At 35.2% G+C, this 72,089-nt stretch overlaps 2 pseudogenes; one reads left to right on the top strand and one right to left on the bottom strand.

The window, feature by feature from the left end:
• Positions 1–24,114: 24,114 nt before the first annotated feature.
• On the bottom strand, positions 24,115–56,949 carry LOC117023224 (cysteine and glycine-rich protein 2-like; annotated as a pseudogene).
• Position 56,950: 1 nt separating this feature from the next.
• On the top strand, positions 56,951–59,208 carry LOC117023223 (nucleolin-like; annotated as a pseudogene).
• The last annotated feature ends 12,881 nt before the right edge of the window (positions 59,209–72,089 follow it).

The raw sequence follows: 72,089 nt of genomic DNA, 5'->3' as shown, positions 1-72,089 counted from the left end.
CAGGATGTTTTTGCTTCAAATAAAACCTTAGGGTATAGATTGTACTGTCCAAGTCACTAGCCGTATGTGACTATTGAAATTCAAAATGTGATTAGTCCAAACTGAGATGGGTTATATATTTAAAATGCATAGCAATTTTGAAAACTTAGTACATAAAAATTGGAAATTATTTCTAATTTTATATTAATGTCATATTAAAATAACATTTTGATACTATAAGGTTAAATAAAATATGATATTAAACTAATTTCATCCTCTTCTTTTATTTCTTTTTAATGTGGATACTAGAAAATATACACTTAAATATATGTGGCTCATATGATTTTCCTATTGGACAGTGATGGTCAATTTTAAGTAATTATTAAAGCTTCTATAAGACTACAAACTAACAGGAAAGAATGTATAAGAAAGGGAGGATAACTCTAATTGAACTTGTATTAAGTACAGGGCTTTATCCTATTTCTTCTACATATGATCAATCCTCACAATAATCTGATAATTTTACTGTTAAGACTTCTGAAGCTTGGAGTGATTGGTTAGTTAACCTACCTTTTATACAGGGTAAGTTAAAAATAAAGTCAGAGCCAGAGTATTTATTATCTGCTACTTGCAATGTTCTTAGATTTAACAAATTTAATTTTTAGTTGAAGATGTCAGAGATTGCTTGTTGTTGCCAATGTCTACTTATATTTTCCCCTTTACCATTGTAATAGAATTTCTAATTTTAGTCAGGCCCTGCCTCTCTCAACCCACCTGCAGTTATGTTTACCATATAACTAAGGTGTAGCCAAGGCAATATAAGCAGATGGAAATCTTCCCCAGAAAGGTGAAGTGTATTCTTTGCCCTTTCTTCATCATCCTTTCTCCTTGCATGTGTGTGATGTGTGGAGTCAAAATAACCATTTTGGACTACAAGACAGTGTTAGGGATAAAAACCACTCCTAGGAGAACAAGATAAAATAACCTGTTTCTGGAGATTTCACACAGGAGAATTGACATAAAAACAGTTGGATAGCTTACCTCAAGACTTCCACATGTGAAAAAAATAAAAGCGAATATTATTTAAGGCACTGATATGTTTAGTCTTTGTTATTTTAAAATAAATTTAGCCCTACTCGGTACCAATAATAACTAAGTAGCCTTTAAAATTGAATGAAAAATATTTCTGTAATGTTTTAAATTTTTTGATCAACAGTAATTGAAAAGCCTAAAAAATAATAACTTGGCAGTAAAAAACAGGAATTTTTTAACCAAGGGATTTGTAGAGCTTTCTGGCCATAGTAAGAAGAAGAAGGGGTAAAAAGAGGGTTAAAAGGACTCAAAATATAAATGACAAGCAAGAAGATACAACCTGACATAGTTTCTCTATAATTGTGCCCCAAACATGCTCTGCTTGTATCTCAGGGATACCTTTCACTCTTAACTAGTGCCTTTTAGTGTTCAGGTCTTTTTCCCAGCAATATCTTGAGATCAGAGATGACACAAATATGTCTTTAAGTGGTAGATCTATGGTAAAAGCAAGAACAAGATCAGTACTTTCTCTGTTAACCTAAAGTCATCAGAATGATAAAACTAGCAGAGAAAAATGCCCATTCCTGATCTGTCTCAACCACGAGATCAGGGAAAACGTACAGTATGTGAGAACAGACGCCTCTTACATACTACTGCTATGCAGAGGTGTAGAGCTGAGAAGCAATACAAAAATGCCAACAATAACTGACACCTCCCAATGCAATGTAGACAGCTAGAACCAAATGGGGAAGCTATTTTCTTTTATTACATGCTCAATGCTTAATTTTCATTTTTCATTTCAGATTGTCATTTTGCTCATAAAGTTTTTCATTAAACTTTCAGCTGACAGGCAAGTGATAGTCTTCAAACCTGGGATTAGTTCAGTAATAGGAGTCTTCGCTTGAGGCTCAGGCAGCATTTCCGAGGTAGAACAGGGTCCAGGAACTCTGCCAGAGGGAGTCAGTAGAGGTGGGAGCAGATTTGAGATTAAGGACTCTCCTCTCATACATTCTCTCCACCTAAACCCTTTCATTCAGTTCTACTGAATTTATTTAAGCAGTCTTGGCTTCTTGGAATTCAAGCTGAGGAAGAAGGACGGGCAAGCATAGAAATTGACCATCACAGACAGTGTCACCTGTCGTGATTTTGTTGAATACAATTCAGTATGGAGACCAAATAGCCAGATTTTAAGCAAGTTTAGTCAATCTATTAACTGAGCTAAATACATAATTTACTGCCAGCTCTCAGTGGCCTGCTGAAATTGTTTTCCTCATTGACATTTTTCACTAATTCCAATTTTCTTTATATAAAACATGTACTAAAATAAAACTTACTCTTTAAGAAAATGGAAACTAAATGCAGATAAAAATGAGAATTAATTTGGATTATTTTTCTCCACCAAATAATGTGTTTAGGGCTAACATATTTAAGAAATGAGAATTTTTTTTAGTAGAGTAGAGTAAGCAAAAATCCAAGCAAGGTGTGAATATGTAGCTCAGAAAAACTTGGGTTAAGGCTTAAAAAACAAGGAGCAAACAAAAGAAACACATTAATTTAGGAAATGGTCTATGTCCCCTCGATCATCTTAATGTTTTCAAGGCATTGCCTCTACACAGAAGGTGCTACTGAAATAATTCAGTCTGCTTAAGGATTTAAAATACGTAATATCAAATTTTAGCATGCCAGGGAGGTAGCAAAATTTCTCAGAAAACCTATCAATATTTCTCCGATGACTTTGAATATATGAAGTGACTCAAAGCTAATGAAAATTGAGTGGGGGCTGGAGTTTTCATCCCCAAAGTCTAATGTTTAGAATTTTAATCTACCATATTCAGCCAACCCTAATTAGAGGGCTTCAGCACTGTGCAGACATCTATCACCACGATGTGACTCTGGGGACACGTGTGTGTAATGAATCACCATGAATACCTGCCTTTCTCTCGTTTCCCCTGTGAAGATCAGAAAGGAGAGATTAGTAGAGTCACCGTGGTGTGTAAACAACTCCATGTCTAATTGGTTCACTCATTTTACTTTCTTAGAGGGAAGGCCTTGTTTAAGAAAAACAAGCTAATGTCCATTTTTTCCTTCTTTTATATATATATATATATATGGTATATGTATTTATTTATTTATTCATGGGCGTTTTCTTCTCCCCACCTGAAAATGAGTGAGCTGTTTCAGTGGTGATGGTGGTGGTGGGGGGGTGGGTGGGTGGTGACTGACAGTCTTATGAAGGGTGCATTGTTCTGTCTCACAGAACAGATTTCTTCCCTGTGAATCCCCAGTGCTTCTCCGAGCAACATCTGGCTTTTCTTTGGAGATTTCCATCCAAGGACTGAAAGAGTCTGACCTTAACTCATGAGATAATGATAAGACTGCCAAGCATGTGTTGTCTCATAATTGCTTCTACAGATCGGTGCCATAAACCACGATTAAATACTAGGAGAAAGGTCGTTAAAAGATAAAAGAAAGAAAATGGCTTTTTTATGTAAATGAATGAATTTAGAATTCTGCAGCACCTATGTATAAACCACAAATACCGTGAGACAATAAGCACTATTGCACTGTCAATGTTCAAGAATATTTTTGTGCTGGGCCATCAACAGTTTAAGTATGAATGGCAGCTTTTGCATATTACATGCTGAAATCATCACATACCCTGCAGGATAATAAGGAGAAAAGGGGTGGAAGTTGTCTTTCAATGAAAAACAGTAAAGAATAAAGGGGTATATTCTTTACTGTTTCCCAAGGAGGTAGTATACTTCAAGTTACCCAAATGAAAGTGTGACTCATTCAGAATTTCAAAGTCAAAAAATTTCCCATCACATAAATTAGAGTAGGCAGAAATCACATAGGTTAATAGGTCCAAGGGTCAAAAACCACTGGAAGTGTCAGAGTAGACCATAAAGATGGTTTGAGTGAAACATCTATTGGACTTTGAACAAACTTTACTTTTATAGCAACTCTTCTCTGTAGACAAAGCAATGCATCTTAAAGACATGAGGTTTAAATTTGGGAGCCTTTGATTTGAAGACAAGTCAGGAGATTCTTAGAGCTCTGAGGAATAGCTGGTAAAGGAGAAAGCTTATTCTTAAGAACAGAAACAAACAAACAAAACCCTCCAGTGAAAAAGCCCACAAATGAATGCATCAATAACAAATATAAATCAGAAATTGTTCAAAGACGAAAGTGATGGCTGTAGCAGAAGCAGAGTACTGGAACTTGAGTTACGTTTTAGAATTTGGACTTAAGTAAAGACAGTATTAAATGAGCCATCCCCAAGAAAACAAACGGCAAACAAAATTTTAGAAGGGTATTTAAAAATCACACGCAAATCCGAGCTGATATTCTGCTTCGACCTATGGTAAGCTAATTTGTGAATTCCATAATTAAAGAAAGCATATCTATGTTTCCAGGATTCTCGACACCGCAATTTTGGCAATTTAGGGTTCAAGAGAAAAGTCAAAAAAGATAACACTAGGCATGCAATCTTAGCAAATTTTATTTAAGTTTTGGCTCCAATGCTTATTAGGGAAGCAGATTCTGACCCATCCAAAGGCTGTCTCAGGAAAGAAACTGTTTGGGAAGACCTATTATTATAGATTTGAAAGATTTTTTTTATCTTTTTCTACCTGCTCCCCCCAGTTTAGCCCCTTCAACTACTCTTACTAAATTATGATTAAGAAAAATTATTCATAAGAAAGTTCATATTTTGGGGAGTCTTTATCTTCTATTTGCTGGGCTATGTTATTCTTCACATTGCTCCAGACACTCAAGAGCCTTTTACTCTCCCTGCTGTGTTACCTGTCAAAGATTCCATATTAAGTAAACATTTTTCTAATAGCCACTGATACAAGCGCTACACTGAAGCAGTTTCTAACCAAGTCAGAGAAGTAAAATACAGTTCAATTCACCAGGCAAAGCGAAGGAACAGAAAAGAAAAGAAAACCAACCAACAAACAAGACCAAAAAAAAAACAAACAAAAAAAACTGATTATTAAACTGGGTTAAGTATGTTATCGTTGTCTTTATTTTTAAAGGTCCAAAGGAAAGAAACCTAAAACCCATTTATGTAAAAATTTTAACCCCAGCTGAATATTTCCTATATGATATGTACTAAAATAAAATTTATCCTTTAAGAAAATGGAAACAGCAAAACCATTTGTTAATATAGTCACCATTTATAAACTGGCATGTGGACAATATTGTCTGTGATTTTGATATTTTCAAATAACTTATTTTACAACTAGTAGTTTCCCCCCCCTTATCTACCTTATATTAGAGATCAGGCAAGAAGTAACCAGTTTCCTAACGGCAGTGTTTTAAATGAGGACATGCATCTTCAGAGTAGGTTAATAAGTAAATCAAGCAATGAGCACAGTAGTTCTCGCACCTTGGATTTATATTTATGTCATTACAATTTGAATAGAATATTTTCAGATTCAATTAGCAAGAAAACATTGCGGATAATATCAGAAGTTGGTTTTTACCTAGTTAATATGAATTCAGGTATGCGAGGTATGACAGTTAAGTTTGTGAACTCATTCTAGAAAAAAAGTGCTGCATACCTCATTGCTGAATATCACTACAATCACATTTGAAGTATTCCTTTTGGGAAGCTCTGCACTGACATCAGCGCCTAGTCCACCCTTCAAAATAATTTGGGGACTCTTTTTCTGGAATGGCCATCAGAGCTGTCGTCATATTACCCTTGATGTCCTGAATGTTAACAAAATGTCTTCCTTTCACTATTTCCTATATCTTTGGGTAAAGAAAGAAGTCATTGGGGGCCAGACTAGGTGAATAGAGAGGGTGTTCCAATAGTTATTTGTTTTACTGGCTAAAAACTCCTTCACAGACAGTGCCATGTGAGCTGGGTGCATTGTCGTGATGCAAGAGCCATGAAATGTTGGTAAAAAGTTCGTGTCATTTTCATCTAAAATTTTCATGCAGCCTTTTCAGCACTTTCAAATGGTAAACTTGGTTAACTGTACAGTTAGTACAAATTCATTATGAATAATCCCTCTGATATCAAAAAGTGTTAGCAATATTATTTTGACTCTTGATTTGGACTGATGGAACTTTTTTGGTCATGGAGAATTGGCCAACTTCCATTGTGCACTCTGACGCTTTGTTTCAATGTCATATTGGTACACCCATATTTTATCACCAGTGATAACATGACCCAAAACATCGTCTTGCCTCTCCAAAAGTTCTTGGCAAGCTTTGACTCTCCTTTGCTTTTGTTCATTGGTGAGTTCCTTCAGAACCAGTTTTATACACACTTTTCTCATGCCAATATTTTCAGTTAAGATTTTCCTCACTGTTTCTCTATCGATGTTTATTTGGTCTGCTAGGCTTCTCACAATCAGCCGATGATTTTGATGCACAATTTGACAAAGTTTTGCAATGCTTTCTTCAGTTCTGCTCGTTACTGGCTGTCCTGACCTCTCTTCATCAGTGATGCGTTCTCTCCCCTCAGAAAAACGTTTAATCCAGTTGTACACTGCCATTTTCTTCATGGCATTATCCCCATAAACTGGGACTAACATGTCCCTGATTTTACCTCTACTCTTGCCAAGTTTAACAAGAAATATCATGTTTGTTCATTGCTCTAATTCAAGCTCAGACATTGTCACGACGACACACAGAAACACGCTACAACAATAATGAATGCCACTTAGCAAGACACTACCACATGTCGGCATGAACACAGCTGTGAGACGCTGATATACCAAGGCTATGAAACCTTACCGAGCTGTTTGTACAGTGCTGCTAATGTAAGTGCATGGTAACAAGTTTGCGAAATTAAGTGACAGACCTCGTGTATCAAGTATCTATTAAAAGCAAAAGGATGATCAAATATCAGAAGTTGGTTTTTACATAGTTAAAAATGTAAGTTTAATGTAACACATTAAAAGGAAGACATACTAACACTTTGTTACCTAACTTTTAAAAAAAGTCTTCTTTAATTTTCAATTACAGTTGACATATAATATTACATTAGTTTTAAGTGTACAACATATGAATTAGACATTTAGATACCTTGCAAAGTGATCACCAGGATAAGTCTAGTACCCATCTGACAGCATACATAGTTATTACAATATTATTGAGTTTATTCCTTTCTTATGCTTTACATCTGTGTGATGATTTTAATAATTGGCAGTTTGTACTTCTTAATCCCTTTGACCTTTTTGTCTATCCCTCCACCCCCTCCCATCTGACAACCATCAGTTTGTTCTTTGGATCTATGAGGTTGTTTCAGTTTTGTTTGTTCATTTATTTTGTTTTTCAAATTTAACATATAATTGAAATCATATGGCATTTGTCTTTCTCTACCTGACTTATTTTATCTAGTGTAATACCCTCCAGGTCAGTCCATGTTGGCAAGATTTTATGGTTGAGTAATATTCCATTGTGTATATGTAGCACATCTTTTTTATTCATTCAATGGATACTTAGGTTGCTTCCATATCTTGGCTATTGTAAATAATGTGGCAATGAACATAGGGGTGCACATATCTTTTCAAATTAGTGTTTTGTATTTTTTGGGATAATTATCCAGAAGTGGAATTGCTAGGTCACATGGCAAACTCAACTTTTAAAATAATTTCCCCCTTCAATTTCTAGAAAGGGCTTAGAAAATACTTAATTCCAAACATTTTTTTTTTAACATTATAATTTTTTTTTAACATTATAAGATTATCAGTTTTTCCTTTAAGACACTAGAGGACTAGAATTGCCCCTGTTCTTTGTAGAAAAATATTCCACTTATGATTTCAAAGTAATGGCAACAGGAGAAAAAGAAAAATAGCCATATGATACCAACAGTGAGAAGGGAATGTTTTCTGAAGTGAGGTGAAGAGAAGACAAGGCCTGATTGCCTACACCTTAAAGACAAAAGCATTGAAAAGGAGAATGAATTATCTATCTTTGGTGAAAGCTTTTTTTTTCTTCATTGTACTCATGTTTTAGGTCATCATTTCATCCAAGAGTGCTGATTCATCAACTTGAAGGAATGATTACATTCAATGCTAGGTATACTATCATGTTCTTTGTGGGAGCTTAGTAAACATTAATCAAGGGAACTGATGAGAATTTACAAAGCAGAAAAACAATATCATCCACACATTTGTGACATTCAGTAGAAATTGGCATAACCCTGGCATTTAAAATATGGGCTAAATGTTGTCTTTCCTATTTTGGTGATCCTGTTTCAAGTCCAAGTTGACTTCTTTGACAAGTGGGTAATTCTATTTATCTTGAATGTCTAATCACTTTATCCTTTAAAGTTTTCTTTAAAAAGTGGAAGAAACTAAATTACCAACATTTGTCTCTCCAAATTGTTAAAAAAAGTTTGACATCTTTCTAAATCATAAAAATGATATTGGTAACTCTTTGGTACAAAAAAAAAATGCAATGATTGGATCTGGAGATTTAATGTGTTCACAATTATACATTTTAGCAATTAAATAGATACATATTTAGGTAACTTACTATGACCCAACCTATCAAAACATGAATACCACCTCTGTTAAACATTAAAATTATAATTATTATTTAGCTGGTGACAGAGTTGCACACTAATATTTAGTAGGGCGAGGGAGAGAGATGAGGAAGGTAGAGGTTCCATAACGAGAAAGGTAGGAGAGGAAAATAACGTTCAGACCTTCTGTGGGTACTTTCTTATACCTCATTTCACTTAGTCTTTAAACTTTACATCAGCCCTCCAATATAAGAGTAATTATTTGTCTTCCCTCTATTTTTTCTTTATTTTTCCCCCTTCACAAATGGAAGCACTCAGTTTAAAGTTATGTGGTTCTCTTAGCAATTAAGTTCTACAGCTAGGGTTTGAAGCTAGGTCTATCTTACCTGCAATTTTATAGTTTTAGCCACAATGCCACACGATCTAGGGGGAACACTTCTGTTATCACATCCTTACTTAGCTGTGTTTTATCATTCCTAGTTAGAAAACAGATTAATGGTTCAAGAAAACCGTAACAGCAAGTTTGAACTAATGGTCCATTTTGCTTGCTGTTTGAAATCTCTCTGTTTCCTATTATTTATTGGGGAAAATATCTGTCATTTCCAGAAACCAAGCATTTCAGTTTATGCATTATCACCACCTAAACTTTAATTTCCTTTCTATCTTGGACATCTTTTGATCTCATCTTTTGTCCCTTGTGAAGGACAAAACTAAAGCACTCTGCCCTTGGGAGCTCTAATCAGTAAGTAAGAATGCAACAATCTTCAGTCTTTTACTTCTGCTCACCTCCTAATGTTGTCTAAGATTTAACTGTCCACTGAGGATAATGCTTTGCCTACTTCCCTCAGATCTAGGAATAGACAGGATGATCTCCACTTTTAAAAGTTTTAGGCATTTCACTTTCCTATCACGACATCGCATTGGTCTAACTGATTTATTTTACTGTATTAATTTTATTCAATCATCAGCACCCTCTTGTCTGCACTTCCATTTTCACTTAATTTGTATGTATTCACCTATCATTAAAATGACTGCACTGAAAACATTCACAACTCTCTTGCCCAATCAACTTTCCTCATCCTTGAATGCAGGGTCTTCTATCTCTGCAGCTGCTACTAAAGTGCTGGATGTAGTTGGGCGAACATATCACAAGCATGGTGATAAACTTCACTATTAATTCACAATTATAAACACAAACAGCACTGTGAAGAAAACCTATTTTTCTGGTGGTATCTTTTCCTTTATTTTTCACCACCTCCTTTTCTTACTACCTTTACTAACCAAGGGGATTAAAAAAAAATCATGGTGTCAAAATTATCAATATTTGTTTAGCCTCATCTTACTTGAAATTTCATCAACCTCCCCTGCTTTCTGGAACAGTTCCTCTCTTAGATTCCTTGAAATCACACAACCCTTACTTTCCTCTCCTCCCTCTCTTTCCCTCCTCCTTTCTATGATCGACTTACTTAGAACTTTAAATATGGGTATGTCTCAGAGGGCAACATGGAGTACTTATTTTTCTATTTATCCTCCACCCTGAGTCATTGCATCCAACACCATGGTTGTAAATAATATTTATATGAGATGATTATTCAATTCATATGTTAAGATGGCTAACCTAGTATTTTATTATACATCTTTACTTTGACATCTAACAGGCATCTCAAATTTAGCATGTCCCTTACACATTACTACTTGTACCCCTTCCCAGGAGTCCCCATCTTAGTAAATAGTATTGCCCATAACTGGGGAAACACCCTTTACTTTTCTCACTTTTGTTTTCCTTATCTGACCCATTATTAAGTGCTTTCAGGAATAACTCACATATTTCTAAATATACCAACTTTCCTGCCTCAATTTCTGGTGCCCATTCAGTCAATTTTTCATACCACATTCAGAATAACAGTATTTTTTAATCTAATTAAGTAATGCCCCTTTCCAGCTGTTAAAATTCTTCAGTGACTCTGCATTTAAAAAAAAAAATCAAACTTCTTACTACAGCCTTCAGACCTACAAGTTGTCTCATTTCACCTGCTTCCTCACTCCCCTTCATTCTCTATCCTGCCACCATATAGCTTTTCCTTCTGTTCCTCTTCCTTGCCTTAGGGTCCTAGCACTTGGTCCTTTCCATTCTTTGCCTAAACTACTTTTCTTGGGGACTTCACAGTACTGATACCATTGTGTTTCTTGTTTCTTAACTCAGGTCTCATACATAGAGAAGCTCTTCATTTTCACCATGTAGGTCTCCTCCCCCATTATTACACTGTTATCTTGTTTATTCATTTTGTTTTACAATATCATATTGTTTTTCTTTTCTATTTAGATGTAAATACAATCACAATAGGATTTTTTCTATCCTGACAACAAGACAGGAACTAGTTTACTTGCCTGGAACAGTCACTTGCACAAGGTAGTTGTTCAATAGTTATTTGTTAAAGAATGAGTCAATAGATATGTCATGTCCCAGAATCATTGGGAAGGGAATATAAATGGTTTTAAAAAGAGATCGTAATACCCAAAGTTCAAAAGCCCATTACAATTTTCATAAGAATTTCTTTTGTATAAATGTGATAATGAAAATATCACTATTTCTAGAGTATCATCAGAGACGGTTAATAGTGCAAAAGGTAGGTAAGATGAGTCTTAAAAGAGAGATTGGTAAATTCCAAATGAGAGATGATTTTTTCCTCCAGAAATTCTAATATCTTAAAATTCAGTTTTCTTACCATTTTTGGAAACTTCTTTTTCTTAAAAGAGTAACTTGAGCCACACTTTGTACACTAAACCTATGTTTTGATTGAACAGGTAATCAATGTGATGGGGGTCGTGACAGCTACGTTAATGGACTTTCTGGGCTTTTTAGGATTAGATAAATCCATTTCAGAGATGCTTCCATGTTTTTAACGCTAAATCCATTAATCTTGTTTTACCCTATTATAGACTTATTCTCTTCTTGGTGTCCAAAACCTTTACATCATGTTTCCATTTTGAAAACAAAACAACAACAACAATAAAACACTCTAGAGAAGTGATGGAAATTTTGTTAAGTCAGGGGTTAGGTCAAAACAAAGCTCCAGATATGGGTGGGTATGTTTCCCAAAGGTCACCCTGCATTATCCAAAAATTATACTGATTATTGCAGAATCTAAATTGATTGTTAAGATGTCCAAAGGTGATCCTTGTGCAATTATTTTAAAGTATCATCATTGGGACACAATTCTTCATGGATCTCTCTTGCTTCTGCATGACTTGCTAGCAAAGCACTAACTGTCCTTTTTTCCATCCAGACTCTCTTCAAGGATGTCTATATAGCAAACAACCTTGGGAAATACAATGACCCTTTCTGAAGAAAGGGTGTCATACTTCCTGTCCACTGTAAAAGACCGAGGGTGACTATGCTCAGGGTTCCTCTTTGGTCATGAAAAACATTGCTTGTGTAGTTATCATCACGCCGTCTTTTCCTTGCCGTGTGAGAATCGAGGCCTGGGAACTGATGCAAAAATGATATTTTGGTTACTGCTCTTGCTCTGAGTCATGAACTTCTTTGTCTCTAGCCTAGGGGTTGTGTGTCTTCAACCCGCATCTATATGATGATGCCAGGCTAAGTTGTTTGTTCGTGACTAGGTAAAAATTTCAGCTCCTTCATAGTTCTTAATAGTCATCAGTATTTATCTCCTAGGTTGGTGCAAATGCTATTGCAGTTTGTGCAATTGTTTTTAATCTTTTTAACTGCAATTACTGTTTTTAACTGCAATTACTTTTGCACAAACCTAATAGTAGTCTGTGGGTTAATCAACGCTCTTGTATGTGGCTGTATCTGTTTATTTCCCATTGTGAACTACGTGTCCTGCATTATGGCATGTTTTGTATTGTGTAGACCAAATCCTATCAAAATGAAATTCTACGGTACTGTATAAATATCTACCACTCTCTATTTTTTTCCTGTGGTTTAGAAATTAAACTTTGACTTTTTGTTTTATTTGCTCTACTCTTGGGGGAAAAATCAGCATTCGTGTTTTGATTTAAAGTTAGAAGTTATTGTATTAGATATGTGTTTGCACAAAAATACTAAGATGTTTGGTCTGATAAAAATCACTTTGGGGAAATTTGAGCATTTACTACGCAAAATGTTGTAATATATTTGACAGCTTCTGTGTATTTAAAATCTGGATAAACCTCGGAATCAGTCTAATGTAAATCAGTCTCTGTTATATAGCAAACTCACTTAGAAACACATGAGTTGAAATACACCACTAACTAACTTGCCGTTAATTAGCAGTTCTTGATAGCTTTGTGAGGTATACTTAAATGATTACATTGACTGTAACACCTCTCCCTGATTTGTTTGTTTCTGTATTTACTCATTCATTTTGGAGAACTCTAACTGAATGAGATACCTTAACTTGTGCTTTTAGGCTTGCAGGTAGAAAAATAGAGTGTCATTTACCCGGAAATATATATCATATATATCCTTTTATATATTACTTCATAGGTGGACTCACTGGATATCTTGATATTCATAAACAATTGAATAAAAACATATTCCAATTCATCAAATTAAAGGATAGAATAATAATTACTGTAAGCGTGTACATTCAAACAAAATGTTTTCTGTGGAATTTAGGTCCTTCAGAGGAGGGTACCTTGGAATAATAGGAGTGGCCACCCAAGTATGTCAAAAATATCTGATTGTCCTGATGGTTTTCTGGGAAATTCACATTCAATCAATTGAGCTGCGTCTGAGAGTAAACAATTAGGTCATACATGTATTAGAATACCCAAAATTCAAATCACACTAATCTTAAGAGAGTGCTATTTAGGGAAATCAGACTTGCATTTAATCAATAGAATTTTGATCAGTCCATCTGGGCTGCTAAAATAGAATACCACAGATTAGCTAGCTTATAAAAACAGAAATTTATTTCTCACAGTTCTAGAGTCTGAGAAGTTCAAGATCAAATCACCAGCATGGTGAAGGCTTTCCTCCTTGTTCATAGCCAGAGCCTTCTCTCTGAATCTCTTTAGGGTGTCTTGAATAAGAAAACTAGACTCATTCATGAGGCTTCATCCTTATGACTTAACCACATCTCAAAGACCCTACCACCTAATATTATCATGTTGGACATGAGGATTTCGACAAATTTTGGGGGGACACATTCAGAGCATAGCACAAGCCCAGTGTAGAGACTGAAGCTTGTTTGTCATTTATAACATACAAAAAGTAATTTACCAGGTGTCAAGCATAGTGTATCAAATGACAAGAGCAAGTAAGAACCCTTACTTTGAGAGCCTGTAGTTCGATCGGCATTGACTAAGTAATTACTTAAATTAATTTAAATCCACAATTTTGCTAAATGCTGTGAAGTAACTGCCCCAGTATTATAAAAAAGACATAATTTAGTTTCACACCAAGGAAGGCCTTCCAAGGACATGATGGATACATTGGGGTGAATACAAGTAGAAGTCAGCATAGGAGAGTCTCTCTGACGTTGGTCTTGGAAAAGGGGCTGTAGGATGTGTAGAATCTGACATTCGTGTTCATTTATCAAGGCTTTCTAATTGAGGGATAGTATCTGTTGTTAGCTAGCTGAAAGAGACTTCTCAATACCTGCTACGTAGTTCCCTTGTTCTGCTTCCATGATCACTAAACAAACTCGATAATGTGGTGCTTGATGGAACGTGCCTTCAGTGAGGAAGAATAGGAGTCATATTTCACATCATTGCACATTTTGTTAAATATTATTTGGATTATAATTTGACTTTACATGTTACTAGGCTGCAGGGAGAAAAAGTGCTAACCAGCATTTTTATCACAATTGCAGTTTGGTTATAAATTAGTTTATTAGCTTTTGGGCTTTTCTCAATCAGTCTATATGACCTTAGTTGATGTGGGTCCAGTTCATAGACATGCTTACCTTTAAATTGTGCCCACTGAGTTAGGCTGTGTATATCTAAATCTTTACCAGACTTCAGACAGTGGTGAATTCATTGAGATCAACGCGGTCTTATATGGTGCAGTGACTAGGTAGGGTGGCAAGAAAAATCTGTTCAACTTACATACTCTTTTCTTTGTAAAATAAGAACTGTTTATTTCTGAATAATTGATAAACAATAAGGGAATATCTGTTTATTCATGCCTGTTCAGTGATTAGAAGTGAGTAGGAGAAGAATTGAATGCAAGTTACACTGGATAGTATAAGTCCATATATGACAGCCAAATTGCTTGTTTACTCTCCCAAATGGAGATATCATGCATCTTTTTAAAGCATGATGAAATGAAAATTTTAAAATAAATTAAAATAGTTACTTTTGAGATTTACAGATGACAATTATCAAATATAATAAATAGATTATTGAAAATAAATTATTTTAGAAAATTATTAAAAGTGATAATAAATATAAAAAATGAACCAAAATTGTTGCAATTAATAAGTACCAAGGAGATTATATAGATAACAGCCCTTCCACAAAATGATCTAATGCCTTTGCCTACTAATTCTTAGGAGGACATTTAGAGCGAAATTTCCTTGCTGTTATATTAGTGTATGTGGGTATGTGTGTTTTCTTAACTACTATAACCTTTACCACAGACTATATTTTCCATATTATAAGTGCCTTAGCTGCATATTAACATGTCTTTTCTTACATTATTCATAACACTATACTCTTCTGTACTCTCAAACTGTTCAAACTGACATCTCTTAGTGACAAAAAGAATCATTGAAAATGGAAGTCAACTAAACCATAACTCAGTGTCCAGTGAATTTGTCTCATTTATAACCTTTAAAATCCCTAAGGATATTAGGTGATAGAGGTTTGAGAGTTCTCCTGACAAAGCTAGATATAGTTGATTTTCTTCCTTATTAGAATAAATTTTGGTAAGGTTATTCATTGGGAAATTAAATAAAAATTATTTAGCATTAATATTAAATTCTTAAATTCTTAAATATTAAATTCTTAAATTCTCCCTATGATAGGCAAGAAATTACGTGAGTTTAAAAATTATTTGCTGTTTAATATATAAACATTTTACCTTTAATATTTAAAAAAATATTTTAAATATTGCATGATTATGGTACGTACCTTTTTTCTTTTTAATTTTTTATTGGGGAACAGTGTGTTTATCCAGGGCCCATCAGCTCCAAGTTATTGTCCTTTAATTTAGTTGTGGAGGGCGCAGCGCAGCTCACCTCCAAGTCCAGTCACTGCTGCCACTCAGCTGCAGCTCATTGTCTTCAATCTAGTTGTGGAGGGCACAGCTCACTGACCCATGTGGGAATTGAACCAGCAACCCAGTTGTTCAGAGCTCATGCTCTAGCCAACTGAGCCATCCGGTTGCCCATATGGTACATACTTTTAAATGTTAACTTACATTGTAGATGTTAGAGAAGTATATAGAGAAAAATACCATACAACTAACAGCTTAAATATAGAAACAAATTCCTATAAGCTGTATGAAAAAATCATTCCTCTTATGGACAAATATTTTCAGATTTTTTTGGGTAGATACCCAGTAGAGGGATTGCTGGGTCATATGATAATTCTATTCTTAATTTTTTGAGGAGCCTCCATACTGTTTTCCATAGCAGTTGTACCAATTTACATTCCCACCAACAGTGTATGAGGATTAAAAAAATCTGAGAACATTTATCCATAAAGATATCTGTACCCCGATATTCATTGCAGCATTATTTATGGTGGCCAAGATATGGAAACAACCAAAGTGTACTTCCATAGATGATTGGATAAAAAAGATGTACATATAAACAATGGAACACTATTGTGCCATAAGAAAAGAAGAAACATTGCTGTTTGTGACAACATGGATGTATCTTGAGATTATTATGCTAAGCACAATACATCAGACAGAAAAAGTCAAGAACAGTATGACTTCACTCATATTCATATAAAACTGAAAGCAACAAAGGAACAAGACAAACAAAGGAACAAAAACTCATAGACACCAACAACAGTTTAGTGGTTACCATTGGATAAGGGGGCAAAGAGATTGGTAGAAGAGGGAAAAGGGATCGAATATATGGTAATAGAAGGAGAACTGACTCTGGGTGGTGAACACACAATGTAATATATAGATGATGTATTACAGAATTGTACACTTGAAACTTGTGTAACTTTACTAACCATTGTCATCCCAGTAGATTTAATTAAAAAAAGAAGAAAAAAAAAAAACCTTCCCTTGAAATCGTCTCATTTAATAAACAGGATTAAATTTCCAAAATTGATTATTTCCTAATAGTATGTTTTTGGATTATGTGGCTATATAGACAGATTAGTGATTATTCCTTTGAATAAAAACTAATGTAACTTCCTTAAATTTCTAACTATGGATTTGTGCTTATGTTTTCCTGAGTTCATGATTTTTAAGTTCATGCTTTCAGTTCTTTTATAACATAATCTCTTGGATGCATCTCCTGTGTTATAATTTGGATAGATGGATTTTCTTTTTGTTAAATAAATTTGCACTGCACTTGAAACCATGTAAAAATTGTCTCTGACATGAAACCATTGTTGAAATAGTAGCATGATTAAAATTTTCAGGGAGAGAAAACAAACTAATGGATTTTTTCCACTGACTTTGAACACTAAGCTTAATAAAGGCACAAATTGTTTTTTTTTTTTTTTCTGTCATGGTATTTTGGTTACAAATGACAACAGAACTCAATCTATCATTAGCACAAAAAGAACTTGTTGACTCAAAGGACCAGCACTATCTTCAAGCATGGTTAGCTTCAGGAATTCAGAGTCATGGGAACTCTTTATCTTTCTCTTCCTTTCTCAGTTCTGTTTGACTTCATTCTCAGATAGATGCTGTTCAAGTAAAGCATCAGGTTGCCCCAGGCAACTGCCAATTTATGTGTTCCTTAGAGGCTAGCAAGCCAGAGAGAAAAATAAAAAGCATGTGTTTTTCCAGATATCTTCAGTGAAAGTCCCAACATGAGCCATACAATGATATTTGAACTAGTTAACTTGTCCACAAACTAGAGAACTCTGATTAGTCAGACACGTGCACGTGCCTACCGCTGGGGCTCAGAATGTGTGTTCAAATCTACCAAAACCAGTCATTGATCAAGATAATGGTAAAATAGATCTTTAAAAGGAGGGATCCTGAGTAGATCAGAAATGAATGTTTTTTTGTTCTTCCTGAGCTCGAATCTACACATTAACCAATTTGAGGAAATTCAGATAATGCATTTTTATAATTTTGTGTTAAAATATGTATCTAAATAAAGCTTTGGAAGTTTCGTCTACATTTCATCATTACCAGTAAGGTAAGACATATTTCTCAAAATATTTAATCTACTTTAGTAAATGAAATATATGCAAAGTATTCTGTAGGCTGAATAGCATTGCATCCCAAGTGGACAACAATAGTTATAGTTATGAACTGGGGAATAATTTTAGATTGGTGTTAAAACAATCAACTCAAGACTATTTGGAGAAATAACATTGAGTTTTTGGTGATTCCAATCTCTTTGTTTCTTCTCCTTTAGTCTCCTACCTGCCACTAGAGTCTACATTCTTACTAATTTTGCTGTATAATGGCAGATTTCTGATGAAGTAGCTGAGAATGTGAACTTTGAGATCAGGATGGATGGGGCTTTATGAGTGCAAGAATAGCGTTCTTTACTAGCTGTGTTTCCTTGAGTAAATATCTCAACTTCTCTTAGCAGCAGTTTAGAGCAGATGGTTTTGGACTCCATGACCAATCCTTTTAGCCATATTCTTGACAATGGCATCATTTCCTTTGCTCTAATGTCCCACCAAAAAATCAATCCATGCCTCTGAGTCTGACTTTTCTGAATCTGAACCTTTGTACAATTAAAAATAAAATCACATAACCAAGCAGGCAGGTGCTATTCAGTAGGTGTAGACTTCCATCTCTACCAGGACTTCAGTATTTCCTGGAAATTCTCTGTAGTTTCCAAGGCTTCATTCTAACCCATTCTCCAATTACTTCAAACCTGTATTTCTCTCTCAGACCTCTCATATGAACACTGTCCCTCTTCTTTACAGACTCCATCAACTTCTTCCAGTGTCCTAAACCCCAGGCTTTTCCACATCCTCACTCTCTGGTTCTATTTCTCCTTGCTGGACTCAATTCTCCTCAACAGCTTCTGATTCCATCTTCTCCTTCTCAGGACTATCCCATCATTGATTTTCTGTTCTTCTATATTTTACATTTTATCTCTGTACTAATACCTTCTGTATTATTTTCTTATTGCTGCTGTAACAAATTACCACAAATTTAGTGGTTTGAAACAAGACAGATTTATTATTTAATAGTTCTAGTGGTCAAAAGTCTAAAATTGGTAGAGGGCTAAAATCAAGGGTTTTGTTCTTCACAGAGGCTTTAAGGGAGAATTTGTTCCCTTGCCTTTTCCAAGTTCTAAAAGCTGCCTGGATTTCTTCACTTGGTCACTAGTTAGCAATCACACGATTTCAATCTGTGCTTTTATCCTCACATCTTCTTCTCTGGTTCTGACAATCCTATCTTCTTCTTTTAAGATCCCTTATTATTATATTGTGTCCACCCAAATAACCTGGGAATATCTTTCCGTCTCAAGACACACTTTATCACATCTGCAAAGTCACTTTTGCTATGTAAGGTAACATTCTCACAGGTTTCAGGATTAGGTCATAAACATGTTTGGGAAACCATTATTCTGTCTACTACATTTTCCCATCACCACTATTGAAAGCTCTTTCCTTTCCTACTCTTTAAACTCACTTCATGATTACCTTGTTTCTGACCTCTCCAGTCAATCTATTTCAATTGTCTACACAATTTTTTTTCTCTTATCACCCTGCACTCTCTCTCTCTGTCTCTCTCTCTCTCCCCCAATTTTATCAAGGCCAATGTGAATTTCTTACCACAAAATTCTTTTCAGTTTTTATTTTACTTGACCTTTCAGCAACATATACACTATTTACAACACATCGCTTCTTGAAAAACATTTCCATAAGCTTCTATGATACCTACTTTTCTAGTTTTCCATCTTTGTCTCTTACTCTTTGTTAGTTTACTCTTGGGACTTTTGCCTTGCTTATTATTTTCACATTAGTTTTTCACTAGGTTCTGTTCTTAATCTTATTCTCTACTCACTACACACAGTCTAAGATGTCTCAAAATCTCCATCATTTTAAATTCCTTTAGGAATACCAATGATTTTCAGTTTCTATTTTTAATGTAGATATCTTTTTACTTTCAGAGGATATATATAACTGATTACTGTAATTTTCAGTGAGATGGTGATAACACTTTATTCCTTAATCCTTTTCCATTTCTTGTATTCCTTATATTTAATCATGTTTTGAAATTCATTCTTGAGTTTGCCTCTGTATTTCTGCCATCTATCTGTCATAATTCTTGTGTTCTTTATTATAAATTCTACATCCTGAAATTTTGTAATGCACTCCATTTTTATGGCCACTACCATAGTTCATACCAAGATTATATATCATTTTAATTATTTTTATAGCTCTCAGACAAGTCTCCCTGATTCAAATATGGCTTCCTTCCAAGTTACACTCTATGATGGAGGAAGAGGGATATTTATAAAACTCAAATGACCTTTTAGCATCACATACTTAAGATTTTCATAGTTTTCTATTATTCCTAGATGAGACCAACTTCCTCGGCGTATGACATGAGCAATTTCACAGAATCCTGCTCTTAGAAGGCCCCATACCTGGTTTAATACTCTGCTCTACTATCTTGAATTTCTTAATACTTTTTGAACAAGAAGCCCCATATTCTCATTTTGCACTGGGCCCCACAAATTATAGAGCCCATCCTGTTCTTAGATAAAATTTTCATATTTTAATATAGCTTATAAAATGTTCATAACTAGGTCCCTTTCTTTCCTCTGTACCTTCAACCACTCATACTCTCTTTCTGTCTGAAACCACACACACATATACATACACATAGTTACATGCACGCACACACATGCACATGGACCACTCAAATATTTGCACTCTTATTTCCGACATTTCTAACCCTTTATTGAACTACTATTCATTCTGTAGATCTCTGTTTCAACATTACTTCCTCTGAGACGGCTTGCCACACACCATTGCATAGCTAGCTTGTTATCACTGCTTCTCTCATATGGCATTTATTTCCCTCTATGGTAACTATTATTTGCTTTATTGTAGCTTCCAGGGGATAATAAGATCCATGCCACTGTTTACTACTTTATCCATAGTGTGTTATACAATTCCTATAGAATTCTATGGACATAATACTTAATTGTGAATAGTTAATGAACAGTATTTTCTTTTTTACTTTTTTTCAGTAGAAATAAACATGTAAATGTTAGAACTGTCTACTTAATATGGACCTGTGCCAGCAAATAACTTATAGTCATATTTTTATTGATCAGAATCGCACATTTAGCAAAACTCAGAGAGACACTAGCATCGTGAGCTTTATTTCTGCAAGTACTGCACGAAAAGGGAATATTTTTCAAATCAGAATGCAAGTGTTTAAAATTATAGCATTCATCATTGATTCCTCACTTTTTTTGGCTTTTATAAGGATGGTGTTTTAGTTATTCAAATATTATTATTATTTTGAGAAAGCAAGTCTATTGCCAGCTAAACTGTATGATGAAGACCAAAGGAAGTGGAAAAGTGAAGGTCAATTTTCCTGTCTTACTATGATTTTCAAAACCACTCTTATTTGTTCTACGTAAATAAAAGACAATAGGAGACATGGTATCAGCATAAAAGCCTAGAGGAGAGATAGCCTAAGATTCTTTTTTATGGTGGGGGGAGTAAATCAAATAGCAGCATGGTACACAATGCTAGAACGGCACTAAAATATGAATTTATGCAAATATCCAAAGTGGATCAGGGTGAGAAATACTTCACCGCATAATCTTTTCCAATGACTGTTCTCATCAAATTCTTCAGAGGTTTTGGCAGTAGGAAGGACCCGAACTGGCTGCAGAATTACCACATTATCAGGACTTTAGTGTCATCATGCTCTGAATGACGATCCTCATCCTCACGGAGCAATGTTTATGAAGAATCCACCATGCTCAAGACGCTGAAGGAACTGCAATAGGTAAGAATCAATATGGTAATCTTGACTTGATTAACTTATAATTTTAAACTTTTATTTTAAATGGTATTAAGGAAGAGCGCAGGATCCCTTTCCTTGTTATAGAAATGAAAACATGATTTTGCTTTCTTACAACTTCTCATTTAGCTCTGCAAAGTAGTTTTGCCATATGTCTATCTAGCTCCATTAACTAAGAGCATTTCACATATTTTAAAGAAGTGAGCAGGGAAATTTAGATAAAAACTTACAGACACTATGATCTCTAGTGAAATTAATGCAAAATAATAAAACCAATTGCAACATAATGCAGATAGAAGCCCAAGAAAATCATGGATCACATGACTAGCAGCCCGGAAGAAAGAATCTGTATGCTGGGCACAGATATGGCACCAGCAGAAAAGACATGTTCTCTCGAGCAATATTGTATTGTATAACCTTATTTGGGTACAGCTTGGGAGTGGGGGGCATTGCCAGTCAGATCCAGATAGTGTTCATTAGAGAAGCAATGACAAGTGATAACAGAGACTCGTTTTTCCCTTCCAAGAACTATCTGCTAAAGCAGAATTGTCAGTTAGCCTTTGGGAATCTTTGCCCATGTGCAGATGTCACTATTCTCTTGCTGCATAATCAGATCTGTCATTAACACCTCCACAGTCATCTTCTATATTCGGGCAGAGAAGAAAATATTTCCCTCATAGGGGGAATCTAAGTATTTTGCTAAGCCATAGTCAAAAATAAAATGGGAATCGTTTCTGGGATCTCATTGATGCTTTATATGATCCAGTGTGAAAATGTACATTCCCCCTCAATGTTATGACAAGGTTTTCAATTTGTCTGAATATATCCCTGCCTTAGAAAATGGAAGGCTAATTAGCCAGGCAATAGATCTTTCCTCGCCCTATGCTCACTTTGAACGTTTATTTTCAAAGCTGTTTTACCCTTGACTATGAAAGCTCACCTTTTCTGAATGTTTTTCCTCAAAGTATTTTTTTTTTTTAAAAGAAGAAACAAATTGTCTCAAAAGCCTATTGATTCTTCAATCATGCTCTGGTTTTGCAAGTTAGAGATTGAGTAGTTAATTAACTAATGGTTGGAGGGTTGATTTCCTATTCTCAAGAGCAAGGATAGTGTGTTATGCATATTAGTAATAAATAACTTAGAAATTATTAGACATAGAATAGGCACTCTGGATATACAGAGCCTAAAAATTGTATAACCATGGCATATTGTGATAAAAGTGACACAGTTTTGATTCCCTCGACGACCATAGCAATGGTTGCAAATGCCTGGTCCTTCTATTCGGTATACTATAGGACTGCACTCATACCCTCATTGGCATTATGTATGTTCAGATGATTTGCTTCCGACTATGAAATGTGGACAGAGGTGTTCTGTCACCTTTCTAATGGAAGCCTGAAGAACCAGTGCATGGTGTGTTGCATGTCCTTCCTTATTAACTGCCATAGTAATCCTGAAAGATAAGTTACATCCTTGGCCAGACTCGAGGGCCTGTAATTAACAGAATCTCTTGTCAACACACATCAGACGTATGATATGGATGACAAAATAAACATTTAATATTTTCAGCCACGAGATTTGGGGATTATTTGTTACTTTAGTATAACGTAGTGATCCTGACTTACATGAAGTGAGATCAAAACCCAGTCTCAAAGAATGAATGGAAATTAATTAGAAGAGTAGAAGGGGAAGAATGTTCTAAACAAAGGTGTATACAAGCAAAGGGAGAGACACATTTCAAAGTCCATCACTGGAGGAGAAAACACAAAATTAGTAGTATGGGTTTGATAAAATCAGCAGAAAATCTCTCCTCAAAGAGTCCGTTTTTAAACACATATTGAAGACAATGAGCAGAATTCGTAGAGTTTTTGAGGGAATGGGAGATGCAGGAAATGTCAAGCATTTACTGGAAAGAATCAGATTCTACTTTTCCTACCATCCCTGCTCCTTTCCATAACCCCTGGCAATCACAGTCAGTGAGGGTTCCTCAAACCCGGTTTTTGACCTCTTAGGAAATCTGCATTTTTCTTTTGGTATTTTGAATAGCCTACATGTATTTTTAAAAGTGTGTGTGGGGGAATTAAGCCCAATAAAATTTGCAGATGCTAAGAAGCCTTATTGAAACTAATGGTTTGGTCTCGATTGCAAAACAATGCAAATAAGGTTGAAACTTAATGGGACAGAAGGTATAGCATATTATATTTATTTTATTTTAATTTAAAATCTGTTGAAATAATGTATTCAAATAGTAAATGTTGCATAGGGAATTGTTTTTTCAAGCTGGTTTTATTTGAAATGTAAAAAAAAAAAAAAAAAAAAAAGTGGTTCTTAAAAATGTTGATGAATACAGCAAAAGGATACAGTGCTCTCTTCCCATCAGTCAGCCAGCCCATCCAAGGACAAGGTAATATGCGGTCATCAAGTCCTGGTAGAATCTCACAGTTTAGTGTTAGATTACCTGTGCCCAGATTGTGTAGCTATTCTCAGTGCATTATCTGCTCAGGGTTTACACCTTTACTGAGCAGTGAACAAGGGCTCCTGCACCTTGGCCATAACCAAGCCCTTCAGATCCAAGTTCTTTGTACAGTATCCTTTGCAATAGAGTTCACCTTCTTTATTGGAGTTGTTGATTCAAGACTCTTCCCTGACTTGACACATCGGACACTGTTTTTGTGCCAGCGCTCTCCAGCTCTCATGATCTTCTCGGCAGTTTATCTGGAAACATCACATCTGGAACACTTCTCAGTGTCTTCGTATTTCTGAGCAGATTAAGAAGTGTTTGGATTTGTTGCGAGGTTGAATACTCTCTGGCTTGACACCTAGCCTCTTACCACCGTCCACTTTGAGCATGCAGGTGCCTCAGGTAACCATTGCCTTTTGGCCCAAACTTCTTTCCATAGCAGTTCTCTTACTTGTGAATGGTCACTGCGTGCTATCTAAAATTTTCCTGCAAATCATGCACAAAAAGCAGCAGCGGCAGAAGCTTCTCCCATCACACTGCACTTCTTCTACATGGGACACCATGCTCACACATGCCGGATGCTGTTTCCATCTCCCCAGACCTGCAATTCGAGTTTGAGGTAGGACAACGCACCGTGGATGGAGCTAAAGGTGGAGGGTTTACATGGCAAGTCAGGGAAATTTTTACAAGTTTGAATGTATGGACACATATTTCATGTAATGAAACTTTTAGAATTGCTCTCAAAACATTCTCTGACATAATCTTTATATTTTATCCTAATCTATATTATTTCAACAGTGATTAATTTATACGTTTAATTGCTGAGTATTGGTCCTTAAAATAGCACTGATTATTTTCAAATTCACTGTTATTTGAAATTATCCTCCATATGAACCATATTTATGTCTTCATACGATGAATGTTCAAGTATTTTTCTTAGACCCTTAAAACATAATAACTGCATTGGGTAAAAGAAAATTCAAACAACATGTGCAAACTAATTTGATAAACAAACTTCAAAATAACAGTCAAATTTCATTGACTATTTTGTTGTTCTATAGTCAGTATGGAAATAAATGGACTATAAATAATCAGGCTTGTGGAATATAAATCTAAACTTGTCAGACTTAGCTAGTTAGAAACTGTTTATTTGGTATGAAAGACAGGCAAAAATGTTTCCTCGTCACTTTTAAGTTGCTGAACATTTCTATATATGCATATTCCCTGGGGATATTGGAAATAGAAATCCCTCCCACCCCGAATTAAGTACAAGGTTGTCCAGAAGCATAAACACAAGGGGTAAAATTTTACCTTTAGCTATGTTAATGCAAATCCGGTCACAGTCATGAATATATTATTTTTGTTCTTCTGGATCTGAGATTGCTATATCAGAAATGGAATTTTAGCCCATTTATCCTGTGGATATAGCACATTACATATGTACCAGAGAGCACATCATTTTCGTTCCTTTTTTCTGGTATTACAAAATACAGCCGGTGGTTCATTTTCGTACAGAATCTGAGAACTCTCATCAACCCCAAAATAGTTATAGCACCAACAGGCTATCTTTTCAATGTAAACCACAGCGCTGCTTGAGGCTACTGACCCTGACAGGCTCCCTCTCTAGGGTTATCAGATCAAACAAGATGACTGAATTGATCTTACTGAGCTTATTGAGCTTAGTGAACCTCTGGCTAATTCCATGAAGCAACCTTACGTCCCTTGAAATTGCTGAGTTGTTTTATTCAGTCTTCATCATATTGGAAAGGCATGTTAGGATTGTATAAATAAAGTTCAATTTACCAGACTTTACCCAGAACCCTTTATAGATGGATATATTTCCCATAAATACGTATTTGGATGTTCGGTGTACTGTGTGTGTGTGTGTGTGTGTGTGTGTGTGTGTGTGTGTGTGTGTGTATGTGCGCGCACACACAGAGGAGGACAGGAGTTTGTGGTCCTCAGATATCATGTATTATATTATTGCATTATTTTGTTTTCTTTATCCACTCAAAATGCAGAAGCCATAGATAACAACTAAACACAAAGTCAGGCAAGAAAACGTAATGTATTTGTGGAAACACACCAAGAAAATGTGAAACTATGTCTTTATTAATAATTTAGCTTCTATTCATATTGCTGATATATATACCAAAAGTATTGTTTTTCCTGTCACTTATCTTACTTGTTTTCATGAACTCCCAATATAACTATAGATGGGGCCTGTTGGGAAAGTGAGAAGTCTTGTATGTACGCAATAGACAATCTATAAACGGCAATCTATTTTACTTGTCTAGGACTTGATCTTAAAGGAAAGAGATTATGAATCATAATGATCAAAGTGCTGTGTCCCGGTACATAAACATAGCTAATGTTTACTGAGTAATTAGATAGGCCACACAAAATCCAAGTGTTTTACATGAATTGTTTCATTTCATCCTCTCAACAACCTGGTGAGATATGCACTGTTACTGCCTATTATTTGCAGATGAGGAAAGTAAGTCTTGGAGAGCTTAAGCCATTACTTTTTTTTTCTTCAATTTTTAAAATAAACTTTAATTTTAGTAGAACTTAGATTTACAGTAAAAATGAAGATAATAAAGAATTCTCATATACCATGTACCTTTTCTCTACTATTTATTTATTTTTAAAATTTACCTCTTTTTATTTTTTTATTTTCTTGAGAAATACTGGGGGACAGTGTGTTTCTCCAGGGCCCATCAGCTCCAAGTCATTGTCCTTCAATCTAGTTATGGAGGGCGCAGCTCAGCTCCAAGTCCAATCACAGTTTTCAATCTTAGTTGCAGGGGACACAGCCCACCATCCCATGTGGGAATTGAACCCGCAACCTTGTTTAAGAGCTCACGCTCTAACCAACTGAGCCATCCGCCGCCCCTCCAGAAGCTCAGTGGCAGCTCATTGTCTTCAATCTTGTTGTGGAGGGCGCAGCTCACTGGCCCTTGTGGGAATTGAACCGGCAACCCTGTTGTGCAGAGCTCCCTTTTCTATTATTAATATACTTTTTCTATTGTTAAGATCTTACATTATTATGTACATTTGTTAAATTAATTACTCAATATCGATCCATTATTATTAACTAAAGTCCATACTTTATATTTTTTTAGTTTTTACAAATGTCCTTTTTTGATTAAATTTATTAAGGTGACATTGGTTAGTAAAATTATATAGATCTGAAGTGTATATTCTATAATATATCATCTATATATTGCATTACTACCTAACTTGTGTTCTTTTTTTCAGATTTATTGATAAATAATTGACATCACGGTATAAATTTAAGGTGTACAGCATGATAGTTTGATTTACATATATTGTGAAATGATTACACATTTGGTTTAGTTAACGTCCGTCATCTCACATAGATAAAATGAAAAGAAAAAATATTTCTCTTTGTGATGCATAACTTGTGTTCTTAAATAACATGCTGTAACAATGTGGGGTTTCCCCCATTGTGAGAGTACCCTGAATTGCAAGACTAAATTTATGTAATTATCCATGTGAAATTCAAGCAAAGCCTTTATTTTGTCTTTAACACCTAACCATACATACAATTGAACACTGGATAGATTCTTAGTGTGGTTGTTAACACTTCTAGAATGAAGATGATGCGTTGATCAAAAGATAAACAAGGAATGCCGTGGAGAGATTTTGAAAGAGGACTGACAGTATTTCCTAGGTTTATCACTATCCTGCACTTGAAACATCAGATAATAGAGTGTTTAAAGAATCAGAGCTAATAGGTCAGTCATGTCTTTACATAAGGTACTCTTATTCTTTTCAGATACAAATTAGCCCAATCATATTGACCATCACACACTGTGTGTAGAGTTGGGTAATGATCTCCATCAAATAATGAGTGCAGAGGGTACACTTCACTCCCGGTGCCTTCTGTTCCAGCTGTTTCTACTTATCTTAATTTTTGTAATTGGGTTATAATTGGGCTGTGAATGAGACTTAACATGGGAATTGGAGCTTTTCAACAAAAGGGTTTACTTCTTTCATTGTTTTGTGGTTCTTAACGTTCAAAGGCCAATTTCTCGCTACATGTTAATTAAAAAAAAATATTACAAAGTGTTTAAGACAAGCTTATGGCATATAAAGAATAATCTATTTATATCTCCACAGATCAGACAATTTGGCTGCAAAAAAAGCCCTGTTGCAGACAAATTCTTCAATTTGTAAGGGCATGAGACAATGTTTATTTAGAAATTATTACAATATCTCATATCTGTTTCTGACATCATCTCCAAGCCTGACTTCACTTACTAAAATGAAAGCTATCAGCTGGGCAAAGTTTGAATTAGAATGGTAAAAGTGAAGTCTAAGCCCTTGCTATTCAAAATATAATCCTTGGATCAGCATCTCCTGGCAGCATGTTGCACATACAGAATCTCAGACCTGGTTTATTTTGATCCTATTAAAACAGAATCTGCATTTTAACAAGATCTCCAAGTCATTTATAGGCATATTAAAGTTTGAGAATTCCTGTTAAATACTAATTATAGCAACAAATCAAAGGCAATTCCAAATTAAAAAAAAAATAATTCTTTGTCTCTTCATGCATCTGATTAATTAAGAAAATGTGAAATCTCAACTAGGTAACGTTGTCTAATGACAATAGATTTAAAATTTTAATAACTTCACTACTTCAGATTAAAAAATAGGTTAAAAGATTTAAAAAGTATTATGTAAGAAAAGCACAGAGTCAGAGTTGAGTTGGAAAGTGTTATTATGGTGGTTCTTCAGGCTGTTCTCTAAAGAAGCTAGACAGTCCAATTTTCTTATCCTCCATGAGTCAGTGGTGCTGTAAATTTGAAGACTGATGTAAGGGTGTAGAGTAAGTGGAAAGTATTTCATTCCACCCATAATTTTTCTCACTATGTTGTCTCATTCATTTTAATAATCATAAACCTCTTATTTATTCAGTTCACTTTACCCAATTAAGTGTACTTTATCATTTAAAAGAAATTAATCAATCATATGTATATGTTAATTAAAGTTTGTTGGGGTGACAATTGTTAGTAAAGTTACATAGATTTCAGGTGTACACAGAATGTACACCTGTAATATATCATCTATATATCACATTCTGTGTTCACCATCCAGAGTCAGTTCTCTTTCCATCACCATATATTGGATCCTCTTTACTCTCATCTCCCACCCTCCCACCCCCCTTACCCTCTGGTAACCGCTAAACTATTGTCTGTGTCTATGAGTTTTTGTTTCTTCATTTGTTTGTCTTGTTCTTTGTTATTTTCAGTTGTATATACCACATATCAGTGAAATCATATAGTTCTCAACTTTTCTGTCTGACTTATTTCACTCTGCATAATAATCTCAATATCCATCCATGTTGTCGCAAATGGTACTATTTCATCTTTTCTTACTGCTGAATAGTATTCCATGTATATATACCACAACTTTATCTAATAATGTATAGAAGGACACTTTGGTTGTTTTCATGTCTTGGCCACCGTAAATAAAGCTGCAGTGAACATTGGAGCACATATATCTTTACGAATAAATGTTTTCAGAGTTTTTTGGTTGATACCCAGGAGAGGGATTGCTGGGTCATATGGTAATTCTATTCGTAATTTTTTGAGGAACCTCCACACTGCCTTCCATAGCGGCTGCACCAATCTGCATTCCCACCAACAGTGTATGAGGGTTCCTTTTTCTCCACAGCCTCTAAACACTTGTTATTATTTGTCTTGTTGATGATAGCCATTCTAGCTGGTGTGAGGTTATATCTCATTGTGGTTTTTATTTGCATTTCTCTGATGATTAGTGATGTTGAACTTTTTTCCATATGTCTATTGGCCATTTGTATGTCTTCTTTGGAGAAATGTCTATTCAGGTCCTCTGACAATTTTTTAATTGGATTGCTTGTTTTTTTTGTTGTTGTTGAGTTGTAGGAGTTCCTTATCTATTTTGGATATTTTTAAAAATCTTGTTCCAAAGGAACAGATTCCTGAAGATGGCCGTGCAACTATTTATCCGAATGTCATCTGTTGCTAAGCATTGATGTCGAGGTGACTTAGGTGAGATATTTGCAGTTGTTCTATGAGAAGCATGACACAGTTGTGAAGTTTCTCATCCTGTCAGTGGTCATTTTGTTCTCCTCTTTGGTGTACTTTGATTTGAAAATGTTATCCCATAAGTTTCATCTTTATTTGCATTATTGAACTACCCAGTTTCTGGCTGAGAAGGGGTTTCATAATTTCTGTAACTGGTTTGATGGCCAGGACTGGTACTATTTGGAACCAGTCATTGGAGGGACAATTTACCCAGGCTTAATGATTATGTCTGGTGCAATTTAACATGCACTTCATTTTATCCATGTTATAATCAACATTCAGAATGTCCGTATGTCCCTGGCCTTTCTTTTCTCTTCCTTCACTATCTTCATCAAGTGTTACTCTTTAAGGAGCTCAAGAATGCAGGGTCTGGGCTCCCTGCTGCTTCTGTAATTGCCATAGCACCTGAATATATCTCCTGATCTGTGGATGTATTCTGGGATAATGAAGGGATGGCTGTCGTTTGCATTCTGCTCACCTACTACATGTTGATTAAGGCAGCAAACATTGATTCTGTGTATTGCTCGCCAAGTACACCCTTCTGTTGCAGGATGCTAGGCAATGCGTCCACCCAGAGAAGGGTTTCAACCAGTGGGTTCTTGGCACCACACAGGATAATTCAAGCACCAGTCAAAATGAAAGTAAAGCAAGGGTACATTTATGCAAGCAGAGGAGCCCATTCTAGCTGGTGTTTAAGCCTGTTATAGGTGTCCCTTTAATTAGGGGCTGTACATTCAAATGCATAAGAGGACTATTCAGGGGTTTTCTGGGAAAGGCACAGATTTCTTTTTTTTTTATTAAAATTTATTGGGGTGACATTGGTCAACAAAACTACATAGGTTTTAAGTGTACAATTCTATAATACATCATCTGTATATTGCATTATGTGTTCAGGACCCAGAATCAGTTCTCCTTCCATCACCATATATTTGATCTCTTTTAGCCTTTCTACTATCCCCTTCTCCCCTTACCCTCTGATAACCACTAAACTGTTGTCTATGTCTATGAGTTTTTGTTTCTTTATTTGTCTGTCTTACTCCTTTGTTGTCTTCAGTTTTATATCCCACATATGAGTGGAGTCATATGGTTCTCGACATTTTCTGTCTGACTTATTTCACTTAGCATAATAATCTCAAGACCCATCAGGAGGAGATTTCTTGGAAGGGCTCCATCGGCCTTTTGTGTCCTTTTATGGTCTTTCCGTTTCTGACAATGGTGGCATGGGCTGCGTCTTCTAGCATGCTAATGTACTGTTCTGAGTGTATAATGAGTCTTAGGGTCACTGCTAGGTGAAATCCATTGCCACGTTGGTTTCAGTAGTCGCAGCCAGTCCTATAACAGCTCCCGGACTACTAACCATCCATCTCTCCTTAAGGTCTATGGATAAGATTCAGAAGGGTGGAGATTTCTTGTCCTATAGCCTGTCCTGCTTCCGAAACCTGCTTTTTATCTACCTTACTTCCTTGTTCACATGGTCTCTTCATTGGAAGAAGTATATATTCTTGATCAACTCAATCCCTTTCATGTACTCATGTAGGTGTTCACAGGATATTTCTCCTAGAGGATGCATCTCTGTGGCATTCTGTACTGTTTACTGCCTGAGCACCATTTTTTGGATGAGGATCTCCTTTGAGTTTGCATCTCATCTTATCATCAGAGAACATGGCAACCTTTGTGGTCTTTGCTCCTTGCTAGCTCTGTGCCTTTGTAGATTACCTGTGTAGCAAGTTGAATCCCTAGCAATTTGAAGCTCTTTTGTAGAGTTTCCCTCCCTGGTAGCTTTGTCCTTCATACTGTGGGAACTCTCTTTGTGCTGACTCTGGATGGGTTGTTTCTACTCTTTGATGGATCTATTGTAAGCTAAGAACCGCATCCACATTCTTGGTGCTAGCATCAGCCAATAATCTGGCCCTCACACTATTTAATGTCACTTGCAATTATAAACCCTAAATAACACAGGTATACAAATGTCTTCATTGTCTCTCTGATGCTTTACTTCCTTAAAAGGATTTTGGAAAATGTGAGAAAAAAATAAGATTAAATTTAAATCTATGTGGTGAGTGTATGGATGTTTGGCATAGTCTGTTTACTTTATTGAAATTTGAATTGTGTCACAATAATAATATTTTAAAATATGATTTTGTTTTGGTCAAATAGTTTTAACAATTAAAAATGGAGAAAAATGCAAAACTTCTATGAACAACGTTGTCAAGCTTTTTTAGCTTGCTATGCTATTGCTGACTTCAGCAGAGGAACCCCAGGAAAGTTTAAATTTTGTGTCAAGAAACGTATTTCTGTGGTTTCTTCTGTCTGAATTCTCTTGTCCCCCCAAAACACAGATCTTTGTCCCAATGTTACCAGAATAAAAGGGCTCTTGGTTTCATCACAGGCAAGAATTCAAGCATGTACTGAATTGAGCCACACAAATAAAGCCAAACAAGTAGTGTATTTATTAAAGGAAAGAAAAAGAGTATACTCCCAAAATACTGCGAGTGGGCAGGCCAGGAGGAGAGCCACTGCCCCAAAAAACAAACAGGCTTAGGATTTTATTCGAATGCGGGTGCAAGATATTCAAGACTTAGGGGTGGAGTTGCAGGTCTTCCTCACTGACCACTCCTTCCCATTGGGAAGAGGGATTTTTGTCCTTATTCGGCCCTTTTCAGAACTGTCATGATGACACAGGGGTTGGAGATTTTCCCCTGCCTGCAGTGTTAATATAATAGTATTAAAATCCATTACAGTTACTTGTAGCTGCAGCTTTTCTTAAGAATGATCTCACCTCCTCCTTCCCTTCTTCCTGCCCTCTCCCCACAGCCCTGTTCTTTCTGTGTACAGTAGCACCTACTGACCAGATATTTTATTAATTGAAACCTTCTCAGAAAACACCTTTCCTACTCAATAACTAATAATTTCCTACCCCAATTCTCCCCATTTCTCTTCTGTACTTTACTTTTCTCTACAATAATTAATAACATTTTCTTTTATGTCTGTATTTTTAATTGAATGGCTCTTACCATTAAAACATAGGTTCCATAAGGACACTGTATATCCAGTATCTATAACAGTGCATGCCACATAGTAAGTACTAAATAAATATTTGTTGAATGGATAAATGAACAATAAAATAGACTATCAGATAATGTGTCTTTACCCCCTTAGCATGTCTTGGTGTGTGAGGTTTGAGATTAATATTTATTGGAAATCCTGTGAGGCCCTTGAAGGTTCTCTTTCCTTGACATCTGTCGCTCTGCAGCTTCTTGACATCTGGATTAAGACCTATGAATCCATAGATGGTTCAAATACAGAGGAGCTTCTATTAAGATTTACAACCAACAGGGATAGATATTGTGAATTACCACAGTGATCCAAGATAATTTAACCCTGGGTAGAGCAGACACATGTCAGTGTAGGAGCTCTTATTCGTAGGATTCTTTATGCTTCTTAGCCACTTCAGTGTGAGTTAGCCAAAAGAAATCGGGGCTCTTTCGTAAAGATCTACAGCACCCAGGAGAAGGGCACATAAATTTGATGTTCTTTCCCATTCTCAGTGGCGAGAACTAATAACAGTAACTGGGAAGAAAAAGAAATGGTAAACACTTAAAACACAGAGGAAAGAGTAAACTGGACTCAGATAGCCCAGAGAAAGAGAAACAGAATTGCAATAAATGTCAACTTTATAATGCCACATTTCTGATTCCTTTTCGTAGTTGGAGTTGCATCTTTTAGATGTAAGGAAGATGTCTCTACTGAATGAGTGAAGTGAATGCTATCTATGATGTATAATGAGGTGCTTTCAATTAAGAATGATACTTCACCCATTTATTCCAACTTGTTTTAAATCACAAGATGAGAAGTATGTCAGGTCAGTCACCTGCCCAAGAAAATACACCAATGAAATATTATCATGTGATGATGTAGATATTATAAAATGATGAGGAGGATATTTTAATTCAACTAACAAATGAAAGTGGAAAAGTGAAAGACAACTGTTTATATTACCAGTTATATTTTTCACAATCTTAGAGTAAAAATATATTTTCTTTTCAGTTTTTGGCCAAGTAACACAATGGACTCTCCATGACCCAGAAAAGCCTGCCATGTTAAGCACATTTCTTTCTCTGTCAGGTTGAGATCAAGAACAAATACGGCCTCCATTAAAAAAAAAAAATTTGGGTTACAGTTTCTATTCAATAATATTTATATTAGTTTCAGGTGTACAGTATAGCGGTTAGACATTTACATATTTTACGGAGTGATGTCCCAATTAGTCTAGTACACAGTTGGCACTATACGTAGTTATCGCAACATTATTGTCTATATTCTCTATGCTGTACTTTACATCCCCATGACTATTTAGTAACTACCGATTTGTATTTCTTGATCTCTTTACCTTTTTCATCCATCTACTCAACCCCACGTCCCTTCTGGCAACCATCAGTTTGTTCTCTGTATCTATGACTCTGTTTTGTTTCTTCATTTATTTTGTTCTTTTTCCACATATAAGTGAGATTATATGGTATTTGTCTTTCTCTGCCTGACCTCATTACCTAGCATAATACCCTCTAGGTTCATCAAGGCTGTCATAAATTGTAAGATTTCATTCTTTTTTATGGCCAAGTAATATTCCATTATATATATACACCACCGCTTCTTTATCCAATTGTCTATTGATGGGCACTTGGTTTGCTTCCATATCTTGGCTATTGTAAATAGTGCTGCCATGGACATAGGAGTCCATATCTTTTTGAATTAGTGGTTTGGATTTCTTCAGATGAATGCCGAGAAGTGGAATTCCTGGTCATGAGGTAGTTCTGTTTTTAGTTTTTGAGAAACCTCCAAACTGTTTTCCATAATGGCTGCACGAATTCCCAATTCCACCAAGAGTGTGAGTTTCCTTTTCTCCTCATCCTCATCAACACTTGATTTTTCATTTATTGATAAATGCCATTCTGACAGGTTTGTGGTTTTAATTTGCACTTCTCTGATGATTAGTGGCATTGAACATCTTTTCATATATCTTTTGACCATCTATATGTCCTTTGGAGAAATGTGTTTTCAGGTTCTCTGCCCATTTTTTTTTAAAGGGATTGTTTGTTGTTTTGGTGTTGAGTTGCATGAGTTCTTTATAAATTTTGGAAATTAACCCCTCATCAGATGTATCATTGGCGAATATTTCTCCCATTTAATAGACTGTCTTTTCATTTTGTGGCTGGTTTTCTTTGCTGTGCAAAAAACATTTTAGTTTGATGTAGTCCCATTTGTTTATTTTCCTTTGCCTGAAATGACATGTTCCCCCCCAAAAAATTACGAAGACCAATATCAGAGCGTATACTGCTTATATTTTCTTCCAGTAGTTTATGTTTTCAGGCCTTAAATTTAAGTCTTCAATCCATTTTGAATGTATTCTTGTATGTGGTGTAAGATGGTGGCCCACTTTTGTTTTCTGCACGTATCTTGTCCAGTTTCCCCAACACTGTTTATTGAATAGACTTTCTTTTTCCCTCTGTATATCCTTGCCTCTTTTGTCATAGATTAAATAACCATGTAGTCATGGGTTTATTTTGAGGCTCTCTATTCTGTTCCATTGATCTATGTGTCTGCTTCTATGCCAGTACCATGATGTTTTGATTACTATAGCCTTGTAGTATAGTTTGATATCAAATATTGTGATCCCTTCAATTTTGTTCTTCTCGCTTAACATTGCTGTGGTAATTCAGGGTGTTTTGTGATTCCGTATGAATTTTCAGATTATTTGTTTTAGTTTTGTAAAAAATGCCATTGATATTTTGATAGGGATTGTATTAAATATATAGACTGCTTTGGGTAATATGGACATTTTAATGACATTAATTTTTCCTATCTGAGAGCACAATATAAGCTTCCATTTATTTGTATCTTCAAATTCTTTCTTCATTGTCTTATAGTTTTCTGAGTACAAGACTTTTACATCCTTGATTAAATTTATTCCTAAGTATCAGATATATATATTATAATTTATATAATATATAATATATATAATATATATATAATATAATATATATATAATATAATACATATATAATATATATATTATATATAATATATATAATATATACAATATATTATATTATATATATTATATTATTATATATAATATATATATATTATATATAATATATAAAATATATATGTTATATATATTATATATAATATATGTATATACTATATATATTATATATATATTATATTATAATATATATTATATATATTATATATTATATATTATATATATTATATATTATATTATATATATTATATATATATTATATATATTATATATAATATAATATATATAATTTAATATATATTTATATATTATAATATATATAATTTATATATCTTTGGTTTTGGAATCGGTACTGGTGGCTTTGTAAAATGTGCTTGAGAGCCTTCCCTCCTCTTGATTTTGTGGAATTGTTTGAGAAGAATAGGTGCTAATTCTTCTTTGAATGCTTGGTAATATTCACCTGTGAAGCTATCTGTCCAGGACTTTTGTTTTTTGAGAGTTTTTTGATTAGTGATTTGATTTTGTTAGTAGTAATTGGTGGTTCAGATTTTATGTTTCTTCTTGATTCAGTCTTAGAAGATTGCGTGTTTGAAGAATTTCTCCTATTTCTTCCAGATTTTCCAATTTGTTGGCATATAATTGTTCATAATATTTTCTTATAATCTTTTGTATTATTTTGGTGTCAGTTGTTACTTGTCCTCTTTCATTTAAAATTTTATTTGTTTGGGCCCTCTTTTTTTCATGATGAGCCTTATTAAAAGTGTATCAATTTTTTTATCTTTTCAAAGAAACAGTTCTTGGTTTCTTTGATCTTTTGTATTGTTTTTTTAGTCTTTATTTCATTTATTTCTGCTCTCATCTTTTTTATTTCCTTCCACCCATTTTAGGCTTTGTTTGCTGTTCTGTTGCTAATTCCTTTAAATGTAAGTTTAGGCTGTTTATTCGAAATTTTTCTTATTTCTTGAGGTATGCCTATATTGCTATGAATTTTCATCTTAAGACTGCTTTCACGGTGTCCCATAGATTTGGGGGAGTTGTGTTTTCATTTGTCTCAAGCTATCTTTTGATTTCTTCCTTGATCTCGTTGTTGACCATTCATTATTTAACAATGTGTTATTTAGTCTCCGTGTGTGTGTATATAACTGATTTCTAGTTTCATACCGTGTGGTCAGAGAAGACACTTGATATTATTTTAATCTTCTCAAATTTATTGAAACCTGTTTTGTGGCCTTACATGTGATCTAGCTTGGAAAATGTTATATGTGCATTTGAAAAGAATGTATACCTGGTGTTTTGGAGTGAAACGTTCTAAAAATAGCAACTAAACCCATATGGTCTAGTGTGTCATTTAAGGCTGCTCTTTCCTTGTTGATTTTCCATCTGGAAGATTTGTCCACTGGTATTAACGGGGTGTTCAAGTCCCCTCTTATGATTGTATTATTGTCAATCTCTGCCTTTATGTCGGTGAATCCTTGCTTTATATGTTTAGGTGATCCTATGTTGGATGCATAAATGTTTACAAGGGTTATATCTTTTTGTTGGATTGATCCCTTTGTCATTATATAATGTCCCTCTTTGTCTCTCATTATAGCCTTTGTTTTAAAGTCTATTTTGTGTGATATAAGTATTGTGGACTTAGGATTTTTTTCATTTTTATTTGATGAAATATATTTTCCATCCTGTTACTTTCAGTCTATGTGTGTCTTTTGACCTGAAGTTGGCCTCTTGTAGACAGCATATGCATGGTTCTTGTTTCCTTATCCATTGAGCTATCCTATGCCTTTTGATTGGAACATTTAATCCATTAATGTGATTTAAGAAAGATACACAGTTATTTCCATTTTATTATTTACATTTATGTTATCCCCTCCCCTTTCTTAAACAGGTCCCTTTAACGTTTCTTGTAATATTGGTTTGGTTGTGATGAACTCCTTTAGCTATTTCTTGTCTGGGGAGCTATTTATCTCTTCTTTAATTTTAAATGATAGCCTTGTTGGGTAGAGGAGTCTTGGTTGTAGGTCCATGTTTTTCATCTCTTTGACTATTTTGTGCCAATCCTTTCTTGACTGCAAAGTTTTTGTTGAGAAATCAGAAGACAGTCTTATGGGAGCTCTCTCATAAGTAACTAGTTGCATTTATCGTGCTGCTTTTAGGATTCTCTCTTTAACTTTTGCCATTTTAATTATGATGTATCTTAGCATGGGTCTGTTTTGGTTTATCTTGTTTAGGACTCTGTGTTTCTGGATTTTGTATGTGTATTTCCTTTGCCAGGTTAGGAACATTTTCCATCTTTATTTCTTCAAATATGTTTTCAGTCTTATGCTTTCTCACTTCTCCTTCTGGTACCCCATATGATACGAATGTTGTTATGCTTGATGTTGTCCCAGCGGTTTCTCAAACCATCCTCATTTTTTAAATTCTCTTTTCTTTTTGTGTTCCAATTGGGTGTTTTCTGCTACCTTATCTTCCAAATTGCTGTTTTGATTCTCTGCTTTATCTAGTCTTCTGGTGATTCCTCTAGTGCATTCTTCATTTCAGTTATTGTAGTCTTCATTTCTGAATATTCTTTTTCATGGTTTCTATGTCCATTTTTATTCTTGCTATCTTTTGTTGAAGTTCTCACTAAGTTCCTTGAGCATCCTTATAACCATTGTTTTGAATTTTGTATCTGGCATGTTAGTTGTGTGCATTTCATTTAATTGTTTTTCTGGAGTTTTCTCCTGTTCTTCCATTTGGGACATATTTCTTTGTTTCCTCACTTTGGCTGCTGGTCTGTGTTTGTTTCTATGTATTAGGTACATCTACTGTGTCTCCCAGTCTTGGTTGGGTGGTCTTATTTACTAGTTGCCCTGTGGGGGCCCAACAGCATAGCTTCCCTGGTCATCTGTGCTGAGTGCTCCAGGAATGTCCCTTGTGTATGTTGTGTGTGATCTCCTGTTGTAGTTGAGCCTTGGTTTCTGTTGGCATATTTGTGGGTGGGATTGACCCTTAGTCTGACTAGCTGTGGGGTTTGGCTTATGGGCTGCTGTGTGGTGGGCTTACCATGTGGAGTGGGATTTGCCCCAGTGGCCTCTGGTGTCTGCTAAGACTGCCCTTTGCATGTGCCACTTGTGCTAATTGGGTGGTGATCTGATGTACTCTGAAGGCTTCCTTTCTGTATGTTGGTTTGAGGGTCTCTTGGGAGGGACTTCATTGCAGGCCCAGGCTAGCCATTGCTAGTGACTGGCCTGGAACTACCTAGTAGGAGCTGCAAAGTGATCCTTGGTTGTTTGTTTCCTGTGCTCGATTTGGAGGAGAGTGGGAGAGGCCACCCTGTGAATTGAGCATGGCTGCCACCAGTACCCAGCCTGGGTTAGTTCCACAAAAATCCCAAGGCACCCTGAGGCCTGCTGCCACCTGCCAGCTTCTCATAAGTGTCAGCCACTGACAGATCCTCATGTAGTAGGCATGTTGGGTGAGGCAGGGTCTTAGGGAGTCACCAGGGTGGGGTGAGCAGTGTTCATCAGGTTAATGTAGATTCTGGTTTGTGACAGTGCTGAGCCTGGAGCTATTCAGCAAAAGTCTCAGGGCACACTGAGGCCAGCCGTTGCATGCCTGGGGCCCATGAACCCAAGATAATTGTTCAAGAACAGTGCTATGTGGGTAGGGCTGGATGCTGGTCAAGAAATTGCCTATAGCATTGCAAGAATTGGGTGGGGCAGCGTTCCAAGGTGTCACCAGGGAGTGAGAAAAGCTCAAATCTCAATCAAATTCAGATTTTACCCTGTGGTGGAGGGTCAACATAGGAAAGATGGTGCCTGCCTGACAGCTACACAGGAGGACAATTCTATATAGGGAAAATGGCAACTGTCGTTTCAGTCCTCTCTCTGAAACCACACAACTCAGTCTCCACCTGTATATATCTCTGATGCCCCCCAAGCCGCTATCCCTCCTTTAGAGCTCATGGTGAGTGCCTGTGAGCAAATGAGTCTGTACATGGGCTCTTTAAGAGTACGTCTTGGTTTCCCACAGCCCAGATAGTTGGAAACCCCACTGTTTTTCACAGCCAGATATTGTGGGGCTCCTGTTTATGCCACTGATACTCCAGGCTGGGTTTCCTGGAATGGAATTGGGGTCCCTCACTCTTCCAGAAGGGACCTTCACAACTAAGATATTCCTCCTGATTCTCAACTGCCATACACACAGGTGTGGGGGTCAATTTGTTTTGTGTCTTCATCCCTCCTATCAGTCTCCACATGGCTTCTTCTTTATATCCTTAGTTATAGGACTTCTGTTAAGCTCAGAGTTCAGATGATTCTCCAGCTTGGTTGCTCTATAATTTACTTGTAATTTTAATGTGGTCATGGGAGGAGGCAAGAACACTTTATGTACTCCACCATCTTGGATCCCTCTGGAGTCAAGTCTCCAGTTTTTAAAATGAAGGAACAAATGACTTTATGTTGGAAGCATATGCTGTTATGTGGAATAAGGCAATGAAAAATGAAGAAGTAAGAAGGCATGGATAGGATCTGGAAAGATACTATCTCTACTTGTTATAAATAATTACTATACAGATCATTCATTTACCATTAGCAAATATTTAGCTTCCTTGATACCATGATTCTACCTGTGATTTTTTTCTCTTTTATAAGACTAAGAATCCAACTAGGCAAACAAGTTCCAAAATGTGCAGTTCCCTCCCCCCTTCTCCACACACACACACACACACACACACACACACACACACACAAGTATTGTCTACTTACTAAGTTCCTATATGCACAATATACTCTTTTAGACTATAAACTCTACTGAGGCAAAATTGGATGCTGTTGTAAACTGAGATTCTCACTATTGTTTATGCCCCAATGAAAACTATCCTTGTGTTTTAATGATAACTCATATTCTATCCTTAGTAAATAATTTTTGGAATTTATGAGATTGTTTCCCATTTTGACATGAATGCACTTGGGGAAATTACTAAAAGACAGATCTTTTATTGGGCTTTTACAATTTTGCATAAATTAGTTTCTTCTTTCCGGTCCCTCTCCCTCGTCTTCACCCTATTTCTTTCTCTTCTCTTTTCTTCTTCTCCTTATGTCTTCTTTCCTCTTTCATCTTCTTTGTCCATGTCTGAAATTTCTATGTGATCTTAATGTTCTCAAAAAGAATGGAAAAAGCACAAAGGCCCTCACTGTCTCTGAAAATGTTTATCATTCTGGCCAAAAGAATCATGAATGCATAAACTGTTTCATTCTAGTCAAGCGTAAAATAGCAGACATCTTTTAAGAGGTTGTGTATTTCATTAGAAGACTATCTAATTAAATATCTGTCAATTGATGGATTCTAATTCCAGCTTTCTCAACAATAAACTTGAGAGAACTGATTATTGTTTCTGTCTTTTTGTTTTCTTTTCAATGAAACTAAGAGACCACCAGTTGCATGTAAGATAGAGTTATCTTACAGCTTCAATTGGTCAGCTCTGTACTTATATCCAGGAATGCCTTGAAGTCTGGTACTGACATTTGGCCAAGATAAGAATGAGATATGGTAGTTATTGATAAAGTACAGCTTACACTTTGAAACTCCCTTACAGATGCCCACTGCCAAATGGTCTCCATTGTTTACAGATGGATCAATAGTTTATATTTGGTTCGACCTGGTTCAACCTATATAGCCTGGCCTTAGCTACATAATCAGTAAGGTGATAAAAGTTCCACTATAACCTTTTGACTGGCAACCCTGAAAACAAGATGCCTTACATATGTCTTATTGATTTATGATCCGAGGACAAAGAACATCCTCTTCAACTGAGAAATGAACATAGGGCTGCACCTAGAAGTGTCAGACGCTCTATTATGGTACGTTACTTTTTTTTCCTGCTGTATTGTACCCTTTACTTTGATTAAAACTTTATGTCAACACACCTTGTGGAGGCTTGCGAGTCCTATCAATTGTTGGGCCTTTTGTAACTGATACACTTGACCCTTTTTAGATATAATTGAAAAATCAATTTAGATAATATATTATTACTTTGATTTCCTTCTTCTTCACACTAACTCTGACTAAACATATTTGCAAAATGGAGCACAAAGAATTACTAAAGGATTTGTTTTTATCTCCAAAACCATGAAGCATATGGACTATTTTAGAGAAATGTCTGATTATAAATTATGAGGGTACATAATTTCCCAAGTAATGTGGGGAAAAAAGGGCAGTGGGAAGTGGTGTTTGACATCTATTTTGATTCAGCATAACAGATTTTTTGGCTGTAATACATTGAGTCTGTTGATGCTTAGTGTCATATCATTCTTTCCTAAAAATCTGCAAATAAGACATTTTTAAATGAATTAGTCAGTAAGTGTTCCCAGTTTACATATAATAATTCAAGTTCACATTTTAGGGAGAGTGAAATTAAGAGTCTGTAAGTGCCTCTTTGGCATTGCTTCACTAAAATTTTAAAAATTAAGTTTAAGAAAAAGTACCACTTACTTAAGGCAGACTTATTTAGTTTATAGTTATTTTATAGTCATTGTTATTAAAGCATTTTAAAATAATGCTTTATTTTGTTTATTTTCCACTGTGTCCAAAATAATTATTATTAGATAATTATTTCCATAATTATAGAAAACTTTTCCATAAAAGCCATGATAATTTCTGAAGGATGCATGTTAATGTCTGAAAGCGTCAATATTATTCATAAAATGAATATTAAAACATAATCTTGTATTTATGATTATCTTGAATAAAATGAAACATTATGACTTTCATGCGAATCATCAAACTTCACTTTAATTAAAAAACATACATATATAAAATACATTATACCACACACACACACACACACACACACACACACACACTCGTGAGTGCACGAACACACATATATTTGTTTTCTGTGTCATATTTTCAAACTGGACAACAAAGGGAGAGATATTAACAAAAACTGTTTTCTACTGTGCTGTCTTCCATATGTTTTTAATTCCAGTCATAGGTCTATTTTCAAAAACCTCTATTATAGGGGCAGCCAGATAGCTTGGTTGGTTAGAGCGTGATGCCCTTAACAAGGTTGCCGGTTTGATCCCCAGATGGGCCACTGTGAGCTGCGCCCTCCACAACTAGATTGAAACAGCTACTTGACTTGGAGCTGATGGGTCCTTGTAAAACACACTTAAATAAATAAAAGTTTTTTTTTTTTTTAAACCCTCCATACATCCACATTAAAGCAGAATTGACACAATGTCACTGAGGAGACAGATCTATCTCTCTAGCACCCAGGTTTCAGGACACAGAAGATGTTCTAACACATGTTTTCCAGTTTATACTACCTTGTCCCCGCACCCCCCATTTTCTATTCCTAAGATTGCCTGAATAGAAATGCTCGTATGTTTTCTTTTGAAAGAACATTGTCATAGCCTGTTTTCTGAGGTAATACTACAACATTTTCAAAGTAATATTCAACTATGCTTCCTTGATCTCTCCAACTAAACTATGTTTAAGGAGAGTTGAGTATTTTTTTGCCTTTAAAATCAACTCTAAAGAATATCCCCAAGAAATTCAGTTCAAGCACAGGGAAATTCAGCTGTGACAGTTCAGTTTCTGACAAAAAAACAAACAGGTTTCACTCCTATAAATGAACATCTCAGTGGTAGTGTGGCTAAAGTTATCAGTCTAAAAAACAGAAAATTTTCTTTTTCTCATCTTCATTAAAGCTTAAGTGGTTATTAGGCTTGAAGGTTAAATGCCCAATGCATTTAATGAGGGCAAGACTGATTTATCATATTCATTTAACAGTGCTGTGCTGCTAGCTAATGACAATACAAACAGATGTTTTGCCTTTAAAATAAATTAAGGAAGTTGTAGTCAATATATTCTTTAGAAACTTGCAGTAAACTTGAAGCCTGTGGAGGGACAGACAAGATGTACACAGTAACCCAAGGAACAAAGCAAAACAGTATCCCTCTTATCTGATTTGAAGAGGAACAGAGAAAGACAAGTTTTAAAATCGTCTTCAAGCCCATGAAATTGTATTATAAAAAGCAAAGCAAAACAACCATCTAGTAATTTTTACTTCAACTTTAAATAGACAAACTAAAAGGCTTATGTTATAGCATTAATATATGAGATCTTTAATATCCTGACAAATGAAGAATGCTATAGATTGTAATGGTTTATTCAATATATTGTTGAATTTTAGTGGAGTAGGTGTGGATTTGATGACATTCAAAATCTTTCCAACTCTAAGAGTTGCTGAGTCTATCAGAGTATTACCTTTTACTATTTGATGTGGTTATAACTACAAAACGTCCTGCCATCATGTACAATAAAAACAGGCTTCAAAAAACTAGATGAAGCTAGAAATGTTTAATCTAATTTCATTGTACAGAAGTGGAGAAAAAAATACCTAAGATTGTGCAGTGCTTGGGTTTTTTTAATATATATATAACAATTATTTTATTTTTAAAATAAAAACTGTCATTAGATAACTTTTCACATTCTCAATGGTTGTGTGAATCTTTGAGCAACATACAGTATGTTCCCCTTTCCTTGAGATTGTCTGATATAAGTGAATTTGTGATGGTATAAATATATTAAGGAGATCGGATGTTTCACTGTTTAAAAATCGCTAACATCAACACTTCTCTATAAAGAGAGGACAAATAGAAGTTTATCTTATGTGTAAATTGTCCTCTTTACAGAAACAAATGCACCCCGAAATAAAATTTCCTTTTCATAATAGCCCTATTTAACCAAAACATAACACAAAAATAGTGGATAATTTTTAAAGTTTGTGTCCAGTGGATGCACATATATACATAGAAGTATATAAAAATCATTATATATTTAAAGCAAAGAAAGAACAACATCCTTGAGGTGGGCTAATTTACCTTTAAAATGCCCACAACCGTGTAGTTTAAAAATTATTAAGTTTTTTATATTTATTTCTGATATACAAAATTAATGTTGAAGATACTCATAATAGTGTGAGTCCATGTACAGGACCAGTCCTTGGAGAAGAATGCCTGGGACAGTTCATGTTTTACCCATGATAATAAGATTATTACAAAACATCCCTTTAAAAAAATCTATCAATCTATATTAGTTTCCTACTGCGCCTGCACCAAATTACCACAAACCTATTGCCTTAAACCAAAACACATACCGTGTTTCCCCGAAAATAAGACCTAGCCGGACAATCAGCTTTAATGCGTCTTTTGGAGCAAAAATTAATATAAGACCCGGTCTTATATAATAAATATAAGACAGGGTATTATATTATATTTTATATTATTATATTATATTATATTATATTATATTATATTATATTATATTATATTATATTATATTATATTATATTATATTATATTATAAAGACCTGGTCTTATATTATAGTAAAATGAGACTGGGTCTTCTATTAATTTTTGCTCCAAAAGATGCATTAAAGCTGATTGTCCGGCTAGGTCTTATTTTCGGGGAAACACGGTATATTATCTTATTTCTGGAGCTCAGAAGTCCAAAATGGTCTCATGGCGTTAAGATCAAATTGGTGCGGTTGCATTCATTTCTGGGAGCTCTGGGAGAGAATCAGTTTTCTTGCCTTCTTCAATTCCTAGAGGCTGTACTCAGCCCTTGTCTTGTAGCTCCTTTTCATGTTCAAAGCCTGCAAGCAATGGCCAATTAAGTCTTTCTCAAGATGCCATTTCACATGTTGTAACCCTTTTGTCTCCTCATGTATGGGACCTTTAAGTTATACTGGGCCCACAGGATGATCCAGGATAATCTCTTTAAGGTCAGATGATTAGTGACCTCAAATTCATTTGCAACCTTAATTCCCCTTTGTCAGGTAATATATTCATAGGTTCAGGGGATTTCAACATATACATCTTTGGGAGCCATTATTCTAACACATTCATTATGTATTTATATTCGGTATCTCGTATTGCTATGTTTGTGCAAAATATCATCACAATCACAATGTAATGAGAAATTAAATTAATTATTCATTTAATTGACTGCAGTTTAGCCATTTTTGTTTATTGGTCTAAGGTTTAGAAAAGGTTACCTATATTGACCACTAATGAATTGGTTTTGTTGGAAATCGCTCTTTGGGCAGTAAACTGCAGCAGGGCAGAATTGGGGAAGTGATGATTGGCGTGGGCCATCCATTTACAGCCTGCAGGTTATGGTTCGCAGCCAGCAGAGGCTTATCCACTCTCGCAGGCTTTTGAGAACCTTTGCGATTTGAAAACTTAGCCCGCTTCTCTTGTTTAAAGTATAAAACCTTCAAGAGTAGAATCTCATTAAGTCTTTGTGAAAAGTGATTACATTTGATGACAAGTCTGTTGTTATCCTGGGTCAGTTGCTATATTTACTTGGCTTTTTAATTGTTTTGTTTTAATTTGCTTCACAAAAAGCAAAGGGGAATTATTTTTTCCTGTGCCAAAAATATTTAAACAAACACATATGCTTATTTTGTCTCCAAAATCTTGGATTCAGACTTGGCAAGAAAGAACACTCACTGTATTGTATACTTTGTGTCTAATCTTTAAAAGTAGAAGAAAGTACTCCTAAATATTTATTTAGGTAGTAACTTAAATCATGCTCAATTTTTTGCTCCGTTTTTAAAATCATGCCTTATAATTCAGAACTAACATAAGCCACTAGTTCTCAGCACAAAGAGAATATTTATGATCAAGTAGTGTCATTTTCTCTATATTGTATACATTTATTCCTGAGGGCTATTTTCTTTAGGGTTCAACTCATTTCTTGGAAATAATGGCTTACAAAAATAGGCCTCAAAGATACAACAATGTCTACATGCATACAAATGTCGGATAGAAAATAATTACTGTGAATGCCTATACTTACGACCCACATGATTATATGGTGTAAATGGAAAAAGGATAGGAGTTGTCAAAATGATTCAACCTGGGCCCATAAACTGAGGACCATAAACACTTAGAGAGATGTTTCTCAACTTTTTTTTTTTAATTATTTCTTTCTAAGGAACTTTTTTAGATATGCTGTTCTTTTTTTTTAATTAAAGTTTATTGGGGTGACAATGGTTAGGAAAGTTACATAAGTTTCAAGTGTACCATTCTGTATTACATCATCTATATATCACATTGTGTGTTCACCTCCCAGAGTCAGTTCTCCTTCCATCATCATATATGCATTCATTTGTTTGTTTTGTAGGGCCACAAGTTATTATAGTACCTAACATGCCACCTCCCAAAGAAACAATCTTTATACCCTTGGAGATAATATCATCCTCCTTGAGAATACATGACATGCAGTGACAGCAATGGGAAGTTCAACAGGCTGTTACTCAAAACCCTTCCTTTTACTGACAGGAACCTGCGAGACAGAGAAGGAAATTGATTTGTCTAAAAGGATACGTACTTAATAGATATTGTCGAGAAAATAAAAGAAATATAAGGCGACCAATATAAGAATTTGGTCAGTTTGCTTTTACATACACAAATATTGATCAAAACAAGCAGCCTCATGGGAAAGGAAAAAAAACCTATAGTACCTACATGATGATTAAATAATGATGTAACTACCAGGATGCTCAGAATATTACATCTTAGTCTGATATTTTGATATAAACAGAATGCAACATTTTTTGAGAATTCAAAAACTAAATCTTAGGTGTGTGACAATTTATAATAGAAAAAAAATTCTTTGCAAGGAGCTCAACCACAGAGACTTAAAAATTCCAGTAAAAGGCAAGGCCTGTTTAAAGGTCAATCATTCGTATGCTGTTGGTATTTTCCCTGAGTTAGAGCTTGTTCAACTAAGTAAGGAGTTCACGACTGCCAGATGCTGGCATTTCAAAGGGTAAATGACATCTTCATAAAAGAATCAGGACAAAAATCTCTTCATGTATCCTAATATACTCAGTATCACCTAGAAAAGAGTACTAAAATTTCTCTTGTTATTTATGAAGAAGTATCTCCAATCTTCGCATAATAAAAATAATAGTCACCATCAGAAAGTAAAACTACCATTTGAAGTTAATGTCTTTGTGGTCCTGATCTAGATAATTGAAAATTACTTAGTGGGAGATTATGTTAAGATCAGAACAATAAACAATGTATTGTGATTAAATTCCAGCACGTAGAGAAAGAGAAAACATAAGCCAAGATCCTTAAACTTGGGGGAAAAAAAAATCATTGGTGAACTGCCGAAACTTTGATTTTACTTTATGGGAAGGTTGTTGCTAATTGAATCAAATTATTTAACAGATTTCTGTGGTGTGTGTGTGTGTGTGATTTACTAAGGTGTGTTTTTCTAGAAATTTGTTAATCTTTTCCTAAAATTTCAAATTTATTGTTATAAAATGAGTCACAATATTGTATTTTATGATGTTATCAGTACTTTTTTCCTTATTCAGTTTTTTCATTGACGACTCTTGACAAACCTATAAAAATATTCATTCTGTTCAAATCACCTTTTATCGTTGTCGATTTTTCTCTTTATAAGTTTGAGTTATATGTAATTGAGTTTTTTTCCTTGCCTTTATTATTCCCTTTCTGTTGTATTTGGGCTTACTTTCATCTCTTCATTTCTCATATTGAATATAGCATTGATTTTCAGCCTTTCCTCTCTTTTAATACATGTAGTTAAGACCATATATCATTTCTTTATTGATAGCTTGTTATAGTCTATGTTTTAAAATGTTATATTTTTATCATTCAGTTTACTGTTTCTAATTCTCATATTTTATGAATAGGTTATTTAGTGTGTTTCCTAATTTCCCCCAAATTGGAGATGCTTAGACTTATAATTGTTCCCTTGAAGGTGTGTGTGTGTGTGTGTGTGTGTGTGTGTGTGTGTGTGAGTGTGTGTGTGTGTTTCCCTATTTGAATTCATAAAACTTCTAGAATCTGAGGCTGTATGTCATTTATTGTTTTTGGAAAATTCTCACACAATCTCTTCAAATTTCATTCTTGTCTCTCTCATGTCTTTCTGTTAGTACCCAAATTAACTGTTATTTTTTTTATTTTTCACTATGCCCCATATGTCTATTATGATCTCTTTTGAATTGTGTCATGATCTTTTTTGAATTGTGTCTTCTTTCTTCCTCTATGCTTTAGTAAAAAAATTTGTATTTCTCAACTTCCAGTTCACCAATAGCATTACTATTGATTTTACATACACTTCCTTATTAGGCATGTGAACTGAGTAGTGCAATAAAATGGGTAATAAAATCTTTATTTTCATCTACAAGTCATTCATTCAACAAATATTATCAAGCACCTACTATTTCCACAATACCTGAAATTGTGAAATGTTAGAAAATAAGCCAGAATCATTGGCTCGTGTATATATTTTGAAGGTAGAGCCATCAGAATTCCCTGACAGATCGAATGTGGGTTGTGAGAGGAAAAAAAGAATTAAGAATACTTTAACATGTTTTCCTCAGCAAAATATCTTATGGATTCGTAAGAACAAACTTAAGAAAAATAATTGATTTAAGTGGAAATGAGATATGGAACCTTTTTGCATAGGGCACAAGAATTAAAAATTTGAAACAACCTCAGGTGATTCTCATAGGAACAAAAATAAGTAAATTTAAAAAAAGAGAAACAAAGTGTATATTTAAAATCTGTAAAAAGTAAGAGGAAGGTGATAGTAACAATCGAGAAATAATTAATCTAAGTGAAAACTCCCATGAGGTTGAAAAGAGAAGTAATATAAAATAACTCCTTGAGTCAATGAACGGGAGGAGTTATAGTATGTTCTTAGATATACAACAGCCCACATGCATTAATGATATCAGATTTGAAGTAAAAGGTGTTCTAAAATCAGGTGGCTGAGCTGTATTCACAGCTAGAGAAGTAGCTCAGTGAGAGGGGTCCCATTTAGAAACTGAACCTTGACAATAAAAAGTCCCTAAAATGGAAGAAAGAAGTGCAGAGAGAAGAGACAGACTTTGTAACCACGTGTTACTAGGTATGAAATAATGCAGAGTAATATCTTGAGGTAATATGCTACATGTGCAGTGGAGAGAAGGTCAATGAGGAAAATCATTTTGATTTCCTACTTCCATCCAAACATAATTTAAAAACCCTTTATTTTCCCATTAATATGGAAAACTGGACTTCTACGAACAACAGATACATGTGATAGAGTAATATTTTTGAAATATTAGTTGATATTTTATTCTTGAAATTGCCCCCTTTTTGCTCCCCCCTCAATCATTTTATTCAATTAGGCAGCTTTGGAATCATTATCTCAGGGTAATGGATAAGAGTTAGATGGAAAACACAAAATACTCTGTAAGTCTTTACTAATATTTGTTTCCAACTTACTAAAGTCCTTTTAAAAAGTCAGAGGGCTTCTGCCATATTTAAATGTTTTGAAAATAAATTTTATGGATTGTGTCTTTCCTCTGGAGAAGTGTTTCTTATCTAGGGGCAATTTTGCCCCCCTTCCTCCCCCTCCAGGAACATTTGACAAAATCTAGAGACATTTTTGAATGCCACCATGAAGCTGGGGTGGATGGTACTACTGGTATCTAGTGGGTAGAAACCAGAGGTGCTGTTGAACATCCTAGAATGCACAAGACTACCCCTCCACTCCTAACAAAAATTATCCAGCCCAAAATGTCAAGATTGCCGAGATTGAGAAACCTTGCTCTAGGGAGGCTGAAGAACATTCTTTTCATTGCATAGGAAGAGGAGAGGATAAGGCTGAGTCAAGAGAGTAGAGGTAGTGGCATTTAATGAAGGAAGGAATCCATTTCCCTGGTTGAACTATGGATGTTGAGAGGACATCTTGTCTCACAAGCTGACACTTAGAGGCATGGCATGGCCACAAGACAGGAAGGACTGTGCATTTTGTTCAGGACAATCTGGTCTCTGCCTGGCATAAATAATGGTGCTTCTGTATATCAAAGAAGCTCTAGAATGATCTCATGTCTCGGGGCACAGAAAAGATGGAGAGAGGTGACAGGAGCTGAAAATGTGAGGCAAAGGGCAGAGAGGGGCATCTCTGTGAGGAACTTGATGAAGAACCACAGACAGAGGCCAGGGAGTACCCTTAATCTGCCAGTTCTTCAAAAAACTTGTGACTTGAGGTAGATACAGAAAGCCATGCCCTGGAGGGGAATAAACTCTGTGTTAAGTACAAACAGGGCACCATCCAGTAACAGAAGAACATGTTACCCAGGAAGACAGTTACATATTCTGCATTACGAAAAGCTTTCATAGGAAGGAGCTTAATATACTTCAATTTCAGATGATTACACTTGAGCAAGGGACTTCACTGTCCATGCCAAACGTTAAAATTTCTCAAGCAAAATTTCAATACATCAGATAAGGGAATAGAAAGTTCTTCACTTTTCCCAAGTACAGGGTTTTAAATATTGAACTATGGATGGATTCAAAGTTTGAATGTGGTTTGTTGTTATTGTTCTTTTGTGTGTATGTGTGTTTTCTTTCTTTCTTCCTACCTCCCTCCCTCCCTCTTCACCTTCCTTTCTTTCTTTTTTAAACTTAGACATTCTAACTCAAGTGGCTGGGATTGAAAACACTGAAGGAATGTCATTTTGCAAACTTGCAGTCACTTATTATCATTGTACCCTGAAGATTTCTGGTAGAGCTTGGAGGAATAGAGGCAGAATAGAAGTTTTTGCTTGAATAAACTTACCTATTTATTTCATGGCTTTGTGAGAATATTACTGTTATAACTCTTTTAAAGGCATTGTTTAAACATTTTTTAATATCAAATTCATCAGAAGTCAGAAGTGATATCTTTACAGTATAATAACTACACTGACTAAGCACTAAATATATGCCAGCCATTGTACTAGGACTTACATGTGCTATCTAATTTAATACTTGCAACAACACTATGAGGAAGCTCATGCCAACACTTCCATTTTAAACATGAAGGAGCTGATGTGAGGAGACATTAAGTAACAAGCTGAGAGTGGAAAAATCAGTATTTAAACTGAAGCCGTCTGGTTTCACAGTCTATTGTACTGGCTTAGAGCTATCCTCTATTCCAGGATGAAAGGTTCCCAGAAGCTGCCAAATAACACCCATTTTCCATCACTGACTAGGAATTAATACTACCTGTGAGGAGACAGGGAAATGAACTCTCTTGTGGAAACTCATGAAACCAGCTAAATATGCTATGAAAGAGGAGAAAGAAATCAGATTTGGAAACAACTAGAAGTCTGTGCCCCTGGCTAATAGAATAAATATTTATTGTATCTCCGGTATATAACATTATCTTCATCTTGCCTTCCTAGTAAAGCATATATATTGATGAACTTGTCTAGATGATTTATACCAAGTTCTGTACCAGAATCCTATACCAGATTCTCTATATACTATTAGATTAATATTGAAATAATTTGCCAGGGAAGTCATATGTTTCTCTACTTTTTCTATTTGACTTATTTTGCTTAGCATAATAATCTCAAGATCCATCAATGTTGTTACAAATGGCATTATTTCATCTTTTCTTATGGCAGAACAGTATTCCATTGTGTATATATACCATATCTTCTTTATCCAGTCATCTATTGATGGACACTTTGGTTGTTTCTATGTCTTGGCCAACGTCTGATATGTAGTATATAAAACTGAAAACAACAAAGGAACAAGACAAACAAATGAAGAAACAAAAACTCATAGACACAGACAATAGTTTAGTGGTTACCAGAGGGTGAGGGGGGAAAGAGAGTGGGAGATGAGGATAAAAGGGATCAAATATATGGTGATGGAAGGACAAATGACTCTGGGTGGTGAGCACACAATGTGGCATATAGATGATGTAATACAGAATTGTACACCTGAAACCTATGTAACTTTACTAGCAATTGTCACCCCAATAAACTTTAATTAAAAAAAAGAATTTAAACCCTCCCCCAAAAGAAATAATTTGTCTATAAAAATAATTTTAAAATAAAAAAAATAAATTAAATTTTATTACCAAACTGTGCCTACATTGATTCTTATGAGATGCTTCTATGAAAATGCCTGACCCACAATTCCAAGGTAAGTATATAGGTAACACCAATTTTTAGGTAAAATGCCAGCAGTGATGAAATTAACAATGAAAATACCATGCATAATCTGTGCACTTATTTTCTGTGTCATCTGGAACAATATATTTTGTAATTTTCAAAGAATGCATGAACTCCCTTTTATGGTGTCTATTGGCTTGAACTTGGTACTGCTTGCTGCCAGAGCTCACAGTCTTCACCACCATTTCTGGTCACAGCTGCTGTGTGGGAAAGCCTTTAAGCATCTTATAATGGCTACTTTTATAAACTTCCCAGTCTTTTCTAATATTTTTTCAGGAACTGTATTTATTATTTATTTATATGTAGACAATCAATATGTAATACTGAAGACTGTGACACTCTTTAAAACAATTATTTTTTTAATTCAAATGTGTTGGGGTGACAATCGTTAGTAAAATGACATAGGTTTCAACTGTACAATTCTGTGCAATCATCTATATATCACATTGTGTGTTCACCACCCAAAGTCAGTTCTCCTTTTATCACCATATATTTGATCCCTTTTACTTTCATCTACAATCCCCCGTCCCCTTATCCTCTGGTAACCACTAAACTGTTGTCTGTGTCTATGAGCAAATAGATATCAAATTGAATCCCTTTTTCTTTTCTCATTGCATTTTCTAAAAGTGCATTTACATTCATGTTAAAACTGAGAGGTACTACATGATATTATTTCCTGTTTCTAATTTTAGTGAGACTGAGTCAAGAGTTTAATTATTAAGTTTAAAAATGACCATGAATAATATATCTCCAAAATTATGTTTGAAATCTGAAGATTTAGAGACAGAGCCTTGGAGCTTTCTGGAATATTGGCATTAACATCCAAGAGCAGCTGTTCAGAATCAAGAAACAGAAAATGTCTCTCACAGGCAGGAGCGAGATTTACAAAATCAGTGTGAAGGAGAAGAGACTACACACTAGAGTGGGACCAAACACACATTCCTAGACAAGCTAAGGCATGACGGGTTATCATTATATCATGATTGGTAATTCTAACTACAAACTAGTTAGACTAGGTGCTAATTTGTCATTTCATTCTCAGTGTGTTTATATTTAAGCTTAATGCATACTTAATAAAATTCTGTGTTCATATCCTATATTGTTGTTGTATTGTAAACAATCACATTTAATAATAACTAAATGCATTGTTAAGAAAGAATTCTTAGATCAGTACACTAATATAACATTGTAATAACCATTTTGGTGAATTTATTTAGAAAGTAAAATAAGACTTCACAGGATTGTTTACAGAAGTTCTGTTGTGATTACTGCAGTAAATAGACCTAAAAGTACACCAGGATATAGAGTCTATTTTCTTGTAGTCCTTTCTGAAAATTGTACCACATCATAATATTACTATGTTTGTTTGTGAAATATTTCTAATGTCGTGCTCATGGGAACATTGAATAGTGTGTACTTTAGAAACCACATAATTTGCAAGCAATGTCAGAGTTGTTGATCCTTCATCCACAAACATAATTTCCATATTTTGAAATTGAGTACGTATAATTTTGTATTTTCAATTTTATAGATAATCATGAATACTTAATAAACAGAGTCTTCCCCTTCTAAATGATTATATTGTTAACATAGTTGAAAGTACATCTTCCAATGCACCATTTTTTCCTTTGAACATTGATTTTCAGAAAATATGTCAACCTGAAATTTCTGTTTCAATTTCAGTACTATTTTAGTTCTTCTATATTTGGATCAGTTTGCCGTAATTAGAAGTGTCTGGACACTGATGGTAACCACTTTGAACACCTCTTGTCAAATGTGACTTGTATTCATCTTTTGTTATTGGTATATATTGAGTATTACAATTTTAATAATTTTTTTCCTTTCTTAAAATGTGTAGTTATTTTTATACTTTTGTCTTGACTTCTGTACTAGAATTAAAAGTGATTGTTTTAGTTTAGTTTTAAGTTATTTCCTTTTATAAATAATTTGTAGAGTTTAGTATGTTACACATTTTTATGATAAAGTTCAAATTTTGTTATGTTTCAAAATTATCTTAAAACTTTTTTCATGATAAACATATAAGTTTATCAACTATACTAATTAAATAAATCTAACAAATAAATGTTTTTCTTGTTTAAAAAAAAAAAAAGTTGCACTTTGATTTCTGTATAACTCTGAATAAATGTCTATCTTAGGCAATAGACCTTATTATGATTACTTGTTTCTTTACAATTTTTTCTGGTGATTTGCTCGCAATTTTCTGGGTAACCCTTACCACTGCTCCACATGGATGTTATAAGGAAGTTGATGCTTCCATAACTTCTGCTAGTTCTCTCACTTGTTGATCTTCACTCCTGTGACAATGTGATGTTGTCTTTTCCTTTTCAACATCCACATCAAGTTTATTCAAGTTATTTCGTATTTAATTTTTATGTTCATATATTCTTCTGTCCATTTTAATATTACTTGTATTACTGCACATACATCCTCTTTTAAATTAATTGCTTTTAAAATGTGGAATAGAAAGCATCCTAAAAAAACATTTATTCAAACAGAACTGGAGGGGCAAGGGAAATCTGAGTATGCCGCTTATTTTCTGATATCCCCAATGGCTTTGAATAGCAGACAATTCCACAGTGGCTTTCACGTTGCTCCTTTTCATTCTCTGTTGATGCTTTAGAATAACTGTAATTTCCCTTTAGGTCTCTGATAGGATTTAGCTTCAGTAATTCACAAACTTGAAAAAAATGAAATTATTAGATATTTTCAGTGCAAACCCCAAACATATTTGTGGAGTTGAATACTAGAAAATATGAGAAAGGAATCAGGAACCGCTTTACTTAATTTTTTCATATAAGTCATCTTGTTAGTGATCATAGCTGATCAATGGGGGGGGTAAATATTTATTATATTATTTCAGCATGTAAGTGCCTGTCAGATTTTACTCTTTCACAGCTGTGCCTATTATATGTTAAGGATATATTCTCTTAAATTCTGTTTTCAGGTCAATAAAAAGTTACCTTCCACCCTAGGTTTATACAACAATTATATATCGTTCACATGAGCTTCTTCAGCAATTGTACTTTCTACAACTTGACACTAACATTTGTTGAACTTGCTCTCCATTTTTTCCCAACACTTAGACTAAGCTAATTCCATAGTAAGTTTTTGATTTAAAAAATGGTTTTTAAGAAGATACACATATGACAAACAAGCAGATGAAAAAAATGATCCGCATCGTATATATATACATATATATATATGATGTGTATATATGTATGTATATATGTATATATATGTATGATATATATGTGTATATGTATATATATATGTATGATATATATGTATATGTATCATCAGGGAATTGCAGTTAAAAATAATGAGACACCAATAAGTACCTATTCAAAACACTGACACCAAATGCTGGTGAAGATGTGGAAAAACAAGAACTTGAATTCATTGTTTCTAGGAATGCCAAATGGTACAGCCACTTTGGAAAAACAGTGTGACAGTTTCTTTAAAACTAAACATACTCTTACCACACAATGCAGTAATCATGTTACTTGGTGTTTACCCAAAGCGGTTGAAAACTTATGTCCAGCTTTCGCCTCACTCTCGAGCTCTAGCTGGTAGCCAAGTATACGCGCTCCGGATCTCCAGTACCAGCAGATGCCATAGACGTCGTTGCGTTCCTCCGGCCTTATCTGCACCACTTGTCCGCCACACATTCCGTCGTCATAAGCCACCATCATGGTAAAGCTCGCAAAAGCCAGTGAAAATCAAGGTGACCCCAAGAAAATGGCTCCTCCCCCAAAAGAGACAGAAGAAGAGAGTGAAGATGAGGAAATGTCAGAAGATGAAAGCAGCGGAGAAGAGGTTGTCACTCCTCAGAAAAAAGGCAAGAAAGCTACCACTACGCTAGCAAAGAAGCCGATGGTTTCCCCAACAAAAAAGGTTGCAGTTGCCACACCAGCCAAGAAAGCAGTTGTCGTCCCCAGCCAAAAGGCAGTGGCTACACCGGCCATTGCCAAAAAGGCATTAGTTACATTAGCCAAAGCAGTGGTGACACCTGGCAAAAAGGGAGCCACACCAGGCAAAGCATTGGTAGCAACTCCTGGTGAAAAAGAACAGCCACCCAAGCCACGCCAGCCAAGAATGGCAAGAATGGCAAGAAGGAAGACAGTGATGAGGAAGATGACGACAGTGAAGAAGAAGATGGGGATGAAGATGAGGATGAAGATGAGGATGAGGATGAATTCGATCCGGCAGTCATGAAAGCAGCAGGTACTGCCTGCTGCCTCAGCTGACGAGGAGGAGGAAGACGATGATGAGGAAGATGACTCCGAAGAAGAACCCATGGAGGTTATACCAGCCAGAGGCAAGAAAGCTCCTGAAAGTGCTATTCCTGTGAAGGCCAAGAGCACCGCAGAGGATGAAGGCAAAGAGGAAGATGATGAAGATGAAGATGAGGAGGACGAGGATGAGGAGGAGGAGCCTGTCAAAGAAGCACCTGGAAATCGAAAGAAGGAAATGGCCAAACAGAAAGCGGCTCCTGACGCCAAGAAACAGAAAGTGGAAGGCACAGACCAACCACATCTTTCAATCTCTTTGTTGGAAACCTGAACTTCAACAAATCTGCTCCTGAATTAAAAACTGTCTCTCACAGGCAGGATCATTTTTAGCAAAAATATCACTGATACTAAAAGTATCAGTGATATTTTTGCTAAAAATGATCTCGCTGTTGTGGATGTCAGAATTGGTATGTCAAGGAAGTTTGGCTATGTGGATTTTGAATCTGCTGAAGACCTGGAAAAAGCCTTGGATTTCACTGATTTAAAAGTCTTTGGCAATGAAATTAAACTAGAAAAACCAAAGGGAAAAGACAGTTAAAAAGATGGAGATGCAAGAACACTTTTGACTAAAAATCTGCCTTACAAAGTTACTCAGGATGAATTAAAAGAAGTGTTTGAAGATGCTATGGAGATCAGATTAGTCAGCAAGGATGGAAAGAGTAAAGGGACTGCTTATATCGAATTTAAGACAGAGCTGACACAGAGAAAATGTTTGAAGAAAAGCAGGGAACAGAGATAGATGGGTGATCCATTTCCCTGTACTATACCGGAGAGAAAGGTCAAAATCCAGACTACAGAGGTGGAAAGAATAGCACTTGGAGTGGTGAATCAAAAACTCTGGTTTTAAGCAACCTCTCCTACAGTGCAACACAAGAAACTCTTCAGGAAGTATTTGAGAAGGCAACTTTTATCAAAGTGCCCCAGAACCAAAATGGCAAATCTAAAGGGTATGCATTTATAGAATTTGCGTCATTTGAAGATGTTAAAGAAAGTTTAAATTCCTGTAATAAAAGAGACATTGAGGGCAGAGCAATCAGGCTGGAATTGCAAGGACCTAGGAAATCACCTAATGCAAGAAGCCAGCCATCCCAAACTCTGTTTGTCGAAGGTCTGTATGAGGAGACTTCAGAAGAGACATTAAAGGAGTCATTTGACCGCTTCGTTCTGGCAAGGATAGTCACCGCCCAGGAGACTGGGTCTACCAAAGGGTTTGGTTTTGTAGACTTCAATAGTAAGGAAGATGCCAAAGCCACCAAGCAGGCCAGGGAAGATGGTGAAATTGATGGAAACAAAGATACTTTGGACTGGGCGAAGCCTAAGGGTGAAGGTGGCTTTGGAGGTCGTGGCGGAGGCAGAGGTGGCTTTCGGGGCCAAGGTGGTGGCTGCGAAGGCCAAGGTGGACTTGGTAGCGGAGGCCGGGGAGGCTTTGGAGGGCGAGGAGGCTTTCAAAGAGGGAGAGGAGGAGGAGGAGGAGGAGGAGGAGACCACAAGCCACAAGGAAAACGAAGTTTGAACCGTTTCTTCTATCCCGGTCTTTCCCTTTTCCATTGGAAAGAAAGGACTTGGGTTTTTACTGTTACCTGGTCAATGACAGAGCCTTCTAAGGACATTCCAAGACAGCATACAGTCCTGTGGTCTACTTGGAAATCCCTATAAATACTATTTCAAGGGAGATACCCTGTTTGTTTTGACTGGGTATAAACTTTTTAAAGAGATGAGTGCTAGAGCTGACCTGTAAATTTTGAATTTATATTGTTTCTTCCCATGTACCAAAAAACACATTTTTTTCTTACAATTCTTTTTTTTCCCCTGTGTTGGGGGAATGTAAAGGAAAGCAGAATGCTTTATCATGATTTTGTTCAGCATTTTGGGACAAATTGAAAGTCCTAAACTGGAAAAAACAAAACTAAACAAAACAAAAACTTATGTCCACACAAAAGCATGCACATGCATGTTTATGGAAGCTTTATTCATAATTGTCAAAACTTGGAAACAACCATGTTGTCCTTTGGTAAGTGAATGGATAAATTAACTGTGGTACATCATACAATGGAATATTTTTCAGCACTGAAAAGAAATGAGCTATCCAGCCATAAAAAGACATGTCATACAATGTGATGTATAGATGATGTATTATAGAATTGGACACTTGAAATCTATGTAATTTTACTAACCATTGTCACCCCAATAAATTTAATTAAAAAAAAAAGACATGTAGAAAACTTACATGCCTATTACTAAGTGAAAGAAGCCAATTTGAAAAGGCTACATACTATAGCAGTATGGAGCTATATACTGTAGAACTTCCCCAGGTTCTGACTATGTAACATTTTGGATAAAGCAAACTATGGAGACAGTGAAATTATTAGTGTTTACCAAGTGTTTGGGAGAGGAAGGAATGAATTGGGGAAGCATAGGGGATTTTTAGGGCAGTGAAACTACTGTGTATGATGCTATAATGGTGGATACATATTATTATATTTGTTAAAAACCATAAAATTACTACACTAAGAGTGAATCATAATGTAAACTATAGATTTAATTAATGCATAAATATGGGCTCATAAATTGTAACAAATATACCATTCTAATACAAGATATGAATAATCAGAATCTCTCTCTCTCTCTCTCTCTGTGTGTGTGTGTGTGTGTGTGTAGGGCTGGTGGTAGTGAGGGGGTATATTTTAACTCTTTGTACTTTTCCATTTAGCTTATCTGCAAACCTAAAAGTTCTTGGAAAAGGTCTTAATTTAAAAAAAAAAAGTTGAATAAAACAATATGTTTTGCAAAACCTGATTATATCTTCAATCATCCCCAGACATTTTAAAATTTAAAAATATTCAAAGTTTAGTTAAATTAAATTTAACATTTAATGCTTTCACCTACAACATCCAGGTGGAAAATCGGATTGCTTGACAGTGCCCAGATTCAGGTTTGACTGAAGAACAAACTTTCTCCAAACAGTTGAATACAAGGTCTGAGGTCTTTTCACCTAACATACAGTCTCCTTGGTGCTCATAGGTCACATGGGAAATTATACTATTTCTGTGATGTCAACCCAATATAATGAGAAGCCCTAGTGCACTGGAGCTGGTTCACACTGACTCATGACAGTTGATTTGTTACTTTTCTTTCTAATTCAGTGATGCCATGTTGCTTGCTTGAATTTGGTCATGTATCGGACATCAGCAAATGCTGCAAATAAATTTGTTTTTTTGTGGTTTATTTTAGAAAGCTGCCTTACCAGCACACCACTGGTTAATACTATATCTTAAATATATATATGAAGTATTTCATATATATATGAAATATTTTGCCCAAGTTTAAATAGATTATAGAAAAACCTTCCCCCCAGAAAAGACAAAATGCTGATGATTCTGATATCAATATTTTCCAGAAAAAAATATTTTTTACATATTTTTATCCTCTTGATTTTATAGAAGCATGATAATAGTTTGCTTTGAAGTTTCTAAATTGCATTGTTACGGCAGATCATCAAAGACCATAGGCAGTATAGATTACAGATTAGCAGAGATTCCCATAAATGATTACTAGGAATAATGGAAGGAGTTAAGGGAGAGTGTAATGTGCAGATACCTGAGGCACCCAAACAATTCTGTCTTAAGGAAATTGTCAAAACCTAGTGATGGATGAAAAAGTGATGGGGGAAGAATGCTAAAGTGTTTTTTTTTTTTTCTCTTGCATGCTTTGTGTACTCCATGTTCTTTTATGCTAAGCCTATATAACATTAATACATTTTGAAAGAATTATAGCACTAGGTCCTGGAATTCCAAGTAGCAAGATGAAGGTTAATGGTGGTAGGTTGAGAGAAAGAAGTATTATAGGGACTGAATGCAAAATTAGTAGCATATATGTAACTTTGATTATCAAAAGAAAATAACACATTAATTTAAAACAAACAAAAATAATTGTGCCAGGCATTACCTTCGAAATGAGAAATACAAAAATGTTTCATTGGCAAAATAAATTCAGAGCTCTTAACTGATGCAATATAATAATAAAGAGACTACAATGTCCTCTGGAGACAGTAACATGTTTTGTCTGAGACCATTTCCCACCATGTTTGCTTTCTGTAGTTTTGATACTTTTGAAGAATACTTGCCAAGTATTTTGTAGAATGTGCCTTAACTTGTGTTTGAGTGACATTTCCTCATGATTGGACTGGCATTATGGATTTTGAAGGAGAATACCACAGAGGGGATGGTGCCTTCCTACTGCATCACATGATATCAACATGACTAGTACTGGTGACGATAAACTTGATCACTTTGTTAAGGGGATGCTGTCAGACTTCTCCACTCTAAAGTTACTCTTTTTTTCCTTTCTATGTTCTTTGTAAATTAGTAAATTCAGCCCACAGGGAGAAGTAAATGTTACCTCTTGGCAGGAGGAGTAACTGTATACATTATTTGGAATTCTTCTTTAAGGAAAATTTATCTTTTCTCTTCCATTAATTTATTTACTCAATCATTTATGTAGATCAGTATGGACTAATTGATAGTTATTTAATATTTTGAGTTATAACCCAATATTGTCTTATTTGTTTTGTCACTCAGTTTTTCCAGTGTTGGCAATTGGGAGCTTTTTCATGTTGTCTTCTGTATTCTCTCTCTCTCTCTCTCTCTCTCTCTCTCTCTCTCTCTCTCTCTCTCTCTCTCCTTCCTATTTCAATGCTTATTAACTTCTGGTACTATGAAGTGCTCAGCTCATCATATAGTTTCCCTGCTGCAGGCCTAGTATCAGTAATTTCTTCAAGAATAGCTGGTTCCTATTCCTGGAGAATACAAATTGATAAACTAAAACCTGAGTGCTTACTTCTACTAAGATGCCACTACTTCTAAATCCTCTCTAATACATACCACACTTGTAAGTCTGTATTCCATTCTGGGATTCTTCCACATCCTGGTTGATTTTTAAATTTTCTTACATTAATTTTTTTCTCTTTGTGATACAAAGTTATATAAATGTTAACAGATGCAAAAAGTCATCAATCCACCAACCTAATACCATACAGAAGAGTTGCATGACCTTCAACATTAACATGCATATTTCTTTTGTAGTAAACCCTTTGCACTCTCAAAATCAAAGCTAACAAAGAAACAAAAGTAAAGCCATGTTGACCTATTTTCCTTCTCAATAGTTTTCCCTTTTCCAGAATATCACGCAAGTATACATGGAATCATGCAATATGTGGTCTTTTGAATATGGCCTTTTTCTCTTTTTTTTTTAGCAAAATATGTTTAAGATTTATCCATACTGTTACATGCGTCAATAGCTCATTCCCTTTTATCACTGAATAGTTTGAAGTACTATTCTACACATCATTCATGTGTTGAAGAAAATCTTAGTTACTCCCAGCGTTTAGAGATTGTAAGTAAGACTGTCTTAATTATCTATGTGCAATTTTTTTGTGTTAACATATTTAAATTCACAATGTATAATAAATACCTACGAGTGTGATTGCTAAGATTGTAGACTACAACTTCCAGTGGAATACAGGTGCCTTATCACCATTTACATTCCTTTACCCTACCTCCTTTATGATATAGTTACCTGAAATATTATCTCTTCTTACATTGAGAGCCACGTTAAACCATTTTCTAATTATTTTTGTTTTTAACTGTCAAACAAAATTTTAAAATCTCAAGAGGAGAATAGTCTATTATATTTACTTATGTTTATCCTTTCCATTACTCTTTTTAAATTCCTAATGTTTTTTATTTCCTTATATTATAATGTATTTCTCTCTGCCCTTCCCCAGATCTTGTGAATAATACTCTGAGTACTACCCTGCTTGAAATTGATGTGGACACCTACTCACATTTGAACCATAACCTATAGAAGTGAGCCAGGAAATGCATTCTGAACCTAGCAAGTTACCTACTTACTAAAATAGAAGATATATAAAGAAATCTTACTCTTCTAACACAAAATATGTTCAGGATATAGTCCAAAATTACTTGCTATTCTTGTCATTCAAGAATCAGGTACATCAGAGCAATATTTAACCAAAAAAGCCCCTTAGGATATTTATATTAAGAGGTTTATTATAAATAATTGGCTTACCTGGTGGTGAAGGCTTGCTAGACAAGTCTAAAATTCATAGGACGTGCTGTCAGAAAGAATAGGCTGGAGCTATTAGGCATGGGCTAGAGCTGTTATCCTCAGGAGATTTTTTTTTTTCTTCAGGAAAGCTTCAACTATACTTTTAAGGCCTTTCAAATCATTAGATTAAACCCACTTAGATAATCTAAAATAATCTCCCTTACTAAAAGTCAGCTGACTGTGGACTTTAATTACATTTACAAAATATATTCACTGCAATACCTAGAGTAGTGTTTGATTCAAAAACTGGGGGCTATCCTCCAGTCAAATTAACATACAAGTACCAAAACAACTATCATACCAAAGAAAAATCTCAATTTGATCGAGAAAACACAATTAATGAACACTAATACTAAGATGACACAGGTGTTAGAATTCTCTGGCAAGGATTTTAAAGCAATTGTCATTAAAAATATTCTAATGAGTAATTATACTCTTGAAACAAATTTAAAGTATCCAAAATGTCAGTAAAAAACAAAGGCATAAAGAATGATGAATGGAAAATTTTGAATTAAAAATAACCAAAATTAAAAAAAAAAAAATCAGTGGATGTACTCAATATCAGAATAGAAAAAAAAGGAAAAACAGTCAATCAACTTGAAGGTAAAGCAATAGAAAATATACAATATGCACAACAAAGAGAAAGTATATTTTAAAAGAATAAATTTAGAGAGGATCCAAGATGGCAGAGTAGATAAATGTGTCCTCCAGTGATCATATTAAAATTACACTAAGTTATAGAAAAATCAAACAGGCAACCATCTGAAGGTTAGCTAAACATAAGTTTTATAACTAAGAATATAAAGAAGAAGCCATTTTGAAACTAGTAGGAGGGGCGGAGATGCAGAATAGGCGGGACCCACACCTCCCCATGGCATTTCAGAATCTGGAGGGATATCTTGGCCATGGAGGTTCACCCCAGAGGAGCAAGGGACCCCATCTCCACACTGGGCTCCCCAGAACATAGTACTGCTGCTGGGAAGAGGAGACCCAACAACATCTGGCTGTGAAAAACAGTGGAGATTCCAATTGCCGAGGTGGAACAGAAGGCTACAGAAAAGACAGATATCCTCTTAATGGGTTGACACACAGACTCACTCACTTTCAGGCACTTACCCTGGACTCCAGCATAGGAACAGTGACACAGGGGTATCTGAGACATAAAGGCAGCAATTGAGTTGTGTGGCTTTGAGACAACGACTGGATGGGCAGTCCAGTTCCTGTGTAAGGTCTTCTTCCTGTGCAGCTGGAAGGTGGTACCATCTTTACTGTGTTGAACTCTACTGCACATGATGAAATCTGAATCTACACTGGCCTGGTGAGCTCCACTTGCTCCACCCTGGTGACTCCCTCAGACCCTGCCCCACCCAACTTTCCCAATGAGGCACTTTCTAGGCAAGTAGCCAGCTCTGCCTATGTTGCATTCTATCTTGGACAACTCTCCAGGGTCCATGGGCCCCAGGTGGGTGGAGGCTGGCCTTGGTGTGCAATGAGGCATTTGCTGAGTAGCTCAGCACTGGCATCAACCCAGAATGTACATTAACCTGAACCTTCCTCACCCAACTCGCATATTGCACAAGGCTTTATCAGTGGCTGAGCCTTATGGGAGTCATCAGGAAGCAGCAGGCCTCAGGGTGTCCTGAGCTTTTTGTGAAGCTACCCTAGGCCCAGTACTGGTGGCAGCAGTGCTCAGTTTGCCGTATATGCTGCCAGGTATGCACAGGCAGTGATCAACTGCAGATCACTTTATAGCTCCTACTAGGTAGCCCTGGGTAGGTCACAGCTACCAGTTGCTGACCTGGGTGGGCAGTGGAGCTCTTCCCAAGAGGCACCAATTTCAAAAACCCTGGAGGTCAGCTTCAGACAATGGCAGAGCTTTACCCAATTAGCCCCATAAGGGGCACACCCAAAGGGCAATCTAAATAGGCACCAAAATCCACTGGGGTGAATCCCACTGCATGGGGTAAGCAGCCCATAAGCTGTGGATGTGGCCAAATCCCAGTCAGCCTGAGAATCAATTCCACTCATTCATGTCCAGTAGCAATCAAGGCTCAAATATAAGAAGAGGGCACACCCAGCCCATTCAAGGGACACTCCTGGAGCACCCGGCACAGGTGACCAGGGAGACAGTGCCACTGGGCCCCACAGAGCACCTACTACATAAGGCCACCCAGCCATGACAGGAAGACATAAAAGATCTACATAATAGATTAAAACAAACAAAGAGAGGCAGCCAAAATGAGTAAACAAAATATACATCGTAAGTGAAAGAAAAAGAGAAAACTCCAGAAAAAGAACTAAACAAAATGGAGGCAAGTTACCTACCAGATACAGAGTTTCAAACAATGTTTATAAGGATTCTCAAGGTACTCAGTGAAAACTTCAACAAAGAGACAGCAGGCATAAACAAAGGACATAGAAACCATAAAAAAGAACCAGTCAGAAGTGAGAAATACATAACTGAAATGAAGACTACACTACAAGGAATCACCAGCAGATTAAAGGAAGCAGAGGATGAAATCAGTGATTTGAAAAACAAGGTAGCAGAAAATACCTAATCAAACAACAAAAAGAAAAAAGAATTAAAAAAAAAAAAGATGATGGTGTAAGAGACCACTGGGACAACATCGTGTAGCAACATTTGCATTATAGGGGTACCAGAAGAAGAAGAGAGAAAGCAATGGACTGAAAATCTATTTGAAGAAATAATGACTGAAAATGTTCCTAACCTGGCAAAGGAAATACACATACAAGACCAGGAAGTGCAGAGTCCCAAACAAGATGAACTCAAACAAACCCGCACCAAAACACATCATAATTAAAATGGCAAAGGTTATAGTCAAAGAGATCCTAAAGAACAAGAGAAAGTCAACTAGTTACTTACAAGTGAGCTCCCATAAGATTGTCAGCTGATTTTTCGACAGAATCTTTGCAGGCAAGAAGAGTTTGGCATAAAATATACAAAGTGATGAAAAACAAGGACCTACAACCAAGACTACTCTACCTAGCAAGGTTATTGAAGAAGAGATATAATAATTTCCTAGACAAGAAAAAGCTAAAGGAGTTCATCACCACCAAACCAATATTACAAGACATATTACAGGGAATTCAAGAAGAAGACGACAGGGAGGCCAGGGGGAAACATAAAAATGAATAATAAAATGGCAATAACTATGTATCTATCAATAATCACTTTAAGTATAAATGGATTAAATATCCAATCAAAAGACATAGCATAGCTGAATGGATAAGAAAACAAGACTTACATATACTGTTTAAAAAAGACCCAGTTCAGATCCAAGGACACACTCAGACTGAAAGCGAAGGGGTGGGAAAAGATATTTCATGAGAATGAAAAGGAAAAAGAAAGCTGGGGTAGCATTACTTATATCAGAAAAAAATAGATTTTAAAACAAAGGCTATACTAAGAGACAAAGAGGGACATTACATAATGATAAAAGGATCAATCCAACAAGAAGACATAACCCTTGAAAATATTTATGCACCAAAATATGTAAAGCAAATATTGGCTAACATAAAGGGAGAGATTGACTGAAATACAATCATAGTAGGAGACTTGAACACCCCTTGACCTCAATGGACAGATTGTCCAGACAGAAAATAACCAAGGAAACAGTGTCATTTAGTGACACACTAGACCAGATGGACTAAATTGATATTTTAAAAGTATTTCACCCCAAAGCATTGGAATATATATTCTTTGTCAGTGCACATGGGACATTTTTCAAGATAGACCACACATTAGTCCATAAAATGAGTTTCAATAAAGTTAAGAAGACTGAAATCATATCAAGCATCTTCTCTGACTATGCTGTCATGAAAGTAGAAATCAATTACAAGAAAAAGCTGAAAAACACACAAACACATGGAGGCTAAATAACGTCTACTAAATAATGAATGGATCAACAATGAGATCAAGGAAGAATCAAGAGATACCTTGAGACAAATGAAAATGAAAACACAATGACCCAAAATCTACGGGACACAGTGAAAGCATCATAAGAGGGAATTTCATAGCAATACAGGGCTACCTCAGCAGAAAAAAACAACAACAACAACAAAAAAAAAAAGCTCAAGTAAACAATCTAATCTTACAATTAAAGGAACTTGAAAAAGAATAGCAAACAAAGTTCAAAGTGAGTAGAAGGGAGGAAATAATAAAGATCAGAGTGGAAATAAACAAAATAGAGTCTGAAAAAATAATACAAAAGAACAATGAAACCAAGAGCTGGTTTTTGAAAAGATAAACAAAATTGATTAAGTCTTTAACGTGAATCATCAAAGAAAAATAGAGAAGATTCAAACATATAAAATCAGAAATGAAAGAGAAGTGACAGCTTACACCACAGAAATACAAAAGATTATGGGAAAATATTATGAACAATTATATGCCAATAAACTGGACAATCTGGAAAAAATAGATAAATTCCTATAAACATACAATCTTCCAAGACTGAATCAAAAAGAAACAGAAAATCTGAACTGATTGATTACTACTAACAAAATCAAATCAGTAATCAAAAACTTCCCAACAAAGAAAAGTCCTAGACTGGATGGCTTCATAGCTGAATTTTATCAAACATTCAAAGAAGAATTAACACCTGTCCTCTTCAAACTATTCCAAAAAATTCAAGAGGATGGAAATCTCCTAAGCTCATTTTATGAGGCCTCCATCACCTGTTTCCAAACCCAGGCAAAAACATTACAAAAGAAAAAAAGAAAATTAGAAGCCGATATCCTTGATGAACACAGCTGCAAAAAATCCTCAACAGAATATTATCAAACCAAATTAAGTAATACATTAAAAAGATCTTGATCAAGTGGGATTCATTCCTGGTATGCAAGTTTGGTTCAATATCTGCAAATCAATTAATATGATACACCATATAAGCAAAATGAAAAGTAAAAATAAAAAAACAAAAACAAAATTCAGCATACATTTATGATAAAAACTCTCAGCACAGTGGGAATAGAGGGAACATACCTCAACATAATGAGGGCCATAAGTGACAAACCCACCTCTAACATCATACAAAATAAGGAAAAGCTAAAAGCATTTCCCCTAAGATCAGAAACAAAGCAAGGATGCCCACTTTCACCACTTTTATTGAACATAGTACTGGAAGTCCTAGCCATAGCAGTCAGACAACAACAACAACAACAAAAGTAAAATTCACCCAAATTGCAAAGAAAGTAGTAAAACTGCCATTATTTGCAGATGACATGACACTATACATTAGAACCCTAATGAGTCCATAAAAACCTATTAGAACTCATAAACAAATTCAGTAAAGTAGCAGGACACAAAATTAATATTCAGAAATCAGTTGACTTTTTATACACCAATAAGAGGGAAAGGAGAGAGGGAAATTAAGAAAAAAATTCCATTTACAATTGAATCAAAAATAAATAAAATATCTATGAATAAATTTAAACAAGGATGTCAAAGACCTGTACTCAGAATACTATAACACACTGAAGAATAAGTTGAAGAAGATACAAATAAATAGAAGAATATATCATGCTCCTGGACAGGAAGAATTAACATTGTTAAAATGTCCGTACTATCCAAAGCAGTCTATAGATTCAATGTAATCCCTATCAAAACGCAATGACATTTTTCACAGAACTAAAAAAAGTAATCCTAAAATTTGTATGGAACCACAAAAGGCCCTGACTAGCCACAGCAATCTTGAGAAAGAAGAACAAAATTGGAGTTATCATGTTACCTGATATCAAACTATACCACAAGGCCATAGTAATCAAAACAGCATGGTACTGGCAAAAAAACAGACACACAAATCAATGGAACACAATAGAGGTCCAGAAATAAACTAACACATACATGGTTCTTTAATCTATGACAAAGGGAGCAATACTATACACTGGGGTAAAGACAGTCTATTCAATATGTTGTGTTGGGAAAACTGGACAGATACATGCAACAAATGGAAACTGGACCATTTTCTTACTTCAACTACATGAATAAACTCAAAATGGATTAACGATTTTAATGTAAGACCCGAAACCATAAAACTCCTCAAAGAAAACATAAGCAGTAACTCTCAGACATTGCTCATAATGACATTTTTTCCTGGTATGTTGCCTCACACAAGGAAAACAAAAGAAAAAAATAAACAAATGCGACGACATCAAACTAAAAAGTTTTTGCACAGCAATGGAAACCATCAACAAAAGGAAATATAACCTCTTAAATGGGAGAAAATATTTGCCAACGACACATCTGATAAGGGCTTAATATCCAAAATTTATGAAGAAATACAGCTCATACACCAAAAAAGAAAATGATCCAATTAAAAAATGAACAAAAGACCTTAATAGAATTTTTCCAAAGAAGACAGAGATGGCTAACAGACATATGAAAAGATGCCCAAAGTCCCTAATTATCAGAGAAATGCAAATTAAACCACAATGAAATATTACTTGACACCTGCCCGAATGGCCATCATCAGTGAATCAATAAACAAGTGCTGCAAAGATGCAGAGAGAAGGGAACACTTGTACACTGCTGGTGGGATTGCAAATTGATATAGCCACTATTGAAAATAATTTGAAGTTTCCTCACAAGATTAAAAACAGAACTACCTTATGACCAGCAGTTACAATTCTGGGTATTTTTGAAGAAATCCAAAACACTAATTCAAAAAGATGCATGCATCCTTATGTTCACTGCAGCATTATTTACAATACCCGAGATATGGAAGCAACCCAAGTGCCCATCAATAGATGATTGGCTAAAGAAGAGGTAGTATGTGTATACGCATACAATGCAATATTATTTGGCCATAAAAAACAATGACATCTTACCATTTGCGGCAACATGGATTGACCTAGAGGATATTATGCTAAGGGAAATAAGTCAGACAGAAAAACAAATATCATATGATCTCACTTCTAAGTGTAATCTAAAGAACAAAATAAACAAAGAAACAAAACAGAAAAAGACTCAGATTCAGAGAACAAACTGATGATTGCTAGAGGGGAAGGGTGTTGAGGAACTGAAGAAATAGAAATTGGTAGTTAAAAATAATCATGGAGATATAAAGTACAGCATGGAGAATATAGTCAATAATGTTGCAACAACTATGTATAATGCCAGGTAGGTATTAGACTAATCAGGGTGATTACTGCATAAATTATATAAATGTCTAACCAGTACACCTGAAACTATAAAATAATATTGAATGTCAACTGTACCTGAAAAAGTAAACAAATTATTTTTTAAAAGAATAAATTTATTCTCAGGGAGTTCTGAGACAATAACAAGAGATCTAATAGAGGAATTGTTCATCAAAATCTCAGAAAAGAAAAAAGTAGTTGTGGAGCTGCTAAAACTATTTGAAGGACCAATGGCTTAAAACTCCCCCAAATCTGTGAAAAGCTACAGATTTAACAAGTTGAGCAAAGCTAAAACAGGATGACACCAAAGAAATATATAACTTGAAACTTTTTAAATCAAATTTCTGAAAATTAAAGAAAAATCTTGAAAGCAGAGAGAAACTATGCATTACTAGGAGCAACAGTTCTGAAGACAGTTTTCTGATCCAAAACCACAGAGACCATAAGAAAGCATCACATTTTTAAGTGCTGAAAGAGAAGAACTGTCTGCCCAGCATTCCATATCCAGTGAAAAGATACTTCATCAATGAAGTGATATAAAATCATTCACACTGAAAGAAAGCTAGAGCTTGTCATCAGCAGATCTGCTCTAAAGAACATCTAAAGAAAGCTCTTTAAACTCCAAACTTTTACCAGTTATTATTTACAAGAATTAGAAGATCAAAGAAAGAATTAAAGCACATATGTTGCTTAGCAATTCTCCTAAATGCATACATTGTTACTTAGATGATTAACACTTTAATAATAAGATAAATATCACATGTTGAGACTTCTAAGTATTAACTTTGAAAGGATCCAAAACACGTGTAAGATGATATAGTCTTAATGTAATATCTTCAGATAAAGCAGAGCTTGACTTTATAAAATGATAACCAAAAGAAAAATACTACCTTGAAAATGGACAAAGATTATGAATAAACAATTCATAGAAAAGTAAATTGAAATGTTACAAAATATATGAAGAGATTCTCAATTTCCCAAGCAGTTAGAAAAAGATAAATGGGATGACAATTAGTAACCATTTTATCACCATCAGATTAAAAAATTTAAAAGGAATGATTCCACTTTCCAGTCCCAATGATGATGGTCTGGGGATATGCATTTAATATTAATGGTGTATATGTGATAGGCTTATATTAAATATACTTTATATATTAATGGTGGATATGCTTTTGGAAAGTAATATTGAAATATTTATTAAAATTTCCATATCTTTTAACCTTAAAATCCACCTCTAGGAATCCATTTCA

The sequence above is a fragment of the Rhinolophus ferrumequinum genome, chromosome 6 (genome assembly GCF_004115265.2).
Source record: "Rhinolophus ferrumequinum isolate MPI-CBG mRhiFer1 chromosome 6, mRhiFer1_v1.p, whole genome shotgun sequence".
Taxonomy (NCBI): Eukaryota; Metazoa; Chordata; class Mammalia; order Chiroptera; family Rhinolophidae; genus Rhinolophus; species Rhinolophus ferrumequinum.
Note: the sequence above shows the minus strand (reverse complement) of the source record. Positions and strands in the feature narration are given on the sequence as shown.